The sequence below is a fragment of the Mytilus edulis genome, chromosome 12, assembly GCF_963676685.1.
Source record: "Mytilus edulis chromosome 12, xbMytEdul2.2, whole genome shotgun sequence".
NCBI lineage: Eukaryota > Metazoa > Mollusca > Bivalvia > Mytilida > Mytilidae > Mytilus > Mytilus edulis.
The window spans coordinates 25,506,207-25,562,543 of NC_092355.1; the positions used below are offsets into that span (position 1 = coordinate 25,506,207).

The 56,337-nt window shown below is 31.9% G+C and overlaps 1 protein-coding gene across 1 annotated transcript; it reads left to right on the forward strand.

Annotated features, from left to right (window-relative positions):
- Nucleotides 1-9,787: 9,787 nt before the first annotated feature.
- Nucleotides 9,788-52,680, forward strand: LOC139498115 (zinc metalloproteinase dpy-31-like). Its single transcript, XM_071286452.1, has 16 exons — nt 9,788-10,246; nt 32,915-33,022; nt 34,469-34,646; nt 36,281-36,422; nt 37,587-37,656; nt 38,298-38,501; nt 39,690-39,825; nt 40,368-40,502; nt 40,872-40,969; nt 43,082-43,233; nt 44,099-44,217; nt 45,720-45,879; nt 47,209-47,297; nt 48,285-48,492; nt 49,049-49,174; nt 50,978-52,680. The coding sequence occupies exons 1-16, from the start codon at nt 10,043-10,045 to the stop codon at nt 51,069-51,071; spliced, it is 2,223 nt and encodes a 740-aa protein (XP_071142553.1). The 5' UTR covers nt 9,788-10,042; the 3' UTR covers nt 51,072-52,680.
- Nucleotides 52,681-56,337: the final 3,657 nt, after the last annotated feature.

Sequence of the window (56,337 nt, forward strand, 5' to 3'; positions counted from 1 at the left end):
AATAACAATTTTAAAAAAGTATGTACAATTGAATTACCGCCCTTTGAATGCAACTACCACATCAAACTTTTACCAGGTAGACCTGTAAAAACAATATAAGAAATATTTATCATTATAATAACACCATCTTAGTAGCGTTAGGTAGTACATGTGATTTATACTCTAGGCAAAAACTTAAACTTGAAATAAATGTACCATGAAATTTCAATTCATTGAAATTTATATATTGAATATCGTTTACTCAACGTCCAGTGACAAATACTTTAGAAATATTCAGAACACGAACAAATTATTAATAATTTCGATAGATAGGCTCAGCAAATTGGGACGTCTGGTATGATGAACGGGGTATGAATTGTCACTGATGAATGGGTAGGTGCAGACGTTTTGCATAATTAATAGTCTCGATTATCCAGACGCTAAATATGCATATATTTTATGTAGATTTTGCAGTAAGAACGATAACTCAGGTGCAGTGAGACTACACAATTAATGGACATAGTCGAGAGCAAATCAGGATTAATATAAAATAACAAGTATAAAAGTAATCACAAAGACATTCATTAAAAAAAACTCTCCACTTGTATTTTTGTCCATCTGACGAGTTAAGCCTTTTTCAACTGATTTTTATAGTTCATTCTTATGCTGTACTGTTATACCACTGTCACAGGTTAGGGGGAGGGTTGGGATCCCGCTTATATGTTTAACCCCGCCACATTATTTATGTATGGGCCTGTCCCAAGTCAGGAGCCTGTAATTCAGTGGTTGTCCTTTGTTTTATGTGTTACATACATGTATTTGTTTTTCGTTCATTTTTTTACACAAATAAGGCCGTTAGTTTTCTCGTTTGAATTGTTTTACATTGTCTTATCGGGGCCTTTTATAGCTCACTATGCGGTATGGAGTTTGCTCATTGTTGAAGGCCGTACGTTGACCTATAGTTGTTAATGTCTGTGTCATTTTGGTCTTTTGTGGATAGTTGTCTCATTGGCAATCATACCACATCTTCTTTTTTTTTATATTTGAACAGTTGTCTCATTGACAATCATATCATATCTTATATTGTGAGCGTTAACTTTCCTATTGTTATACTTCCTTTCCTTGATGGTTATATTTCATGGCTTATTCTTATAGGATTTTAATTTCTCAATTGGCCGGATTTGAAGGTACTTCCATATGGATAAAATGATAAAATGAGATGTTGGGTATACGTTCGTGAGATAGCTTAAAAGACTTTGTAACAAATTGTACCGTTATCATACAGTTTTTTCCTCGACTGATTTTTATTGTATGTTACTAGAAGATGCCTGCGAAATCACGGTAAATTGAACAAGACTAGTGACTTGTTCAAACAAAGAGTTTTTAGATTTAGCGGGCAGTATAAGTCCCTATAAGCGTTTTAGAAACAGATCGATAATGGTCTCCGAATTGGGATATTTTCGCAAAAAATGGCATTTTCTGTGGAAAGAAGATTGTTAAATAAAGGAAGTACAAAACACTATATTTATCATCATATCATATATAATTCTGACTTTATATGCATATGGTTTCAGAGGAGTTGAAGCTTAATGAAATCGGTCTCTAGCTTTAGTAGCACTTATATAGGTATAATGGTGAATAATAGTTTTTATCATTACTTAGACTAAATAACATATGATTTTTACTGTATGATCATTCAAATTATTACATGGCATTTTTTTTATATCGCATGTATTATCAGCCCTAGGTTCAATATCAGTTCAAACAAAGTACTAAATTTGGGGTCCGACTTCCGTGAACTTTTCACTCTTTGAACTCTTATTTGGGAACCACGTAAAAGGATCAATATATGAATCTGTTATTTTTCTCCATTGTTGAAGCATATATGATAAAAAGATCATAACATGTCATTTTTCATATCGCGTGTATTATCAGCCCTCGGTCAATATCAGCCCAAGAGCCATGAAAAAATTCCACGTAATAATCTGATACTTGCATCCGTGTTATCAGGACCTCGATGGATCATTTTTTTTTTCATAACTGGCAAATACCAAAACTCCTTATTTCTTCTTATTTAATTTAGTAAACTGACGAAAATTAAAATGAAAGTGGAGAGGGAGAATTTCAAATTTAAAAATTGCTTAATCCCGACACATGCACTTCGACCCAACACAGAAACCACGTGTTTTACATTGTCATGTCGGGGCCTTTTATAGCTGACTATGCGGTATGTGCTTTGCTCACGATTGAAGGCCGTACGGTGACCTATAGTTGTTTATTTCTGTGTTATCTTGGTCTCTTGTGGATAGTTGTCTCATTGATAATCATACCACATCTTCTTTTTTTATAACTGAGATAAAAAAAAAAATACAACAGTCCAGCCTGTGCCATGTGCGTGTGTATGTTCAATTTCAAGAACCCTAACTAGAGTTTCACCTAAAAAGAAAATTCTAGATAATTAAATTTTACATTATTTGCAGATTGTTTGTACTCCCTGTTAAGTAAATCATAGTTTTGTTTTAAACACGTTTTACAATGTGCATACATGTAGATGCCTGCACTGTTGTCTTGCATTCTATACATTTCTTCCTCTGTCTTGCATTTTTTTAATTGATTGTTTATCTGAAAGTTTATTTATGCAATATTTATATAAGTTTTACATTAAGACGCAGTTCAACGATTTCTAAATGCATATCAAGCATCATAAAATTTGCCTAAAGGTTCTAAATAAAAAATATAACAAACAAAATATGTTGTTTTTATCACGTTTATTAACTTATGTAAACATTACATATAATGCTTCATATTTACCTACCACGGAGACCTATATGTCATATTCATATGCAAATAATCAGGTAAAAAAACAGTTTCTAAAGATTGCACAAATAATTTTAATAAAGTCCTGAGTTATACAGGTAAAATCCTTGTCTTAAGGGTGGCAATTGTGTTTCTTGTTTCCAGAGTAAGGTTTGCAGTAATTCAAGCTTTCAACTAGAATTCCAACAGTTTTTGAATACTGGAATTGGATTGTATTGTCTATACTTTCGTTACAACATATGGGATTGGACTTCTCGATTCTTAATTAACGGTGCATCATTTGAAATTCAATAAATCAGTAAACTTGAAATTCGAGGTTCATGATTAAGTATAAAAACAGTAGACCTGCAATGTCGAAGACATAACAGTTAGTGAATGGAACTTTGGACTGTTGGTCCGGGTAGTCGTCTTATGAAAATATAAGAACAGAAACGAAGATGGGGTTCAGGAAGAGTTAGAAGATGACCGAACGAGTCATCAACTGCCATTTGGGCTGAAGTTATAATATACTGAAATTTGTGCGTTTTAAATCATTTTCCTAATAGATATAAATAAATTAAGCCATATTTGAGTACCTTTTTTATTATCCAAAGGTATAAATAAATTAAGCCATATTTGAGTACCTTTTTTATTATTCAAAGGTATAATCCTTTGAAAATCAAAAGTTTATACTAAAACGTAATTGCTATGTTCGTCTTACATCTGTCATTTCGGGGCCTTTCATAATACATAGCTGACTATCCGGTATGGGCTTTGATCATTTTTGAAAGCCGTACGACGACCTGTAGTTATCTATTTCTGTGTAATTTTGTCTCTTGTGGAGAGTTGTCTCATTGGCAATTATACCGCATCTTCTTTTTAGCTCACCTGGCCAAAAGGCCAAGTGAGCTTTTCTCATCACTTGGCGTCCGGCGTCCGTCGTCGTCCGTCGTCGTCCTGCGTTAACTTTTACAAAAATCTTCTCCTCTGAAACTACTGGGCCAAATTTAACCAAACTTGGCCACAATCATCATTGGGGTATCTAGTTTAAAAAAATGTGTCCGGTGACCCGGCCAACAAACCAAGATGGCCGCCATGGCCGCCATGGCCGCCATGGCTAAAAATAGACTATAGGGGTAAAATGCAGTTTTTGGCTTATAACTCAAAAACCAAAGCATTTCGAGCAAATTTGACAGGAGTAATATTGTTCATCAGGTCAAGATCTATCTCCCCTGAAATTCTCAGATGAATCGGACATTTCGTTGTTGGGTTGCTGCCCCTGAAATGGTAATTTTAAGGAAATTTTGCTGTTTTTGGTTAATATCTTGAATATTATTATAGATAGAGATAAACTGTAAACAGCAATAATGTTCAGCAAAGTAAGATCTACAAATAAGTCAACATGACCAAAATGGTCAGTTGACCACTTTAGGAGTTATTGCCCTTTATAGTCAATTATTAACCATTTTTCGTAAATCTTAGTAATCTTTTAGAAAAATCTTCTCCTCTGAAATTACTGGGCCAAATTTAACCAAACCTAGCCATAATCATCATTGGGGTATCTAGTTAAAAAAAATATGTCCGGTACTTGGGCCAACAAACCAAGATGGCCGCCATGGCTAAAAATAGAACATGGGGGTAAAATGCAGTTTTTGGCTTATAACTCAAAAACCAAAGCATTAAGAGCAAATCTGACAGGAAGTAAAATTGTTGATCAGGTCACGATCTATCTGCCCTGGAATTTTCAGATGAATCGGATAATCGGTTGTTAGGTTGCTGCCCCTGAATTGGTAATTTTGAGGAAATTTTGCTGTATTTTTGTTATTATTTTGAATATTATAATAGATAGAGATAAACTGTAAACAGCAATAATGTACAGCAAAGTAAGAACTAAAAATTAGTCAGTATGACCAAAATAGTCAATTGACCCCCTAAGGAGTTATTGCCCTTTATAGTCAATTTTTAACAATTTTCTTAGAATTTGAAGATTTTCAATAACATTTTCCACAGAAAGTACTGTTATAGATAGAGATAGAAAAAAACATAAGGGTTATTCCTGATTAATTTTTTGAATTATTTTATAATTAAAGGCGTTACGAAACCTTTGGTGACCCCACAGTTTAAATGTCTATCGTAGGTACGTCGTGAACAGTGGTCGTTACAGACAAACGTTCATGTAAATTGTCCCAATCAAAGGATGAATTTAATGTGTCAATCAATGGCCACAGCCACACTGTTTTGAATTTCATTCTAATTGTAAGCAGCAAGAATGTTTAGTAAAGTAAGATCTACAAACACATCACCATCACCAAAACACAATTTTGTCTTGAATCCATCTGTGTCCATTGTTTAATATTCACATAGACCAAGGTGAGCGACACAGGCTCTTTAGAGCCTCTAGTTTATATAGATGATAAAGAAATCATTAACCTTTTTATTTTGAAATACGTTAGTTTTACCGATGTTTTTGCCAAAATTCTGACTTCAAGACGTTATTTATTTATAGTCATGACAAAGCAGTATAACGCAATCATCAATCAGGTGTCTCGGCCCAACATACCGTAAATGAAGCGTCTGGTATTAGTCAATAGTTGAGTATGAGAAATAAGTTCGAAGTACAACAATTACATAGAATGCTATTTCTAGAACTTATAAAACCATTTTTGTATTTTGCAAAATAATAACATTCCTGTTCAGTATGATCATCTTAACATACTGACAGATGACGTAGTAGTGAAGCCTACGCCACATCATTTTATTACGAGGTAAAAGCGGTGCTCCATAAGCAGGAGTCTAAAAAAGCAACGCTATCTTCCCACGGCTGACGTTTTTTATAATCAGATGTTGAAGGCGTTTGATTTATACCTGTTTTTTTACTATCTCGTAATGGTACCGAAGCAAATTAAGCTGCGTATAATTGAATATTCATTACTTTCATAACTACTTGTACTAATTTGCGACAAGACACTGACGAAGTCGCTGACTCAGACGCCATATTAAATCAATATTAATGTAGTAGAATAAGTGGCGAGTTTATCGCCGAAAATAAATAATTTATGTACCTTCTGTTTTAATTTATACTTTAGATGCTAATATTGGTTTTCAATTTGTTATTTCGTGTTTAAATGTATAAAAAAAACCCCAGACAATCCGAAGGAATAAATATGCAATTTGCATCAGTACATTTAGATATGAGTGTTATGTCATTGCATATTGTTTAACATCATTAGTCTTTACATGATAATATCATTCAATTTTGGTATAAATAATGATTAAGTACTTTTTTGCAAGCCTTTTCGTTTTCTATTCTAAATCTTAGTTCAAGAGTTGGAAACGAACTAATTGTAAAAGATCGTAAAATCAATTAAAAAAAAAACACATGCAAAGCTAGTTAAAAAAATATTGTAAAAATGTATATTCAATAAGCTGTATTGATTCTGAATAAAAGTATTATTGTAGTTTTCAACCGCTCTGTTTTAATACAAAAGAACCACACACACGATGTGTAAAACTGTTGTATGTTCACTTTAAAAAATACAAAATATTCAGCTATAAGCAGTACAAAATAACTGGTTTTGGAAGTTATGCTGCATTTGTTTGCACCTGTCCTAAGTCAGGAATATGATGGTCGTTTGTTGATGTAGTTCATAAGTTTTTTTTTATGTAGATCATACCTTTTGGTTTTCCCGTTTAAATTGTTTTACACATGTTATTTTTGGGACCCTTCATAGCTTCCTGTTCGATGTGAGCCAAGTGTTGAAGATCGTACTTAGACATATAATGGTTTACTTTTTCAAATTGTGACTTGAATGAGAGAGTTGTCTCATACCACATCTTCTTATATCTATGATATTCAAATACAAATTAATATCTATTAAACAAATTCTATTTTCGACATTTGTGCCATGCAAGCAGTTATAAGCACACACGCACAAGCATATTCAACAACCACAAACAAAGCAATATATTATCCTAAAAGTACGACAAAAGAAAAGATCATTGTTTTGAAAAAAGACCTTTACTTGAGAAACAAATATGTAACAAATAAACAAACGACAACCACTGAATTACAGGCCCCATACCTGGGACAAGCACATACTATAAGTGCCAGTGAGACATGTCTTCATGAAAGTCACAATGAATAAAAAGGGTTGTGCTTTAGATCCAAAAAAATGCAATAAATCTAACAGAAAGATCGAATGAAATCGAAGATACCTAGTATATATACGTGTAAAATCGAAGATACCTAGTATATATACGTGTAAAATCGAAGATACATTGTACCTAGTATATATACGTGTTTGCGGTCATCATGACAGATATATTGACTTATTCAATGTTTCTGTGTCTTTTTTAGATAGCGACATGTTTTCTCGGTGATATTTCTTAAGATGACAGAATAGTTGTCTGATCTAATTCATTATCGTTTACAAGGATTTATTAATAATGATAAATAATAAATCCTTGTATACGGAAATGGAATAAAAATATATTATAAATTCAGTACAATATTGACATCAAACGTTTATTGCATACATCACACATAAGAAGTCTTAAGCTAACCATGGTAATAAAAAAAATAAAACAAGAGTTTGTCCATAGTTCACGAATACATGTACATGAACCTCACTCGCACAATCGTTTTCTATGTCCAGTAAATTTTGTCCAATTTGTCATCAAAATTAGAAAGATCATATCATACGGTACATGTGTTCTAAGTGTCAAGTTGATTGGACTTCAACTTCATCAAAAACTACCTTGACCAAACTTTTAACCTGAAGCGGAACAGACGAACCGACGAACGAACGGACGCAGAGACTGAAAAAAATAATGTTCATAAATGGGACCGCATAACAATGTGATATGAACAAAAAAGGGATGAGACTGACTGCGTTCGAACGGTATGTATTTCTTCCGCGCATGCATTATTCGTTCGTAAGAATAGACAATACAGTAGTTGCTATATCGCTGTTAACGTCTAAGTCGTGTTGATATCTGTTTGAGAGTTGTCTTATTGGAAATCGTACCACATCTTCTAATGCTTATACATGTATCTAGACCAGAAACACGGAAAATGTGCTAATTAGGGCAAAAGCATAATATAATTGTAGTAAAAACTATTATTGCATAGCAATATAATATTTCCCACAGAAAGTTAGCGTGCAATCAATTCCAATATTGCACTAGTGCAATAAATCTTCAAAATTAATGACGACATAAACGACAAAATCTTAAACCAATTTTTACATTCAAATATTAAATAGCTATACAATAAAAGGGTTATTGCATGAATATTGGGGAATATTGAACCTCGTAGAACATATATTGCACTCGCAAGCTGGTGCAATATAAAATTCTACTCGGGGCATTATTCCCCAATATTCTTGCAATAACCCCATATTCTCGCATTTGTTTTGTTTACTACACACGCGTTCCTTAAAAAAATTATAAGATTTCGCCGCTAGTATCTTTAATAACTTTAAAGCAGGGGAAAATGGATGCTTTGTTTTCTGACTGGACTTGTCAATAGCGACGGTACATTCAGATTTAGACCGGGATACAAGGCTAAAAATATAAGTTTCCCTTAGAACTAAAACAGCTAAGAAGTATGTTTTGATATACATTTACAAAATTAAGATTATTAGTTCATTATGAACAATGCGTGGACACCTCTTTATAAATAGTTTACCCTGCCTTGTTTAAGAAATATGCTTTGGAATCTTTCAATAGATTACTAAATCTCGAATCTAAGTTGGACTATTACAAATTATTATATTCTAATATGTGTACGTTCATTTCAACTAATTTAATAGTTGCACACATCGAATTTTACCTGGATTGATTGCTGTTAACTTGTACCTTAAAATGCAAAACAGAGTACCAGTTATGAAGCGGCAAAGTTTAACGTTCAAAATACATATATTACTTGTAACCTAGGACTTTCAATTGCTTTAAGTTTTAACCTTATAAGAAAACTGATTGATAACCACTGTTATTACAAGTGACTAAGCAACTAATTTTCTCAGGTATAATAAAGTTGATATTTTAACTAAGAGAAAATGCTGTTTTTCCTGATCTCCCTATTTAGACAGGGCATCGGTTTACCACACAAGAACCAGTTAATACAACATAGTTTAGGAATCGGATACGGTTTATGAAAACTATCAATTATCCTTGAAAATAACATATAAACTTCGTTTCGACACAATGTGTCAATTTGATTTTAAAAATGTCAGAAAATGATGTAGTCGAATTTATCTTATACAAAGATTTTTCTGTTGTTTAAATTTATGTTAAATTAATGTTAATTTGCAGTGGGTGTGTATAACTTATCTTTAAATAACAACGTAAAAATTTTGTCTTTGATAATTGTCATTAATTAGTTTTCTCTTTCAAAGTTGACAAAAATATTTGTATCTCTATAACTTTAACGTAGGCAAATGTCCCACCTAAAACGATAGCAAAATGAATATGCTATTATGTGGTTTTCTTGTAACTTATGTCATTTTAATGTACATAAATAAATATAGAATAGTAATAACATAATGTGTCGTAAATTATCATTTCAAGATAAAAAAAAATAATACATAAATTAGTTACCATCTATGAGGTTTGTATGCCTCTTGTAGGCTGTTTAGGCCTCAAATAAAAGACGAAAATAAGTAACTCTCTGCACCATTCGCAAAAAATTCCCGCGAGGATAACTCAACCATAAAATTAAGAAACATTGTGACAATAAGTAATTAATAACTTCAATGCGTTAATTTTCTATCTTACAAGTATACGTAAGAAGAAAAGTTTCTTCAAGACTGTTAAGAAATGATAGTAAATCGAACACAAGACAAATACATTAATTTTCGGATTTCCGACATGTAAAACTTTCTTGCATAGAAAACTATCCAATCGGAACAGTGGATATAGCTATTGTTTTATGAAAACTATATTGTGGGAGTGGACAAATAACTAATTAATAACCAAATCAGGAGATGGAAAAATTGTTCCGTTAGCTTTGCAGGACGGACTTGTCATCCATTCGTGACCTCCATTGAAAAGGTGTTTCGACTTCCGAATGTTGACTCACAGTCTGTGACGGGCCGAAGGGTAACTTCTGTAGATATATAGATAAAATTCACTTGTTTTATTCCCCAAGCCTAAAACTGATCGAACTGATCTACTACTACATCTTACAACGTGTTTAAAACAACAGAATTTTTTTGTTTTAATATTTTATTGAATATAGTAATATACAACTTATATATATACAACAATGCTGAATTTCATACGAAACTTCTTGCTTAGGAATGGATTATTTTTATTTATTTCAACAATTAACTTTGTGTATCTTGCACCTATATATACATCTTATACAGCAATGAACAATTCTGATGGACAGACAAATTTAGTTTTGTCACGTGAAAACCATACGAACATTTCTACAATTCTGTATCCAAAGGATATCCATCTTTTAAAGGTAAGAACACCTCTTTTGTTGGTCCTTACGTGATAGTTAAAAAAAGTGCGCCTTCGTTGATGCTTACTTTTGATGATTTTTTTTTAAATTCTGAACATTTGCCAAAAGCATTGATGCATATGCAATTTGTATATTTTTTTTATTGAAATTATTAATGTGATAAATAATGATATGCAGTACTCATCATTTAACACATTAATTATTTCAATGAACAAAAATATATGTTTTATCAAATGGCATACTTGATGTATGTATTTTGAAAGTTAAGAGTTCAATGCAATGCTGTCATTTCCGTATAATTGATCAAATAACAGTTTGAATCAATAACTTAGTTATTATAGACAAATTACAAACTGTATGCATTCGGTTGTAATAAGGGAACGAGCAATGCGAAAACAGTACAAAGAACATGACTGGTTCAATTCAATTTGTATCTATTGCACGGGTACATTCTACCAATTGCTGAAGGTAAGAAGAAAATCAGATAACAAAATTATTTTAATGTGGAAAAAGAACACGAAAGAATTAACACACGAAAAAGTTTGTGCGTTCGTGTGAAGAGACATAAACAGAGAGAAAAAGAGAGCGAGCGAGAGGTGACAGAAAAACAATATACCGGGTAGATTAAACAAAATATTTAATGAATAATTCACGCATATACATTAATGGGAATTAAGAATGCATATTCCATTTGAAATAAAAAGAAGTAATATTAAATTTCATCGACTTTAGAAAAACAAAGGTTTTCCGTTTTATTGGTGCTACATCTATTTGGTATAAACATTATAACAAATAAGATCCAATGTTAAAAGATAGGCTAATGTCGAGGGGCCAAAAAAAAAAAGAGCCGGTTCTTTTGCATTTACCCTTTCTATACAAATAGCTTCTACTTAATGCAATTAATTTTCAAGTATATTCAGTTCTGTTTACAGGGCTGATATGTATAAAACTGCTTACATTAAGATATCCAATCATTATTCTATTTTATCGTAGGACATGTAGAAAGGGTCTTCCGTTCGGAACAAATCTGAACCTTCGTAGCTTTATGCATACATGTCCAGATCACTACGTGCAGTTCGTATTTTCAGGCACTTTTATCTTCAGATTAACCTATCCAAACGATTGTTCAAATGCCCGTTAGAGCGTTATTTTGCTTGGTATCTTCAGTAAATAAATTACAGAAAATAGTCTAAACTTTTCTTTGGAAGACATACATGTAACCAAATGTAAAATCTAGTTGTGAATATCTTTGATCAGTCAACAAGCTTTCAATTGCATTTTTAAATTCTATGTATTCAAGCGACAACATTACCATGATTGTGGAAAATATAAATCAAAAATAGAGAACGCAAGACCAACGCTTTTTATTTAAAACTATTTGTAACTAAACAATTCTGATATGATATTAACAGATATCTAAATTAAACCAAAATATAGTCTTTTCTAATGCTTGCATCTAAAATCCCTAGGCTTTTTTTAACAGATATCTAAATTAAACCAAAATATAGTCTTTTCTAATGCTTGCATCTAAAATTCTTTTTCTTTTTTTCTTAATCTGCAATTGAATGTTAATAAAATTGCATTGGTTTAATATTATTTTGCACATTCGAAATAGAAAATTCCATCTATGGTGTCATTATAACATTATGTAGAATTGTTTTGTTTTTCATCAAAATTTGTTTATACATTTATTTACATTTTTCTGTCAAGATATGGACACGCCAGCATTCAATGTGACCGAATATTGTGTTGGAATTTGTTTAATTTGCAGTAATGTAGTTAAACCAAATATACAAACAAAACTTGTACGAGTAATAATAACTATTGGAAAATATTTACACTTTTAACTAAAACAAAAGTTCTTTCTGAAATTCAACACTATTTGAAATCGATAATTGCTAAAATATAAGATTCGATTTAAAATACATGATAACCAAATTATAAAACTAAAGTTATGTCAAACTGAATTAAAACGGCAAACTGAACGTCTAAACAAAGCTCTTGCTAAAACTCAACATCATTTAGAGTTGTTTAATTTCAAAAATATAAGATTCGATTCAAAATGTACATGTATGATTACCCAAATATATGTAAAACTAAAATTACTGAAGGTAAAGGAGAACCGACACGACTCCATCTCGACACTTAATGAATAATTTTTGACGAACTTGATTTTGGACATATATTTGGTTGAAAATTACGTCGAACTGGTCATTTATTCGTGTAACCTTTAGTATGTCAAGATGCTAAATTTACACGTATGTTATCAACACATTTGATCACGTTATCAAAGCGCCATTAACTTTACAAGATTGACAATAAAGATAACTTCTGATAAATATCAGGGTTTACAATTTTTTTTTGTCATAGAAAAGTGTGATTGAGATTAAAAAGAAATAGAAAACCCAACATCATACTAAAATAAAAAACATCTACCTAAAATTTATTATTTTTAACTACACTGATTCATCTGAAAGTAAAGACAGTCTTGACACACTTAGTAAATAAATACACAGCAATAAATGAATATAAAAGAAATGCAAGCTGTTTGGGGAACGATATTTTCGCAGTTAATACAGCATTTGATTTTTGGGAATGTTTTTCTTTTTCTCTCCTTAATATACAGAAAAACATCAACTGGTAGATGACCACTTTCTTTGGTGGTGACGTAGGGATAGAGGTTAGTCTTAAGTCAAAATTAAAATAACTTTTAACACATCGGGCAATTGAAGAAAATGTACGATATAGTCGCATTGTAAGTTTCAACATTGCTAACGTAACAAATAACACTGTTTTGCATTTCTGCTGCCTAAGAATTTCCACCCCACCTAAAATCCAGTGAGATCTAGCCGAAAATATACGTCTTTTAATATTTAACTAATGTTTTAATTTGCCATATTATTATCATCTTTCTTCAGCTCTTGCAACAATTTTTTTGGTGATCTGTGGGTAGCCTGTTGCAAACCAAAATGTCTGGCCCTATCCAATATACCCTATGTTGCAGTGGCAGTCCAAATTTCCCGGAAAGCCTCTAATACAAGACCTATCCATTGTATCTAATGTCAATTTATTATCGTCCTAAACATGCATGAAATAATTGCAACTAGACTTTGAGCAACCAACAACCAATCAACCAACCTTTCTTCAGATACTATACAGTGAAAGCTGACTAAACCGAATCCTACATAAACAGAAAACCTGTCTAAACCAAACATGTTCTTAAGCACCGTCTTATCAAATTGCATACGTTCCGAACCTGATAAAACCGAACAAAATCTTAAGTCCTTAAGAAGTTCGGTTTAAACAGGTTTCACTGTATTATGAATTTCTGATATTTCCAAGCGTTTCTTGGATGGTTTAAAAATTTAGTGATCGAATCGTCCACGCAAAAGCGTTATATTAGAAATTTTTATTTTATAATGTGACGGTTATGGTTTTTAGATAACACACGTAGAATCTTTTGAACCGCAATTTATTCAACTTTTGAATTGACATTTTGATATTGAATATCTTGATTTATTGTTATTTTATGTTCACTTGTTTTGAACTTTTGTTAATTTGTTTCAATGTTATCAAAATATGCTTTTATACTTACGTTTTGATATATGGTTTCAAATTTAGATCAGTGCTTGAAAACTTCAAGTGAGTCCACATTCTGATTTCTGATCCTGGCGTTACATTGTATCCCTCTACAAACTCTTCGGTTGCCTGATTGATCGATATTTGCTAAACGTCCAGTGGAAAATATTTCATGCATATTTAGTTCGTATTTCTAGCTTCACGAGTAATTATATAACTAGAGCAACTGCAATTATAGGGTTTGTCCCCCATTAAAAGACGGGCTCATATTTTCTCTGTTAGTGTGTTCATACTTGCCGACTTACTTCTATGTAGTAAAATTGTGTTTTGGAGTTGTTTGGTTTCATTACCTAAACTAAAGTTTACGGGAAATAAATATAAAATTAACTTATGGCGCATTACATATATTATTATATATAATTATATATATCCTTTTACTTATCTTTAAAGGAAATACAAACACTAGTATATTTCAATTCACAAATTTGTTTAATGAATGGATTTTATTTTCATGACATAATGTACCATTACAATATTTTCATAAAGTTTATAAATAAAACAAAGTAAAAATAATTTAAAATTTCCCTTTTTATTATATATACAATACAAAACGTCAATGATAAGGAAGTACGTGAATGATTATGACGTCATCAGCCGGGATATTGAAATCCCGAAATATCTCGTTATAATCTGGACAAGTTGCATCTTTGCACTTAAGAAAAAAAAGTCCCTTACCATCAGGGAAGTTAATCTTTGACAAATAGGTGTACTTTTTAGTATAATTACAACCTTAGAACAATTGAAAATTATGTAAATGGTGTGTTCATGTTCCTTCAATAGGGAAGCAATTATTTAAATGTGCACTGTTATGAATCCAGTAAATACGTTGTATCATATATCTCAGCTGGTATGTTGTTATTTTTTTAATTCTAACTAATTGCACTATTGCCGAATGTTATTTTTTCATCGTCTTATGTTGTTCTTTCTTTAAACCATTCATTGTTTTGGTTTGATATTTATCGAGATTTTTTTAAAATTTCAAGTATTATTATATTGCACTTTTTGCCACATGTCATTTTTTCATCGTCTTATGTTTTCCTTTCTTTAAACCATTCATTGTTTTGGTTTGATATTTATCGAGATTTTTTTCAATTTAATGTACAAATATATTAACTAGTTGCACTAACGCTACATGTTAGTTTTTCTTCATCTTATTTTTTTTCCCTTAAAACCATTCATTGTTTGGGTTTTTGGTATTTATCGGCTTTGTATTAACATTTAATTTCATGTTCGTTTAATAAAAAAAGATGAATGTGGTTGGGTTTTTTTTTTTTGCAAGTAACCTACATGAATTTATTTTATCAAACAAAGCAAAAATATGTTTAGGCAGATTGTCAGGCTTGTCCATTTGGCTTTGTGAACCTTGGGATATATATTTGTTTTTAAATATATTTATTATTGGTGAGCTCGTGCTGGTAAACTCTTCTCTAGTGCGAGGAGAGGTTTGTTTGAATCCTGAAAGGCTTGCAAATTGCAAGTTCTGGTCGTGATATGTATGATATTTGCCATTGGACATTAAAGCCTTATTTAGTTTAATAGTCGGCTTTTCTCCTATTACTTGCACCTTTCCGAGTTAAGTTAAGTTTGTGTACACTTTGCTTTTATTTGCAGTCTCTCCTTTGTTTAGTATTGAGGTTGCATACAAGAAACCTTGCACTCATTGCGCAAACGCCGATGTTTATTGATTTACATTTGACCTATGTTTATTTTCGGTCCACCGTGTACTTTTTTACATAATACAATTTATCAACTTTTCTAATTTTACTTGTCCATTTCTGTCGTTCAGTTTGAGTACCCTTTGCTTAAAATGTGGTCTTTTTTTAGTAAAGCATGAGATTTCATACAAGAAACCTTGAACTGATTGCGCAAACGCCTTCGTGTATTACTTTACATTTGATGTATACAACAGCGTTTCCGCATTGATTTATTTTATTGTTTGACATTTATTATAATTATTAATTATTTCATAATTACACTAATTGTTTTAATTAACCTATCACTTAATTAATGACTTTTCCTTCTGTGTCAACTTCTTACTGACAAGACATCAGAGAATCACTAAACAACATCAAAGTCTATAGCCATTTTGTTTGATATTTTGACAGGAGTTGTAAATAAGCGTTGGCCATCTTGGAAAGACGGAAGTCAATTTAAATTATTTCCCTTTCATGCTAATTTATACAAGAGGAAAACAAACTTGTCCTTTTGTATCAGTTGCAAACAGATACAATTTCCAATAATCGACAGTATACAATACTATCATGAATAAAATATTACAGAAAATGATGTAACGGATATATTCATGTTCCACATTCAAATTGCATGGATTGATTGATACTACTATTTTTTTTATCTCCTTTCAAGTAAATTTTGACTTTAACAGTTCGATTTCTAAATTCTCGAATAGAGTAATTGATTGGTCGATCGATTGATTATATTGATTGATTGATTGATTGATTGATTGATAGGTTTTAACGTCACTGTCAGTTCAATAGGATGAAACGTGCATGGTGACCATTTGTTTTGTTATTTCTGGAGAAAACAGGAGAACCCAGAGCCTGGGAACCGCATCTACCATGCGAAGGGACCGACCGAGTGGGGTTCATACTCACATCTTAAGTGAACGGGCTATAACTAGATCATTGTATGAATATGTGCACGTACTAAAATTTAAAAGTACTTGAATGTTGTTTTTTTGGAACAATCATATTTTTATTAACGGATATCCAGGTGTTACTGACCGCTAGAATTACTAATTAGGCATCAATATTCGACAGGTGCATGCAGTTCTTTGATTTCAAAATGGTCACTTATGTTTTAACCCACATCAAACAAAATGCATAACTTTGTTTATTTTTTTTTGGCATAATGTACTTCCCAAGTTAAGAGATTATATGCATTTTTAACTATGATATAAAAATATAAGTAGCACTTTTAATACAATAATATTCGATCCCGACCACAACTGTCAAACTTACTGACAGTTTTGACAATACAATTCCTCATTTACTGCTGTACGAAAGACCTAATTTGCATAAATTTTATGAATGAAAAATACGCATTTGGTTTACATCTGTGGAAAGCCATGAGAAGGAAATCCTAACCTTATATTAATTAGATCAATCAATAAAATAATTAATGGACATTTATAGTACACGACGAACACGAGGTTCATTGGAATATAGCTTGGAATTATGAATATGTTTTTTATAGTTTCATGTATATATTTTTCTCGAACGTTTACATGATAATAGCCGGATGTGTTTAGTTGTTTACATCCGTGTCCTTGGGTCTGTTGTGGGGTTATATCATTGGTATTCTTACCACATTTTCATTGTTTATCGATATCTGTCTCATTTGTATTCTTACCTTTTTTCATTGTTTGTCGATAGTTGTCTAATTGGAAATCATACATGTACCACATCTTCTTTGTTTGTCAATTCTGTAGTTATCTCATTGGCATTCTTACCACATATTCATTATTTGTCGGTTGTTATCTCATTGGCATTCGTACCACATTTTCATTGTGTGTCGATAGTTCTGTTATTAGAAATCATACCAGATTGATTTTTTTTGATAGTTTTGTCAGTCTAAATCATACCACGTCTTCTTTGTTTGTGAATAGTTGTCTCATTGGCATTCTTACCATTTTGTCATTGTTTGTCGATAATTGTCTCATTGTAAATCATACCAGGTCGTCTTTGTTTGTGGATAGTTGTCTCATTGGTATTCTTATTTTTTTCACTGTTTGTCGATAGTTGTCTCATTTGAAATCATACAAAAGTACGGAGATTTTGTATGGTTGTCATTGAGACACCTAATTCTAAAGACCGAATGGCAGTGTACCTGTACAACCCATTGGTGTTGTTTCAATGCATTATCCCAAAATAATTTGTACAAAGCTATATCCAGGCGCGGATTCAGGGGATGGGTTGGGGGGTTCCTAACCCAAGAGGGTTCCAACTACATGTCCCATTCAAATGCATTGATCGTCCAAAAAAGGGGGTTCCAACCGGCCCCGGAACCCCCTTTTTTTGGACGATCAATGCATTTGAATGGGACATGTAGTTGGAACCCTCCTGGGTTAGGAACCCCCTTTTTAAAATGATTGGATCCGCCCCTGTATATCTCAGTCACTATGACCATGAAATAAAAGATTTACTTGAATAAACCAGGAAGCAGGTACAATCTAATGCTTAGCCAGGTACAAATATAAATATTCATATATGACAAAAAACAGTACATAATTTTGGGCGATTTACAAGAATAAATAAATATAATATTTTTCAATATTTTCCGTCTTTGAACAAATGAAGATTGATATCATTGGGTGGGCGGTGCATTCACTACAATTTGATATTCCTCTTACATTTACTTATTTGATTTCACAACCATGCTTATAAATCAATTTTGCAGGAACGTCTTTACATAATTTATGTCCCCCTAATTTGCTCCAGTTCTTTGTAGGGTTTATGTTGATACATGTTTAGTTTTCAGTTGTGTCTGCCTTTAAATCCGATGCATTTGTTTGCACCTAAGTTAGGAATCAGATGTTCGGTAGTTGTCGTTTGTTGATGTTGTTCATTTTTACATCTACTTATACTAATTGTGATTTTCCCCCTTAACTTTAGAATATGTATTGCAAAAAAGTATCTACTTTATTTCAGACTTATCTTGAAGGCTAGATCCGATTTGCTGATATCCCAGACTTGACATAAAAGTAATATTATCAATGGTATACATTTACCTCAGACATCAAGCCATCATCCGGATTCTAAGTTCTAAGTTGATGATGGTTTAGTGTAAACATGACCACTAAACAAGACCACAATGAAGTTGTATTATTTTTCATTCAGAACTATAAATACGTATGCAGTATACAAAACTGCGTCAATTAATACATGTAGCACATTTGAAGAGAAAAAAAGGATGTACAGTTTCTATCTATAAACGTATTACGAAAGCAACCATGTAAAAAAAAAACCAAACCAAACACGTCTGACATTTGTAAATAGCAGTTATATAAACCTTGATTAATTACAACTTATGTCGAAATCTATAAAAGGGAATTTTTAAAAAACCCTTAATATGTAGTATTCATTGTTGTTAAGTACAAGTGCGTTTCCTTTAAAGTACGTGACACCGACTTTTAGCAATCCGTGCACAAATTGGCAAACGTCATTCAATCGGCAGACTTCGGATCTTTTCGGCAAAGCTCGGAAAGAGTATACACCGGTATAACAGGTACATTTAGATAATATGATAATGCCCATGTATGCAATGAATTAATATCGACATCTTTAAGGGGGTTTCAAGATACATTACACTAAGCATCAACCCTTTTTATAAACACCAGTCTAAAGAAAGTACGAAGCTTTTCAACATTCAAAATAAAAAAAAATAAAAATGTTCGAAACTTGTCTTACGTCTTATGTGCCTTGGATAAGAAAAAGCATCTCTAATAAGGTTAATAATATACGAGCAATAAATTGTTATGACAGGAAAAAGATAGCAGCAATAAATTAGGTCATTTCTCGGTTTGACTACCTACGGTTCATATAATGTAGGGTTAACCTCTTTAATCAACAAAACAGATGCAGTTACTTTTTTTTATACAAGCACTAGTCTTGTTGACCTTTCTTTGCATTGACCATAATCAAGAACTCTTGCTTTATATACAATTAATAAAATTCATATTTTTGTATTTCAAAATTATGTTCAATGAATGCAAAAGTAATTGCTCGCGGTTTTCAATTGCAACGTTACATTGAAAAACGTTAGAAGAGAATAATGATTGATAACGGTTTGGTCAGATACTTTTTGGGAGAGCTCGTTAACTTTTTTTTTATGTACTCCAAGTTTTACCAACTTTTGAAGTCTTCTGTTTTACAATCAACGTTCAGTGATGCAATCATTGATTTACATAAGTAGTTCACCCCTACTGGCTGTTTTATAGTGTATTGATGCATTCCGAGTTCGCTCGATGAAGATATCTATGAGGCCCCTCATGGGGGGGGGGTCCTAGTAATCACATAATCACCATTTTTTTGCCAATATAATCACATAATCATTAAATATTTGCTTATCTTTAGTAATCAAATAATCATAAACTAAAAATACAGTCCTAGGTAATCAAATAATCATGAAATATTTGGCTTAATAATCAAATAATCATTAAAAAAACGGCCAAGTAATCACATAATCAAAAACCCCATGAGGGCCCTCATCTATCTAGGACTTTTGTTGATTTCCCTTGACCTGTCATGACCTACAAATGGTCTGTGACGTCAAGTCTTCTCAGCTTGTCTGCGTAGAAGTTTAGAAAGTAAATCGGCCCTTTTCACAAAAAAAATCTTAAGTGTGAAATTAATCTTACGATATTTAGTTGAATTGTTAAGGAATATAAGATTTTTTGTAAAAGGGCTACAGACTTGTCCCATTTTCATGCCACCTATTGAGATTTGTTTGACGGGGGTTTAATTTAAAGTTATTTGATATGAAATCAAAATTATGAAAACATAAAAATGGTTATGAGTATTTGTTTTTGTTAGAGACATTCGCACAATCATGTAAAAGTCTAACTCTTATATCTATGGACAGCAAATGTTAAACTGTATGGAAAATTCAATAACCATGTATTTTTCAAATTCAATATAGTTGACATGTATTTGTCGAAAAATTGACGGAGAAATTAACGGATAGCTTTACGGGGGAAATTCAATACATGTATATAGCCTAAGACAAGTCCAAAGGTTACATTCATTGAAGCTGCTTTAAAAATCCAGAGGAGTTATACAAATTAAAATCCAAAGGAGATATAAATTAAAACCAAGAAGAGCTACAAAAAATCTACAAGAGTTGTAAAGAGAAAGTGCAGAGGAGTTACAAAGAAAATCTACAGGAGTTACGAACTATAACACACAAGTTTAAAACGTGAGAAACGATCTTTTTCATAAAAAAACAACTACTCGACCTTTGATATAAATGTCAATAAGGCATTAATTATATAAATAACTAATCATTACATCACGAGCAAAGTGCTTTAGTAGGTTAAATGCATTGATTTATATTGTCAAACAACCATGTTTTTTTTTGCAATTTATAATTTTTTACGCAATAAAATATGTAAAGTTGTTATGTTTGGCACACATTCTTAATGATGTATTATATGGTTAATTTTAAATAGTTTTTTTTTCTTTATCTAGGGAGAAAGTGTTTTGATAGAATAAAATAAGGACATGCGATTCTGCCTTTGTAATTAAACTTACAAAATAATTAGGGAAATGAACATATTTTGACAGCTCCTTATGGTTTGACAACTAAACGTACAAAAAATCATGATTTTTTGTGCTAATGGTTAAACATTATTATATTATTATTCAAATTAATTGCATTAATTCTCCAGACACAAACTAAAGTAACGGCTTGCTCCTGAAGGAGGTACAATTATGAAAGCCATGATTAGGCTCCTTAAATCGCAGACAAACACAAATAAAAGTCTGAATGTATTTGGGAATATGTCAAAGAGACAACAACGTAATTTGGTCATAATTATGCTTACTCGTAGACGCCATCTTCGAAAAAAGAAAACGTCTCATGCAAACGTAAATTGATATTAATGTTCAATTAAAATGCACTCTTTCATTCATTTGTTCTTAAAACAATATGTGTGGTCTTATATTTTCCATTATAAATTAATGATATATCTACTTTTTCTTACTTTAGAAACATTTTTTCTTTTATATATGTAAACCACTCGTTAATTAAATTATGGTGTGTTTTACGACTTACTGTAATAGGAAACCTATATTCGGGACAACGAATGTCATTGATTCATAAGAAGAACAGATTTTGGTGTTTGTTCAATTTTTACATTAATTAAGCCGTTAGTTTTCTCGTTTGTATTGTTTTACATTGTCATTTCGGGGCCTTTTATAGCTGACTATGCAGGTTGTCTTTGCTCATTGTTGAAGGCCGTACGGTGACCTATTTTGGTCTCTTGTGGAGACTTGTCTCATTGGCAATCATACCACATCTTCTTTTTTTTTTATCTACGCATTTACCCTATTATTCATGGTACTGGTCAAGCCTCGATAGTTTATTTATATCAACTGTACAATCAAACTTGAAAAAAATGCATCTGCCAGCCTTGCATTTTAAAATAGCAATATACCAGTAATTTCGTGCGTCCGATTCGCACATCTAAATGTATCCTAATCAGCAACGCGTAAACACTAACATTTGAAAGATAAAGACGTGCAAGATCAAACACGTGAAAACTGATAGCTATCATGACACAAATAAAAATGAACAAAAATGTAAAAAGCAATATATATATCTATCTCTATGGATATACATTGACAGAAATACCATAACAAGCAGATAATAATAATAATAATAAATGCTCATACTTTGTGTAAATATATAGTGGTATATATGTTGCAGGTATTAACAACACAATAATTATGAAAAGTTATATATCAGTCTAACTATCCTTGACCTAATAGCGGTAATATCCGGAGTCCACAAGAAAAAACACGGTGATATCAATTTCCGGAGTAACAAAATTGATAATTACCAGTAGAAGTGTGTGACATTTTACAACACATATAAATGTAACATGTCAATCTGTCGTACGACTAACGAGGACATGATATATATGTAGACTAATTAAATCATAATATATTAGTAGTACTGAGACACTTTAAGAATGACATAGGTAAACTAAACAGGAAGAGCAAAAATATAGGGGATTTCATTTTAAACAGTCTGTAAATACAGCCACACAAGCAGAATTGTTACTTATATAGGTATATACATTTATGTATGACAGTCCAAAATGTTTCCTGTACTCTTTTAATGATATTGAAAAACATTGTCAGGGGCATATCCATGTATTTTCCAAAGGGGGTTCCCAATCCAAGATACAAAAAGGAAAAAAGGGGTGGGTGACATAGCATTGATCGTAAAAAAAAGAGGGGTTTCAACCCCCGGACTCCCCTCCCCTTTTGCATCCGCCGCTGATTATTGATCTTGAATTTTTTTTATAGGAACCAATAGGAGAGGTGGGTAGGAGGGGTCCTGATCCCGAAATCCTGTCTTAAAAACACGTAATCCCGAGGTCCTGAATTTTAAATTTAAATCCCCACATCCCGAAATTCGATAAAAGAATTCCCAGATCCCGAAAGGGTCAATCACGAATTCCCGAGCTTAAAAACACCCGATCCCGAAGTCCCGATAACGGTCCTATCCCCCTCATAGGATGAGCTACATGTATAATGTAGAAGACTTCAGTTTCAAATAATAAAATGTGATATCTCCCTCTTTCTCGATTATCGACCACACACATTTCACTCTAATTTGTCGGACGCTAGACGTCTTTCAAGGGGAGGGGTAATATATTATGCTATATTCTATATCTTGAAAAATGGCCGCCACGAAATATAAAAAAACGTGTTAAAAGTGTTAAAAACCAAACAATCAATCAATTGTATACATATTATTAATTCTGAACTTTTCAGCGTGAAACTTTGACTATATATTATAGTGATAAATTGAAATAAACACATATTAGGAGGGAAATGTTATTGCTTTTGACCAAATTGTCAATTCATATCAGGAGGAAAATGAATATCATTGCTTTTGATCAAATTGACAATTTTAGGAGGGGCGTAAAGGGGGAAGGTGTATCTGCACCGAAGAACGCGAAATAAAATTTCCATTTCACGATGAACGAACAATTAAAAATTTCTTGCACGTTGATCTTTTTACCAATTTCAATTTTACGGCTGCACGTGATATAAAAATGGCAAAACATGTTGCATGAAAATAACCCTTTACCACCCTCTTAACAAAAATAAAAAGCAAAGAAGATAGGCAATATAAATTAAGACATCAAAGTCAATCGATATAGACTTTAAAGACAGTCAAAACATGTATACATGTTTTTAAATATTGTCTTTATTGATGTTTACAATAAAATTAGACTGTTATCTTTACTCAAGGAATGCATGGCCAAAAGGTAGACGAAGGATAGACATAACTGGATTATACATGTATCAGCCAAGGCCGTGTTACATTATATATATTTAAAAAATTATTTTACAATAAATCACAGTATACTTGTACTAAATAACGTGAAGGTATAAAAACAAGATGTGGTATGATTGCCAATGAGACAACTATCCACAAAAGACCAAAATGAAAAAGACATTAACAACTATAGGTCACCGTACGGCCTTCAACAATTAACAAAGCCCATAACGCATAGTCAGCTGTAAAAGGCCCCGATAAGACAATGTAAAACAATTCAAACGAGAAAACTAACGGCCTTATGTAAAAAAAAATGAACGAAAAACAAATATGTAACACATAAACAAACGACAATCACTGAATTACAGGCTCCTGACTTGGGACAGGCACATACATAAATAATGTTGCAGGGTTAAACATGTTAGCGGGATCCCAACCCTCCCTCTAACCTGGGACAGTGGTATAATAGTATTTTGACTCAAAATCTTTAAATTGGTATCGCACATCAAATGTTTTCTAACTGGTTTATTCGGCAAAATGTGTTTTTACTTGGCATACCATCTATGTCGCAGAGGCATTTATTTGCCTGTTTTGGATGTATAAAAACTTGGACACGCCGTTTAAACTTAATTTATCGATTACGACTTTCACTTCGCAGCTTCTTATCTTTCCTTAGAGGAAAAACCCGATTGTTTAGTCCCATGGCCAATTTGTAACGCCAAAGTCACATTGTCAAGTTGTACTGAAGTGACATGGTCAAGTTGTACTGAAGACACATGGTCAAGTTGTACACTAATGTAACATGGTCAAGTTGTACTCAAGTCACATGGTCATGTCGTACTCAAGTTGTTCTTAAATCACATTGTCAAAATTCAATAAAACAACGATGTAAATTAAATGCAAATGTTTTCAATCTTTAATTGATATTTTGACAGACAAAATTTTGAAGAGGTTAAATCAGAATTAGCCTGAAAACGGAAAACAATAATCACGTGTTCAATGTTTAATTACCACACTTAATAATTTTATTTCTTTTTTAAATGTCAGTAGAACAATGATTGTATCTTGTATGTTTAAGATGGCAAATCTTTTACTATAATATGTTAAGATTCCGCATACATTATATTTTAATGAAGTAGATATCTTAAATAATATATTTTGAGAAATGAGAATATTAACCTAGTAACTTTGTGTTTCAATGCATGTACTTGAAAGGTTAATTGCGTTTGCACTGAAATAATGACTTTATATAATGTTGTATTTTTTTCTTCAATGATATTTCCTTTTTGGTTAATTTTATAATATTGCTGTCAATCATAAGAATTATTTGGTTTTTCCAGTGTTTATATTTACCTTTAGTTTTCAAAGTGCAAAAGAAAGTCTTATCATGGCAGCCATGAAAGAGGATCTGGTTGGGGGTCATTTATTTCTATTTGAGATCTTTAATGTTTTAAGTCATTTTTCTGTATTCTTTATATGTTTTGCCCACTATTCTCTATGTTCTGTACTTTAGCACCCTATTCTCTATGTTCTTTATTTTAGCACCCTATTCTCTATGTTCTGTACTTTAGCACCCTATTCTCTATGTTCTGTACTTTAGCACCCTATTCTCTATGTTCTGTACTTTAGCACCCTATTCTCTATGTTCTGTACTTTAGCACCCTATTCTCTATGTTCTGTACTTTAGCACACTATTCTCTATGTTCTGTACTTTAGCACACTATTCTCTATGTTCTTTATTTTAGCACCCTATTCTCTATGTTCTGTACTTTAGCACCCTATTCTCTAATATGTTCTTTATTTTAGCACCCTATTATTCTGTATTCGTTATTTTTGTACCCATTTTTCTCTATTCTTTATATGTTTGTCCTTTATTCTCCATTTGTGGCTTACTATTCTGCATTTCTTTATTTTTGTTAACCCTAATTTAATCTATTCTTCATATATTTTTGCCAATTATTCTGCACTTGTTGCCTATTATTCTTTTTTTTAAACTCAATTTTTCTCTTTTCTTTATATTAATTCTCCTTTATTCTGCAATGTTTACCTTTTTACCCTATTTTTCTATATTCTTTATAGGTTTTAAATAAAATTGAGAATGGAAAATTTGCCCATTTATCGGCTCTGTTTGTCTAATAATCTCTATTCGGTAAACCCCAACCAGAACCCCATAAAAAACGACTGTTATAAATAAAGAAGACGAATAAAAAAACAAATAAGATGTATGCTTTGCTTGCATACAACACGTGTTTTTGCTTTGACCTTCATCAGACACGTTCCAGACCAAAAGTAGGAAAAACCAAAGTTTTTGAACGTTTTTAGATCAAAATTTAAAGGGTACACAAGTAAAGTACATATAAATTTAACGTTCGTAGCGATTTTCTGAATTTAACCACTTGACAAGCTCATCAAACCATTTGAGGGCCAATGATGTCTAAATACCAGAATACACGTGGTCCCACATGATCAAAAGTGGCCCCAAAAAATATAGCAAAATAAATCCAGGGTCAAATCTGCCTATGATTTCGAAACTTTGTTTGTTGATGATTCTTAATTTATCAACAAGGAATTTACTCGGTATGATATCTTTATTGATTGTTATTTCCTGGGCGTCCAGTGGCGCATTCTGCAAGAAAATTCATGAAAAGAAATAATTTATAAAAATTCACCAAATAGTTACGTTTTGCATATTTACCATTGAAAGAACGAAATTTTTTAGGAAATAAAATTCTAAAATTATTAAAAAACATGTTGATATGAAGGACAATTTTTCACGCGATTTGATTATATGAACTTAAAGACTCATGTATGCCTGACTGATAAAAAGAAACTTGACCATATTTAGAATTTCAGATTTTCTATATTGAGAAACAATGTCTTCATTAGCTAATTTCCTGTTGATATTTGACCGACACCATTTCATATATATAACCAATTTGACACGATGATCAAAAGATGAAGTTTATGATTGATAAAATAAATTATACACCATATATGTATTTCATCCGAACCTCTGTATCATAATAAAATGACGTCACAATGAGTGTTCGTCATCATCTCTGCTATGTCTAACATGTATAGTGTAAAAGTCTTATTGATGTTGACCGTATTATACTATAAGAAGGAACAAAAAATATGATTAAAAAGACGTGTGTTGTATACACCAATGGAAGAGTAACATTAAAAAAGGCAATATCACAATAGTACACACTTTTATAAGTTTCTTTGTTCATTGTATTAAAAGTGCTTGCCCAATATAATTACATTTTTATGGGTTTTCCAATTGTAAAACACAATCCCACAAAATCAACAAAGGCATGTTAAATGAGATCCTTAAAATAGTTTGTTAAATACCGCGCGCATAAACCATTCAATTTACACCTTTGAATTATTCGAACTACTTTTGTAAACGCCTAGAGTCATTACAATGTTACTGCGATGTCCAGGTGACAAACCTGTTATCTCTGTTATAAGTGTAATGGAAAGAGATAGTATCAAGCAATTTGTATACTTAAGCCTAGGAATGTAAAGGAGTCTGGTCTTTTATAATTTTGTCCTGAACATGCATGACATATTTGCCACTGGACTTTATTAAAACATCAATCAATCAGTCATCCTTTTTCTTTTTTACCATTGGATATAAAAAAATAAGATGAGGTATGATTGCCAATGATACAACTCTCCACAAGAGACCAAAATGACACACAAATTAACAACTATAGGTCATCGTACGGCATTCAACAATGAGCAAAGCCCATACCGCATTTTGTTAAAGATGATTCTATAATAGTAAAGCATAATATAATTACCATTAATTGCTATGAATAAATGGAGATGTTCGACTGACCCATGAATGAGACTGTAACCCACTAAAACAACAATCTTGATGAAAAAGGTATATATAATATGGCCTTCAACAATGGATATAACACTTCATCGCGAGTTCAAAGCACTTTTATGGATTCTCTTTGATCTGGAATGCTCAAACTTATACATTTGAAAGCCAGTGATGCGTAAGTACGCTGCAACGTAGGAAGGCTCCGAGCTATATGATAAAAAAGGACACAAATAGACAAATATTGATACAAAAATGTATACAAAATACGGCTAAAACAAAAGTAAATTAAGATAAAGACTTCCTAGTGCGTCCGAATGCCTTATCTGCATGGAACGCTCAAACATACACATTTGAAAGCCAGGGATGCATAAGTACGCTGCAACGTAGGGATCTATATGACCAAAAAGGGACATAAATAGACAAATTAATTTACGGTTTAACTTTGAAAGGTGTCAATTATACATTGATAATTTAATTTTGGATGTAACGCGTCTTCTGATTGGGTGACGTTATTCTGTTATCAGCTACGCGCGTTATTCAGTGTGCACCAAATTTTTTATGTTATTTCTTCATAGACAAAAGAAATATTACAGTCATTCCTTAAATAATTTTGATAATAGAACCGATAACATCATGTTTTTATAATATGTTTCATTTTGAAGGATTATTTCGTAAATTTACACATCTGTTAAAAAGTAAGCCTGAAAACATGTACATCTACTGCTATAGTATAATTACGAAACAAGAATATTCGGAAAAAAAATCAATCAAAGTCTGCTGATATAAATATAGACATTTTACAAAATATTATGAAATATAAAATAATATGTCCTTTAAAGTATTGTAAATTTAACTTTGCTTCGGAGCTATTCTGGTTATGACTTGTTCAGAAGTGTCTAGTATTTAAACGAGCGTTTATATAAAAAGTTTTATATCAAAACTTCCAGGTTAAGGAAAACCATTTCTGCAGACAGGAAAATGGTGTGTTAATATTACATCATTTACATATGAGTACATGTATAATGTAGTATAATACTTTACATCAGTTTTGTTTTTTGGACATTGATCTTTGGATAACCAATTGACAAATTGTCCTTTCTGTCACGCCCCTAGTATTAATTAATAGTAAAAAATGCAAAGAACTACCATAAAGAACCATTCGAACTGAATTATTAGTATTTTCTAGTATTTTTTAATGATGGTTATATCTTTGCTGTCACAACAGTTGTTCTAACGCCTAACCATACGCCCAAATTAGTATGCAGAACCATTCGAACTATTTTCTAGTATTTCTTTTTGATGGTTTAATCTTTGCTGTCACAACAATTGTTCCAACGCCTCAGCATACGTCCAAATTAATATTTATTTTAAGGTCACTTGTTGGTTCCAGATATCCAGGCGATAAGAGGTCATACGCACTGACGACTTTTGTAAATTTGTACTGGCTGATTGGTTGTTTCTTACAAATATTTTGATGTTGTGCTGTTCAGTTTGGTCGAAAGGAATCATAAACATTGTTTGCTCACAAATAAATTAGAGATAATTTTCAATATTGCAATGAATGAAAAGTCAGTTACAAGGTCATTTTATGATAATAATCTTTATGGTCAATATAAACAAATTAAGACATGTTTGAGATTATAATGATCGTCATGACTTTGATTAATGTATCGTGTATTAGGCAAAGTCCAAATAGTTGAAAAATGACAGTTTCCAAATTAGTCGAAACAAGGTTTAGGTCTTTATTTGTTTCTTTATTTTTCTTTTTAGTGTTTTTATTAACATTTTCTTGAATTTTCCATGCAATTTCCTGCATTTGGTGCATTTAATTTCATTGTAAGAAAGGTAATTTTGTATATAATGGATGATTTAACATCTTTGTAATAAAAACGACTGATTATCATGAAATCACTTGTTTTAATGATTTATAAAAGATAAAGTGGTGTACCTTGAACTTCGTTTCCAAGAGTTTAAAAAAAAGATGTTGCCCTAAGCAGGTAAAATCAGGTCATTGGAATATTTATCTGTTGCAAACAGTTTTGTAAGTTTACGTGCACAATTGATTTATATCTAGATTTTTCCTTATTTTTTTACCATAATTTATGATGTATAAAAAATGAGAAGTTAATAAGGGCTTAATAGAATAAATAATTATAAGTGCCGCCCACTTTTTTGATTTTCGAACTCTTGTTTATGTTTTATAAAAGATAAAGTGGTTTACATTCATTTCCAAGAGTGAATAATGTTGCCTTAAGCATATAAAAATCAGGTCATTGGAATATTGGAAAGGCCTATTTAATAGTCTTATTTATCTATTGAGGGTGTGAGATCTTTAGATGACAAGATTTATAGATATTTGTGGTGTTAGATCTATTATCTGATCTGTCTTATTTGACACGTAGATAGAGTGGGGGAGTGCATAGATTTAGTGTATGTGATGACAGATTGGGAGGATTTATCATCTTAAAACAGAAGTTAAATGGGAGATTAATGAAAATATGACACTTTGATATTGATGTTCTTTTTATAAATGTTTCGCTCGAGAGAGTGATCGCGACTAGTATCATCATTTAACTAAATAGCGAAATACATGTAGGAAATGACAAGTGGTTCATTGCCATGATTTGGCTTTACTTGTTGTCCTTTTTAGGTAATAGTTCTTCATCTTTTTAATAAGCTTTGGATTTTCAAAAAGTTTGGTCTCGAGCACCACTGAAGAGACATAGACTATAGAAATGCGCATCTGATGCAAACAAATGAAACATGATAGTCCAATGACTGTTCCTTGACCTCAAATGTGTTCTTTTGTATTGAGCATGTCTTTGATTTGTATTCAATTGTTTCTTCAAACTGTCATGGTAGATAGATGTGGGAGTGCATAGATTTAGTGTATGTGATGACAGATTGGGAGGATTTATTATCTTAAAACAGAAGTTAAATGGGAGATTATTAAATGAAAATATGACATTTTGATATTGATGTTTTTTTTTTTATTTATAAATTTGTTAACAAATGTCGCGCGAGATAGTGATAGCGACTTATATCATCATTAGATAAAGGTAACCGTAGTATACCGCTGTTATAAGTCATCAATCGATGAAGAGAAAACAAATCCGGGTTACAAACTTAAACCACGGGAAACTCATCAACTATAAGAGGAACACAACGCAATAACAGAACGTTGAAGTGCAACAAACAACAAACCAAACAATATTAAACTTAATAGCGAAATACATGTAGGAATGAAAAGATTTTGCCTTTGTCCTAGTGTGTTGATATGTAAAAAGAAGTGTGGTATGATTGCCAATGAGACAACTCTCCACAAGAGACCAAAATGACACAGAAATTAACAACTATAGGTCATCGTATGGCCTTGTCTGTGATTTGTATTCAACTGTGTGTTTCTTCAAATTATGAATGGGAAGATTGTTATTCATATACATAAATTACATGTTCTCTATAGTGTTATTGATTTTTCATTACGACATATTTTCTCCATTTATTTTTTTTATCATTTATAGTTCAGAAATAATTGATGCAAGCTATACTGTATTGTAGTTTTAACATAGGTAGGCATTATATTCATGATTATATTTACCCCAGCGATAGTGAGGGCTAAAATAACACGAATATAGTGCCTACCCATGTTAAAACTGCAATAAAGTATAGCTTGCATCAATTATTTCGATTCTGATTAGGACAATTAAGGTTATTTCTATGTCCGATGTGTATAAGAGTAGGCCGTTTGAGTAGGCTCTTCCATGAACCTCCCTTTTATGTTTGTAAACAAGCCAACTACTGGCAATGTGATTTTTCAGAGGGAGGAGTTTGAACAGCCAACATGAACGGTTGTCGTATCTAGGTCAAATATGTCAATTTCGAATTGCAACACATGCCAGCCATAATAAATGAATTAGTAACAACATGTGCACCATTTAAACGTTTGGGTGTGTTTTAAGTTAATGAAATATATTAAATGCATTTCAATTTGATAAAATTCATTATTCTGCAGTAGTCAATATACGCATGCGCAAACAAATTGCATTGGATTTAGAGCATGGGTTTATTTACAAAGCGAAAAAAGCACGTCATATTAAAATATAAAGTGAAATCTCACAAATGCTGAACTCTGAGAAAACGGAAAGTCCCTAATCAAATGGCAAATTAAAACGATCAAACAAATCAAATGAATGAATAACAAATGTCATATCCTTGACTTGGTACGGGCATTTTCTTATGTAGAAAATGGTGGATTAGACCTGGTTTTATAGCTACATGTAGCTAAAATTCTCACTTGTATGACAGTCGCATCAATTTCCATTATATTGAGCACTATGCGTGAACAAAACAAACAGCCATTGGTTTTCCCGTTTGAATAGTACTTTTACACTAGTAATTTTGGGGCCCTTAATAACTTGTTGTTCGGTGTGAGCCAAGGCTCTGTGTTGAAGGCCGTACATTGACCTATAATGGTTTACTTTTATAAATTGTTATTTGGATGGAGAGTTGTCTCATTGGCACTTACACATCTTCCTATATCTATATAATAGGTAAAAATGTTAAAAATACAGCAGTCAACATTGTGTCACTAAAAAAAAACAAATATGTAACCCATAAGTACAAAATGGCAATAGACCAAGCATAATTATAAGCAAAAATTTAAGACAAGAATACACAAATTTACCATAGTACAGTATACTCTAACTCTTCCCTTGGATCAAAAGAAGGTGCTTTAAATAGATAAAACTGGAATTTATACCACTTTCATCTTTTCTTTAAATTTGTTGAATTATTGCAAAATGTACCATCTTTTTTGAGCATCTAAAATGCTTAAAAAATGACTTCAATCTTCAATTTTGACAGATTTTTTGCCATTTAATATTCTTAGTAAGTACGACATTTCAAACATAAACTGTTTCTGGTACATTTGTAATACACCTGTGACACGTCTTGTAATATTGTATCAAAATCGTCTTTTAAAGTAATGTTTTCTTATAATATATATTCGTCCTTTTTTCGTCGACCCTTTGAAGGAAAAAACATCCATTGGAAAGTCTTGAAATAGATTAAAATATAAAATATTTTTTTAATAATTAACTTTTGCATGTGACACTGTCTACATTAAACTAATGCCATTTTTTAAATATTTTTTATTATAGGTGTCGCCATTGAATATAACAGATGGACTAACAATACAAGAAAAAATAGTTGTAGTAAATTATTTATCTGCTATAGAGCAGAAAGAAGAGAAGGAGCATCATTTAATTGTAAGTATATGAAAAGTTAGAAAAAAGTAAAATCACAAAAACACTGTACTCCGAGTAAAATTCAAAACGGAAAGTCCCTAATCAAATGACAAAATAAAAAGACAAAACACATCAAACGAATGGACAACAACTGTCATATTCCTGACTTTGTACAGGCATTTTCAAATGTAGAAAATGGTGGATTGAACTTTGTTTTATAGCGCTAAACCTCTCCCTTGTACGACAGTCGCATCAAATTTAATAATATTGATAATGATGCATGAACAAAACAAACAGACATAACAGGTAAACATGTCAAAAATAAAAGGTTATCAGTCTAATTCGGTCTAATATAGTATATTGTTTCTTGTGCACTTGCAAAGTACCAAAAAGCAAAAATAAAACACCCCACAAAAAAAAAAAAAAAAAAAAAAAAAAAAAAAACAACAAAAAAACCCAGCAAAAACGATGACATCGATAATGTTGAAAAAGTTCTTCGTCTAATTTTAAAGTAAAATAGCAAAAATATCGAACTCTAAGGAAAATATAAAACGGAAAGTGCTTCACAAAAAATGGCTAAATCAAAAGCTCAAACACATCAAACGCATTGCAAACGACTTTCAGGATCCGTGGTACCGGCATTTTCTTCTTGTAGAAAATGGTGTGTTAAACCTGCTTTTCATAAGTTAACTTGAAAATTTGAATTGTAGCTAGATTTTTTTTATTGTTTATATGTGATGTACGAATTGAGAAGTTATTGAGGGTTTGAAAAGATAAATTATGATTGGGGACGCCCACTTCTTTTAATATTTGACTTCTCAAACAGTTTGGCTTGATATTGCACAATATATCAGTTAACCACATGCAAAACAAACCGCACATGGGGATCTTTATGACTGTGGTATGCTTTAATGATTTGCTCGTCATAACGATGTAGGATATAATTTTACGGGATGATTCTAATCTTTAATAAAAGCATGAGCGCTTTTGTGCGTAAAATGCAGAGGCAGGTAACTGGGAAAACAACAGAAGAAGCATTCTTTATCTCTATACCTAGGGCAATTTGTATCTTTATACAGAGGTTTTAAAAATGCATTATTGCATGCGTAATTAAGTATTTGTCAATACTTAAGAACCCGGAAATACAATATTTACACAACACAATAATAATTCTCTTTGAAGGTGATGCATCATATTTTGAAACCCACAACAAAGCATTTTTGTATACGCAACTCCTATTATTTTAGTAAATATTTGAATTACTAATTTGATTGATATAAACTGTAAAACAATTTCTAGGATCTTCCGTTTGACGTGCTCGCTTCTCCGGAAGTTATTCTATCCTTTCAATGTTTCCTTTATACATTTTATCTGGTGACGACAGGTCCCATGTTTGCCCTTTAGAATGTTGAATAAATATAAAAACATAAATATAAAAAAAATGTTACAACTTTATTCTTCTTTTAGACGAAATCCACAACAGATAATACAGTTCCATATGTTTTTGAAGAAGATATAATATTGACTCCAAAACAAGCTCAAATTATTTATGAAAGTAGAAATCCTCGACAAAAACGAAAGTTAAATACAGATTTACATCGACATTGGCAGCTACCGATACAGTATGCATTTGACGGATCTCACAGTAAGTAACAGCTAACAGTACAGTTTGTATTCATTTGGTAGCAAGAGTAACAACTAGCTGTACAGTAGGAATTCAATTGATATCAAGATTAACAGCTACCCGCATAGTATGAATTGAATTGAATTGAAGTTACAGCTAACTGTACAGTATGTATTCAATTGATATCAAAAGTAACAGCTAACTGTACAGTACGAATTCAATTGATATCAAAAGTAATAGCGAATAATACAGCGTGCATTCAATTGATATCAAAATTAACACCTTACTGTCAATATGCATTTAATTGATTTCACAAGTAACAGTAAGATATACAGCGTACATGTAATGGATCTCTTAGTAAATACACCCTATCTGTATACTAGAATGCATGTGATTTATTGTGATTTTAAACGTATACAGTATATGCAATTAAGGTGGTACCCAACACCTTGACTAAAATTTATTTGGCTCGTTTATTTTCATAAAATTTTGACAAAATATTTACTTTGACCCTTTAACAAAAATATAAAAATTTCAAAAAATTTCAAACCGTTTTATCAGAAAAATTACACTGGTTATATAGCAGTTTGACAAACAGTAATTTTGATCATTGAGAAGCTTAAAATTCCTTTTACAACACAACGTAATTAAAACGTTTAGCTGACTTTACAGAATTATCTCCCTGTAGTGTTAGGTACCACCTTAAAGGATGTCAAAATCAGAAAGTTTTCCTATGCACGTGCTATATTTCATTCATTCGGCAATCATCGGTAGAATCCGCTACTCTCCTTGTTAGGTGAGGGTACGGAATCGGACGAGTTGAGACGAATGATATTTCATTATACACTATACACACAATGAATTCCATTGTTAGACACTGTAACGTATACAGTATGTATATAAAAGATCTGATAGTAAAATTCACCTAGTAAATTTGTTTGTTTTGTTAACACATCGTTGTCAATATAATGGAATTTGATGCGACTGTCATACAAGTGAGAGATTTATCTAGCTTTAAAACCAGGTTCAATCCACCATTTTCTACATAAGAAAATACCTGTACCAAGTCAGGAATATGACAGTTGTTATCCATTCGTTTGATGTGTTTGAACTTTTGATTTTGACATTTGGTTGGGGACTTTCCTTTTTGAATTTTCCTTGGAGTTCAGTATTTTTATGATTTTACATTTTTCTAGTATGAAGCAGCAAACTGTTGCAAAATAAGTAACGTTACATTTAACTATACAATATACGCATTTAATGGATCTCAGTTAGTAACCGTCACCTTTACAAAAAAACGATGATTGATATCGTGATAATAACATGAACATTATAAAATTATAATATACATTCGATAGACCACATACTTAGTAATTCATTTTTCGTAACAAATTCGAAATGTACGTGTACCTCCAGCTGTGTTGCCAAGCTTTTTTTTTTATTTTACTTTGAAACTTCTAAAGTAGGCGTATGCTCCACATTGGTTTTATTCGTAAACGAGTTTGAAAAATTAAAAGAATATAGAACAGTCATGCTTTAAGCTAAGCAGTATATTTTTTTTAACTACCACACCTAAATTTTTTTTTCCTTTTTTTTTGCTCCAAAATTAATTTTATAAAACTATTTAATTTTTAAATTTTTTATTTTTATTTTAGATGAATCTGAAAAAAGTATTATAAGACGTGCTTTAAATTACTGGGAGAGTTATACCTGTATTACTTTCGAAGAAATAACATATAAAGACAACTCAAGTGTGAATGAAAACAAAGTTTACATTGTATTCACAAGCAACGAAGGGTGAGTATATTGATTTATGATAGACGTATGTATTTAAGCATTTTGGAAGAATCAATTAATACAAGAATTTTACCCATTTGATTTGTAAGCAAAAAATCCCCTCCCCCAAAACAAGAGCAAACAAAATTCGCTAAAAATCACTACATTTATATGACAATGAGTTTATTTTTCGTGCTCTTAGGCCTGGTTACTAATAAAGACCGTAAGTCTTTTTTTTTACCAAAAAAAACCCAAACTTAAAACAAATTGGCAATTAAGAGTTATTTCCCTTCTTTGAAACTAAAATCTCCTTTTATGCACCAAATGTCAATGAATACCACAAACATTCCAAAATCACTGAAGCATTAATGACTTCTATATTTCTCGTATTTGAGATGGATAGTTTTTTTGAAATATCATTGACCTATTAGTAAAATAACTACCTTTTATAATGATAAAAAAAATCAGGTGACGACGATGACGCTGAATGCGTCCTTTAAATCATTAGATATTATCAATGGTCTGCCATACGCGACATTCTTTGCAGGCTAGACAAATAAAAAACAAAAACAAAAACAAAACATATTAAAACGAAGCAAAATGTTGTTAACATACATGAAAGCGGTATAAAAATCCTGAAAGTAAATTTGTCGATTCATTTGCAATTAAATTCGACATTTGTCTCGTTGTGTCGAATATATAATTATAGACATTAAGCCTTTAGGTGTTGTCCAATATTGAGAGCATTTTTTGCACTGATTATTTATATTGTAAATATAACTTACTTGTGGTATATGTAGATATTTTAAACAGTTACAGTGTAACGTACCTGTTCGTTTTGCCTTTTTCATAGTTGTCATAAAAATATTGTTATATTTGTTAATTTTTTACCTTGAAAATAAGAGATATGATGTGCTAATTCATTACACTTAAAAAAAATATAGTCTGATATAGATTTAATTTATTTATTCTTTACTTTATTTAAACAAGTTTAATCTATTCTTTATTAGTTTTGCCCATTATTCTTATTTACATTCAAGTACCCCATTTTTCTCTATTATTTTTTATTTTTACCTTATTTTAATTCTATTATTTTACCATTTATTCGACAAGAAGCCCATTCACATCTAGTTTGTAAACACCATCCAAACCCTCATTAAAGTCCATTAAACTATACAATTTCAGTTGCTGGTCATTTGTTGGAAGAAGTACGTATCGAGAGCAAAAAGTTTCCATTTTTGAAGACTGTATATATGTAAGTGACATTTATACAAACGATAACAAAGAGATCAAATTATGTTATGAATTCTTGTGACATTATGAAACATCGAGAAATCGTTGCAATGTATATCCAAACACTAATTTCAATAAGGACACACATATGAACAGCGTCAGTAAATATAGACAATTTCTTCACCATATATAATATGACATAATGTAATTGTGCTGAAATCTGTGTTCCTAATATTTTATTTAGCCTATATAGACCGCAAAAGAAGCAAAAATGGTAGCTATTTGATATTTGTTTGGATGTTTAGGTGAGGAGGAGAATTTGTTGATGTGCTATGAATATGAACCACGTTAAAATTATACAGAATCATGATACAGATAATGTGCTATAATAGTTCTCTATGTAGCGGTACACACGATAATTCTTCTTTTGATTATTATTATTCTCAAATTTATCATCGGGATTAATTTAAAAACATCTGTTTGAGATAATTTTGGTAGCGGTTTTGTTTGACAAACATGAAATATAATTATTACAATACTTATAATCAGTGTTAGATATATAGATTAGACCGTTGGTGGAGAGTTGTCTTATTGGCACACGTACCACATCCTCATATATATATAATTAGACCTATGTCATATATTAACCGAAATATATTTTAGGAAGGCCATGTTCTTCACGAAATTGGTCACGTGATAGGGTTTTGGCATGAACATGCCCGACCTGACAGGGAAGAACATATACAGGTACAACAGAATGCCATCCAATATGGAAAACAATACAACTTTTTACACATCTCTTGGAAGGATCTAGACAACAAAGATATGCCTTATGATGTTGGATCTATAATGCATTATGGTTCGAGAGTAAGTTAAAACTACACGACATATACGCGTATTGTTATGCGTTTACTTTTCTACATTGGTTAGAGGTATAGGGGGAGGGTTCAGATCTCACAAACGTGTTTAACCCCGCTGCATTTTTGCGCCTGTCCCAAGTCAGGAGCCTCTGGCCTTTGTTAGTCTTGTATTATTTTAATTTTAGTTTCTTGTGTACAATTTGGAAATTAGTATGGCGTTCATTATCACTGGACTAGTATATATTTGTTTAGGGGCCAGCTGAAGGACGCCTCCGGGTGCGGGAATTTCTCGCTACATTGAAGACCTGTTGGTGACCCTCTGCTGTTGTTTTTTATTTGGTCGGTATGTTGTCTCTTTGACACATTCCCCATTTCCATTCTCAATTTTATATACAACAAATTGTTTTAGTTCATTAAAAATTTCACTAGTAAATAAGTTTTAGTCTTAAAATGGTCATGCTTTTGTCTATCTAAAAGTAATCTAGAAACTCTGATCCAATTAACAATATACAAGACGTTTTGGAAATTTATTTTTGCGATTTTGTTATTGTTGTAAATTCAGTACTGCAGTCAATTCTACAACGTCAAGCTTTTCAGACAATTTAAAATGTTAATGTTTTAAACATGTAAAAACGAGTATCTGAATGTTCGGAAGAAAAAAAATATTTGACTGCAAACACAGCAGTGGATAAGTCTGCAATACTGAAAATATGGGTTACTCATGTATCATTTACAGGGGAAGCTGACTCTGTAATGCACCCTGTCTCGCTTCTTTTGAGTTCATGCAATTTCTTAGTTTATATGTGTTGCATTGATTTGTCTATTTAATCAATTTATGACATTTAAGCATCGATGAACTACTGCCATCCTTAAACTATTGAACAGTCTTCAGATCTAAAAGACCGGTTCAGTTCAAAATTGGTTTTATATCTTAGGAATATATTGCATTAGATATATTTGGCAAAACTACTCGGAATTTTAGGTCCTCAAAGCTTTCCAACTTCGTAGTTTATTGGCCTTATTCTAACTTGTTTTGATTCGAGCGACACTGAAGTGACTTTTGTAGACAATATATGTATCTGGCGTATAAAATATTTATCCTGATATCTATGTTGAGTTTTTTTTTAAGTTCGGAAATTGCTATTATATAATTTATAATGTTTTAACTGTCTATAAACTCATGGTAACATTGTAGGCGTATGCTGTTGACAATCAAACTCCAGTCCCACCAACAATTATTACAAAAGATCCATTATTACAAAGAGCACTCGGACAGAGATTCCAACTTTCGTTTTACGACGTAAAGTTAGCAAATGCTGCCTACTGCGCGGGTAAGTAAAATCCCTAATCAAATGGCAAAATGAAAAGCTCAAACACATCAAACGGATGGATAACAACTGCCATATTCTGGTACAGGCATTCTCTTATGTAAAAAGTGGTTGATTTAACCTCGTTATAAAGCTAGCTAAACCTCTCACTTGTATGCCAATCGCATCAATTCCATTATGTTGACAACTATGTGTGTACAACAAAGACACAATAGGTAAAAATGTCACACATAGGGGACCAACGGCAACACGAACCCCACCAAAAACCTTCGGTGATTTCAGATAACACAATTATTGAAATAAATTGAATTTTCGAAAACAAAAATTGACAACTGACTTTAAAATGTACTTAATGAATACCCAAACCGTGTTATTTTAAATTCAGTCAATTGCGATATTAATTGACATGAAATGATTATGTAAAATATGGCTATCGTTTATCATTTATAACATAGGTTGATTGTTTTTCGATTTTTGTCTATGATGTTTGAATCGTGTTTTTGAGCTTATTATAAGATATTTATTCTTTTAATTCTGTTTTTCAGACAAATGTAACAATACCAAATTGGCACAACCATGTCAACATGATGGCTACCAAGATCCCAAGTTATGTTCTAGATGTCGCTGCACAGAAGGGCTGGGAGGAAATTACTGTGAAACAGCTGCGCCATCTGTAGGAGGTTAGTTTAATGCGTAGATTGAGAGAATGTATTAAAAATGTTTTTCCATTTGCTTCTAAGAGCATTTTTGCGTTTTTTGGTTCTGCATTACTCTCGTTTTTGTATCGACTCCTTCGTATTTCTCATTTCCTGTTTTCTTCCATGCTTTAATTCGCCGTTTCAGAATCTAATGCATCCTAGGTAATATTTTCAAAAGTGTACACCAAAACGTCCTGATTGGTTAAATTTGGAAATTTAACTAATGACGTGACGTTATTTTCATTTGGTCTATATGGTTCTAATATGCAAATAGATTCACGAATCATTGTCTGTAACCTGTAACTTCTATCAGTGCTTCTATACTTACTTGAGAAATTAATGTCATTTCAGATACGTGTGGTGGCGTTATAAATCTGACTGGTTCATCAGTACCAATTGGATATCCTACGTCCTATCGTTTCGGACAACAGTGTAACTGGTACATAAAGGTACGTCATCTCTTGGAATTCAATTTAGGGAAGCAATATATACACCTAACTGCGTTCAAACTTAGCGATAGGTCGTGCGACATAACCAATCAAACAAACTTTATTAGAATAACTCTTTATGTAACGATCGTTATTATTGGTCAATTAAAACCTTCGACCTCATACCTGCGAAATAGAACACAGTACTATAACGTTAAATGGCTTGATCAATAATCACGTAGCTGTTCAGTGTCGTTAAAAGCTTCCACCGTCGCATTCGCGTACATGATTTTGTTCTTGGTTATCCAATTACAATTCTAGCATGCAAAGTTCATTGGTGTTATAATTTTGTGCAATAGTAAAACTTTAAACTTTAAAATCTTAACAGTTTTCACATCCCTCTGGATTAAGGGACGCATCAAAAGTTCAATGTAGAATAAAAAAAACTTAATTGCAGCAATTTTTACCCCCAAACTATTTGATTTTTTTTATTCTACATTCATCTTTTGATGTCGTTCCTAAGGGAGCTACCATTTTATCTTGATTGAGGGGTGGGGGGGGGGGGGGCTTGGGTGAAGCATTTTGTCCTGCATTTTTTAATTGTAATTTCTGTCCCGTCTGTTTAAATTTCAGTCTATTCAGTCCTGCCTTTTTTATTAGTTTATCTTGATTTCTGTTTACATCTATTCCTTATTGTCATGTTCCCTATTCATATTATTCCGCAAGTTTTAGGTATTCGACATAGGATTTGTTATTTTTTTTCTGATTCAATCGTGCTATTCTAACTTAATTCAGAACATGTACCCAACCATGCTTAACAAAATTAAGATGGCAAACTATGGCAAAGTAGAAGGAACTGTTCTCCAGCGATATACTTCATGAATTTAGAATTAACTGTTTTGCTATTCTCGGTTGAAAAACAAAACGATTGTATATTGTAAATATTTGAATAGAAAAATAGAAAATAATCGGTTTTTAAAAGCGTGTTTATTCATTAAATGTAGTGATACAAAGGTGAGTTCCTTCTTTTACATGCGTTTAGTAATCTCTAATTTCTAAATCTTTCGTTTTATCATACATGTGATGATTTTGTATTTCATTTTAAATACGCATGCATACTACATTAATGTTATGCAAAGCTCTATTTGTTACTTTATGAAATTAAAAGATAAATGTTGTTTTGCATGTGTGGAACTAAAATCATCAATACATACTTGAGAGAAATGTCGTAGTTCATAAGACACAATATACATGTACTGTTTTCGATTTTAATATTGGATAAACGCTAAACTTGACTGCAGTTTAGTGAAGTCTTGATATTTTTTCTTAGTGTAAATTTGCATGGTTGTTCATTCATGACGTTAATCTTGTCGAAGCATGCGCTCTCGCTCCTTTTGAAATCTTGCAATTCCATCAGTTTCTGCTTTTAACTTTAGTTAGTTTCTTTCTGTTTTGTTCGTGGTATTTAAACATCGGTTTACTACTGTTGCCTTAATTTTGGAACAGACGATAAGGCTAAAAAGAGATCTATAAGGAATTTGATTTTGTTTTAGATATCTTGCATTGATTTAAAAAATATATATATACGTCAAAATCGTACGTAAAATAGTGAATTTAGGCTTGTTTGTCAGTTAAGTATTATATAATATCTTGTTTCTGTAAACGGTTTGGCTTTATGAGACATAATTTTCACTTACATTTCATGAACTTATGTCTTTTTTTTATATATCCTATATAACAATGAATGCTTCGTATCCGCTATGTTTGTCGCATATAAAAATCAATACCTGTTTCAATAAGCGATTTGTCTTTTTCAGTCATAATTTTCATATACATTTGATGAAATTGTGTCTTTTTTAACATATAAAGCAATGACTCCTTTGACACCACATTATCCATATAGGTGATTGATAAAGTTAAATATAACAAACTTTGTAAGACTGCAAATATTGTTTTAACCACAGATAGTAAAAATGATAATGAAGTGTTCGTTTGAAACATGTAGTTACTTCTAAATAAACTACTGGCTTTATATAAACTAGAAAAGCTTTGATTTGTATTTCCCATCCCCATTTAGATATACTAGACAAATACCAAATCAACAGTTATATGAATCAGCAATTTTCTTTTCAGGCACCTAAAAATTCCAGAGTATTTTTCACGATAACGCCTCCTCGTATAATGGAATATCCTCAGTGTGTGAGTGATACCAATAATAAGTATGTCGAATGTCTGAACTACCTGGAAGTTAGATATTCGCATAACATTGCTACAACAGGTGCACGGTAAGATATATATGTATATGATTTAGTGGATTATAATGATATATTATGTAAAATAACAAAAAAATCGAGCTCCAATCAAACGTCAAGACAGAAAGTCCCTTAACAAATAGCAAAATCAAAATCTCATACAAATCACACGAATGGAAACAACTGTCATATTCCTGATATGCAACAGGCTTTTCCTTATGTAATACAAGGTTTCATAGCTAGACACACCTCTCACGTGTATGCCATTATATTATATGTAATATAAATGTGTAAGCAAAGCAAACAGACATAACTGGTAAAAATGTCAGATTTGTCATATTATAAGAACCTTATTACATAAGTAACAATCGGTTTGTTTAAAAATAAACATGATACTGATAAAGAAAACTACACCAGTCAAAGGTACTGCTTAAGGGGGCTCTGTGGTCGAGTGGTCTAAGTTATTCATGTACTGTATTGATATCTTGTCAATATGACTGAGGATGTGAAATCCAACCCCGCATGTGATAGTGTGTTCGACCCCAATCTTAATTGACTTAGTTTTTATCGTGCCATGTTAATCAACAAGGTTATAAATGAATAAGATACTCAATTACAAAAATGTTTGCCTTAAAAAAGCAAAAAAGTAAAGAATCTTAGGGTTTGCATTGATTGTTGTTATGATTGCATTTCAATTGTCTTTTAAATATGTTTCTAAAAAAAAAATTGATAAATATTTACTGTCTTTTTTGTTCTCAAAAATACATAATAAAAACTTTATTTTCAAAGTAAACCTATCGTTATATCACAAATAACATACGAATAAGACAGATTTGTGGACATACATCTTTAGTTTGTACAGTTTCTTTTAATAGTAATTAATTAATTTCTATTTCAGAATTTGCTGTTCCTATTTAGAATCTACCAAACCTATTATTTCGGAAGGTAACGAGATGCTGGTGCTATTACGGGCAAATGCAGCAGGATCGTATGGATTCCAGGCTAAAATATGGGCAGGTATTGACATTTAGAAATATACTAACTTAAAGACTTTCCTAGGCATCGATTATCTCTGCCGTATTTGGCACAACCTTTTGGTATTTTGGGTCCTCAATGCTCTTCAAATCTATACTTGTTTGGCTTTCTAACATTTTTAATCTAAGCATCACTGATAAATCTTGTGTAGACGAAACGCACGTCTGGCGTATCAAATTATAAGCCTGGTACCTTTGATAAATAATTAGAACTGTTTAAAGCATTCAAATGACAAAAAAGGAAACATTTGCACTTTGAAATCACTTGTCTACCGTCTACATCCTCTTGAGAATCAGAGTTTTGATTTGTTTTCGTATAGTTGGGGTCTGTAAAAAGTAAAAACCCAACTCCGAGGTCAGTTTCAAAAAGGGAAAGTCCCTAATCAAATGACAAAATCAAAAGCTAAAACACGTCAAACAAATAAGCTCAAACACACAAACGAATGGACAACAACTCTCATATTCCTGACTTGGTACAAGCATTTTCTTAAGTAAAAAATGGTGGATTAAGATAGTTTTTGAGGCATGATATCGTACAGTGAGTTTTGAAATTTGATACACCTGATAAGAATCTATAAATGATAAAATTGGAAACAAAAATACAAAATAGTTGAACGTAACTTGAGAGTTGTCTCATTGGCAATCATACCACATCTTTTAATATATATTTATAAGCTAAAAGGAGTTCAGCCGAGGGTTACAAATGTACCACAGTCCATTTATGAACAAGATATTTTCATAATTCTTTAAGAATTCAAGGAATCTGCTTAAAATTGCATACGATTACAATGTTCAGGTAAATGATAAAATTCTATGAGACCTCGTGAATATGTATTGAGCTAAGTAAAAAACAGTTGCATAACAATTCCAATGAAAATGGTGTTAAAATTTGCAAACACATAAAATTGAGAATGGAAATGGGGAATGTGCCAAAGAGACAACAATCCGACCATAGAAAAAAACAACAGCAGAAGGTCACCAACAGGTCTTCAATGTAGCGAGAAATTCCCGCTCCCGGAGGCGTCCTTCAACTGGCCCCTAAACAAATATAAACTAGTTCAGTGATAATGAACGCCATACTAATTTCCAAATTGTACACAAGAAACTAAAATTAAAATAATACAAGACTAACGAAGGCCAGAGGCTCCTGATTTGGGACAAACGCAAAAATGCGGCGGGGTTAAACATGTTTGTGAGATCTCAACCCTCCCCCTATACATCTAGCCAATGTAGAGAAGTAAACGTCTCTTTAATCAATACAAAAAAGATACATGTAGTAAGTGTACATCAAATTTTCAAAAAATATTCGAGAAAATTCATCATCATACCAGCCTAATTATAAGTGAATAGATATAAGAAGATGTGGTATAAATACCAATAAGACAACTCTCTATCCAAGTCACAAGTTATAAATTTAAAGTAAATCATTAATGTAGGTCAAATTTCTTGAATGCTTATTATATAAATATAAACTGACCTTTTCAGAACCATGTGGAGGCTGTGTTACCGGAACAGAGTTAAGTCATCGGCCTTGTTCTAGGAATGTGCCATACGTCTGTGAACGTCAATGGAATTATACTGAATGGAATCCCTGTCCCAGTGGAAACTGGTGGTGGGCTGATAATAAAGACTGCAATAAGCTTGTGTAAGTTAAAAGTTACAAAAATTAATCTTATATTATATCGCACTATTGCATGATTTCTAAACACTTGTTATAATTTATCAACATATTTTAACGTAGTGAGACAAATAGTGTCATATGTAAAACCTGATCTATTGTCACTAGCGGAGCACATGAGATCACCTTTGTTTTTTTTGTTGGAGTTAGTATTGCTTTTATTTTAATTAATTAGTCGTGTATTAGGAAAACTTTTAAATATAAATAATAATATATATGGTATGAGTGCCTATGAGACAATTCTCAATCACCATGTATAAAACGATAACAATTATATGTCGAAGTACTGGCCTTCAACACAGAGCCTTGGTTCACACTAAAAAGGAAGCTATAAAAAGTAAAATCACAAAAATACTGAACTCCGAGGACAATTCAAGACGGAAAGTCCTTAATCAAATGGAAAAATCAAAAGCTCAAACACATCAAACGAATAGAATATAAAGTGCCTCTTAATTACTAGTGTTAAACAAGAAAACCAACGGTCTAATCTATATAAAAAAGAGAAACGACAAACACTTATAAGTTACACCAACAAACGACAACAACTGAACAACAGGCTCCGTAATGTATGATTAAAAGTGGTGCGAAAGATACCAGAGGACAGTCAAACTCATTAGTTTGAAAATAAACTGCCAACGACATGGCTAAATATGAAAAAGACAAACAGACAAATAATAGTAAACATGACACAACATCAAGAACTATAGGATTTGCAACAGGAACCCCACCAAAAACTGGGGGTTATCTCAAGTGCTCCGGACAAGAGAATAAACTGCTTCTCAGACCACCAAGAATGAAGACCTCCTTGCAAAAGAGGGGTGGATATACCAGAGCGATAGTCAAACTCATCGATCAAAAATAAACTTACAACGCCATGTCCAAAAATGAAAAACACCAATAGATGAATAATAGAACACGACATAGAAAACTATAGACTTAGCAACACGAACCCCAATAAAATAAAAACTTGGAATGAACTCAGGTGCTCCGAAAGGGCAATCAGATCCTGCCCCACATGTGGCACCCGTCGTATTGCTCATGTTAATACATAACCGGGAAATAGTCTAATTCGGTAGGTCACATTCATGAAAAGGGTAAGGGATTGTAGTCGTCTCGACGTAAGGAACATATTTGATATCATCTGTGGCACGGTTATTACATAACGGTTAAACAACTCGTGATGGTGTATTCAAATGCTTTATCACTTCTGGTTTCTTTAAGACTGCTGGCTTATTTAAGTACTATAATTTAAAAAATGTTTGAAGGAAGTTGAGTATAATTTTGTTTCTATTACAGGAATAAGACAGCTGTGAGGTCTGGAATTTGCCATAGATCTGAACTTTTCTGCTGTAATGGCTATCAATTAAATGGAACAGATTGCATCAGTAAGAATTCAATACATATAATATTAAGGAAGAGGTTTTGTATCATTCTTTAATTTCAACATAGCAATACTTTCAAGTGTCTTTTAAAACTTAGCTTATATTATATTTGCCGTATTTAGAAAATATCATTTATAAGACAATTGTTGGGTTTATATCAAATGAAAACGAAGGGCTATTACTTAGAAACACTATAAACCAACTAGGTTGCAATTTATTGACAAGTAAAAATAAATAGGCAAATATAAAATATTCTAGCAGAGACATATATAATACATTTATTGGTACTGCATGCCAGAGCCGGTCAGAACGAATATGCCAAACTTGGGTATGTTCATGTGAACATATTTAGATAAAGGCAACAGTAGTAAATCGTTGTTTAAAAGTCATAAATCGATTGAAAGAAAACTAATCCGGGTTACAAGCTAAAACTGGAGGAAAGACCTAAACTATAAGAGGAAACAACGGAACAACAGAAACACTGAAATACAAAAAACAAACAAACGCAAACATACATAATTACAGACTACTTGGTAACAACTGCCATATTCATAACTTGGTACTGGATAAGCAAAATTAAAACGCCTTCATCGTAAACTGTTTCTCTATTATATTGGATAGAGTATAGGGGGTTGTGATCTCACAAAACATGTTTAAGCGCGCCGCGTATTTGCACCTGTCCTTAATTAGGAGACTTTGGCCTTTGTTCGTCTTATATTATTTTTTAAATTTAAGTTTATTTCTATGTTTTGAAGTTTAGTATAACTAGATATAGGAAAATATGGTATGAGTGCCAATGAGACAACTCATTTTTCACTGAATTAGTACATATTTTATTAAGGGCCAGCTGCGGCCCACCGCCGGGTTCGGGATTTTCTCGCTATGTTGAAGACCCATTGGTGGGCTCCCATTGATTTTTGCTCTTTGGTCGGATTATTGTCCCTTTGACATTTTCCTCATTCTCACTTTTAAACACTTTTACTATTGTAGAATCATCGTCAGTAGCCAATATAAGTATAGTTATCCAGCCTGGTGCGTCATCAACAGAATATATAGTACCTACACACGATCCTTCTAAGAATAAAGAGAACGATCCATCATTAGGAAACTGGACCACGTGGTCAAATTGTTCGACTGCATGTGGTGGATGTGGAAATCAAACTCGTCAGCGGCTGTGCTACGATCCAATTTTATGCAGGTAAGCTGAATAAAAATGGCTGTAACGATGAATTGTACTGCGGGCTGATTTATTGTCTAATTACTTTTTAATGAACCAATAGATTTGTTTATTAGTTTATTATCTACTTTTGTTTTATGAAGTTTTTAAAAGGCTACTATATATTGTGATAAATAGAACAATTCCGAGTGTTCTACAGTTTGCTTCATTCACATATTTTATAAGTATCAATCTACTAGTCTCAATAAAGCTTAAACAACCAATGTGACTTATAATATTCAATTCTTCTTCAAATACCGTATAGATTTTACTTGAAAAATGTATACGAAATATTTTTGCGGATTAATATCTTTTATCAATACTTTTGCATGTACATTTTTAGATTGGCAAAATTTATTTTAGCGATTTCGTTCTATCCGCGAAAATAAGCGAAAATTTTCACTCCACGAAAATAAGCGAAAATGCCGCTTTACGATTATTTCTTATTAATTTGATCTCTTTTTTGACCTATAGGATTCGATTCAGCTTTAATTATCTTCTGTCACTTTTGTAACGATTATATATTTTAAAATTTCAGTGGAAAATCAATAGAAGTAGAAACGAGAAGCTGTAATAAAAATCCATGTACTCAAGTCAAGTTTGGAACTCGAACCATATCAAAAGTGGTTGTGTGTAATCCTATTACATTACAAAAATGTACAGTGTAAGTATATTAACCTGGCATTCCTTTCGAAAACTGTATAGTAGAAAAACAAAGGATATAGGGTATCCATCCATCAGACAAAAAGTAAAGGAACAGTGGTTTTATTGCTGTTATTCATCTCAAATTCACAGTGAGATCTTCAACACAGAGGAAAAAAAGACCTTTTACCTCATTCCAAGTTTAAGACAAAATATCTGTAATGGAAGACAAAGCTGTATAATCACTCTGCTTGCTATTTCATTGTGAAGTTTAACATTTTATTGGAATACCTATATTAACATTAGTGAAAGAAAAATAACTCTAAGTTGTATTTTAAAAACAACTGTCGTACACTATTGACTTTAATTCCCCATGCGTGTTCTTATTGTGTTTGGATTGTATCATTGATCACTGTATATCTTTTGTGTTTCGAGGTATGAGTGGAATGTTGGAAAATATTGTTTTCTAGTGATAAAATTTACGTTCTTTTCTTTACGTATACCGTACACTATAATTACGAAAACAAAAAATCAAATATGTTAAAAGTGAAAAACAAATAATGTCGATCTGTCTATCTAAATAACATACATGACATATATTAAGAAAAGTAAATCTCAAATTAAAATAACCAAATTATTTTCTAAGGATGTTTGATGCACTAAAATTAAAATATATAATCTTATTTGTTCTGTTTTGTGAAGTATATGATTTTAACTGTTCTGTTTGAAAAGAAAATAATTGATTGTTCGGAAGTATTTGAATATTTATGTGTAACTAAATCCACACCTAAATCCTATCAGATATGGAAGGTAACACCTTGCATTTTATTATCTTAAGCTTGTTATATTGGAAAATTGTGCAATTTATTCTCCATGTCAGCTAGAATTATTTATTTAATCTTCGACGTTAATGTCATAAGTGTTTTTCACTGCGATGATACTGTCAGCAATTCATACCATATCCGAGAGTCTGAATTGCATGTGTGTGTATGGGGAGGGAGGGTGTCATTTTATTCTGTATTCTTTACTTTTTATGCCTTCTTCTATAATTTGTATACAGTGCGCCCATTAATTTTTTTTTCTTGTTCTTTATAATTTTGTCTTTCATTATTCTCTATACTTTATTTTTTTTTTACATTTTTCTGTTATCTGTATATTTTTTTCGTATTATTCTCTATAAACCCCCATCCACCTTCCACCTTCATATCCGGCATTAAGTATCCTTTAAGCAAATCGAATAAACATAAATGTATATTTTATTATTGAGAAACGTCAAGTGTCAAAACGCATTACAGATGGCTCATAATTTGTTACCGCCAGATTCGTATTTCTTTTGACCGTAAATGTTGCGTCTTTTCTGTAAATTGGATAAGAAAAGGGCTCTATTTGTCCATTGTGCACTATGTCGGAAATAATTTTATATCCCATTTATGGGCATTATGTTTGCTGGTCTGTGCGTCCGTCCCTCCGTTCATCCGTTCGTCCGTCCGTCTGTCCAGCTTCAGGTTAAAGTTTTTGGTCGAGGTAGTTTTTTTATCAAGGTGAGGTCAAACCAACTTGAAACTTAGTAAACATGTTCCCTATGATATGATCCTTCTAATTTTGATGCCAAATTAGAGATTTTATCCCATTTTCACGGTCCACTGAACATTGAAATGATAGTGTGGATGGAGCATCCGTGTACATTCTAGTTTGTGTTTATATCTCGCTTATGTTTTGACAAGAATGTGGCTCTCGATTAACAACAGTTTGATGGTCTTATGTTCATATTATCATACAAAGTTGAACAGCATAACTTTATTTTGTATATTTTTGTCTATTGTAGATACGAGAAAGAAACATATCCATTCATATCGGAAACATGTTGTACGGGATATGCAAAGAATAGCAACGGCACATGTGCAAAAACTGGAACGTGAAAATCATTTTACGGAATGAAATAAAAGTGCTCCTTGTGATAAAAACATAACCAACACAATCCAATTTAAAACATGTTTTCATTCCGTATATTTATGTAGGTAAAGTAACATTGTGCAAGACAATCATTCATTTGTTATTATATGCATTATAACTATCATACATTACGCAGAAATTGGTGCTACATTATAAATTAAGTATGTGTTCTTTTAGTTATAGCAAACCATTTAAATAGGCTAGTTTACATTGCGATAAAACGTGACACGGTACTTGTCTATCCCAAATTCATGTATTTGGTTTTGATGTTATATTTGTTATTCTCGTGGGATTTTGTCTGATGCTTGGTCCGTTTCTGTGTGTGTTAGTTACATTGTAGTGTTGTGTCATTGTTCTCCTCTTATATTTATGCGTTGCCCTCAGTTTTAGTTTGTTACCCCGATTTTGTTTTTTGTCCATGGATTTATGAGTTTGAACAGCGGTATACTACTGTTGCCTTTATTTTTCAATGGTTCTAAAAACAGTTTAGAATATAAAATAGACAGTTTTAAAAACAATATTTAGCGAGTGTAAATTAAGGGATAACAGTATTGTAATTAGAAATTTGCATTCAGCAATCTAAGCTTAAATGGTTACAAGGTTAGTGAACAACAATATGGTTGTACATTAAGTTTATATATAAATGTAAGCATATCCAATTCTGTACAGTTGTCTCAAAAGGCATCTGGCAGAAAAACTCTTTCAAATTATTTTTTTTATTTGACGTCTGTGGTTCAGCGCGCAATTTAAAACGTCGATAATTTGAATTATGCCTAGATTTTGTGGCGTCAGAAACTTGAATTTAACGTTAAAGAATGCTGCATGTAAACGAAGCATACAACCATTCATAGTATTCATAGTTATTGACTCAACATGGCAATGAATATAAAAAAAACTGTCCTTTTTCGAATTATGATAATATGTGCATGTCAAAATATAGGAGAAACATCCAAAAGTGGAATGCATAGATCTAGTTAGAAATCCATTTTAGTTTGTGTTGATATTTATTGCCTTTAAATCAAGCCGTGTTTAGTTTGATTGGAGGAAATACATGTAAATTTCTCATTGAATATTCCAGAAATTATTTTTTTAAATATTACACATTCATGAGATAATTTCACTTATGTCATATTCGCTAAACAGAAATATGTCATACAATAGTCTCTCAGGAGCCTGTAAGTCAGTGGTTGTCGTTTGTTAATGTGTTACATATCTGTGTTTTGTTCATTTTTTGTACATAAATGAGGCCGTAAGTTTTCTCGTTTGAATTGTTTTACATTGTCATGTCGGGGCCTTTTATAGCTGACTATGCGGAATGGGCTTTGCTCATTGTTGAAGGCCGTACGGTGACATGTAGTTGTTAATTCCTGTGTCATTTTGGTCTCTTGTGGAGATTTGTCTCATTGGCAATCATACCACATCTTTTTATATCTAAACATAGAATATCGTATCTTACTTTCATAGTCTTTGAACATAAAATGTCGTATCTTACTTTCATAGTCTTTGAACATAGTATGCCGTATCTCACTTTCATAGTCTTCAAACATAGAATGCAGTATCTTACTTTCAAATAATAGTCTCGTGCCTCAATTAAAAAATCTCCACACAGAAGTATTCCAAAAATACAACTACCAGGTATTCCTAAATCGTCTATAAATAATTTAAATATATAATTTCGTTATTTCAACTATCGCCCATGTCGAATTTTATCCCAGTCTTTCCTCTATTATACATATATCCTGTAAAGCATTCAGTGAATCGGAACATAAAAAGAAGTCAACAACGGTTCGCTGAATGCTTCATAAAGAAGATAAATGAGCAGAACATGTGAAGTCTATTGATAGCCTTACATTATATTTTATTATTCATTTTCATCAAGTTGATTTTTTTAAATTAAGAAAATGAATTGTTGTCAATTAGGTTGTATTTTATCTTGCAATCGGTACAACTCGGAATCGACCGTAACTTCATTTTGAAGTACCGAGGTTAGCCGATTATTTTATTTTGTTGTTACTTTGTCTGTCTCGTTAAGTTAAAGAGAGTTAATTTATTGCATGAATGTGTATCTGTGACAATAATTTTATATTATGATATTGAAGTTTTTTGTAAATAAAGTTATATTTTCATAGATGATTTTTGTTTAAATTGATCCCTGTATTCAAGTGGCATATCTTTAACGCTATTAATGTGTTGCGTTAATGTGTAAATGAACACTAGTGCATAACCAGAATATTTGGTTGCTGTTTATGATTAATCATTGCCATCGCACATACTAGTAACACCAGTCATGGTACTCACTCGTTTTGCATACGAAATAAAGATTATTACCAATACTGTACAACAGACCAACAGCAAGAACATACAGGAGCCTGTAATTCAGTGGTTGTCGTTTGTATATGTGTTACATATTTGTTTTTCGTTCATTTTTTTTTACATAATTAAGGCCGTTAGTTTTCTCGTTTGAATTGTTTTACATTGTCTTATCGGGGCCTTTTATAGCTCACTATGCCGTATGGGCTTTGCTCATTGTTGAAGGCCGTACGGTGACCTATAGTTGTTAATGTCTGTGTCATTTTGGTCTTTTGTGGATAGTTGTCTCATTGGCAATCATACCACATCTTCTTTTTTATATATCCCAGAACAAATAGATGTGAATCCAGTTTCCTTTTTCGTGGTATACAAACCCTATAACGTTACGCACGCTGTTCCTACAACCCCTAGGATTTGTAACACAATCTTCGAAATTTCCTCCGCAAAACAAAAAAGAAATGTTAGCAAAAACGAACCACTATTAAAACAAATTCAATATATGTTTTAAATTATGTTTTTATAGCTCTTGATCATATACTAAGTAATATCTAGTATATTTGAGGATTAAAATAACAAAGCTATGTGAAAAAAACGGATGTCCAACGTTACATTTATGAAAAACTGTTTTGACTCTTATGTATAGTGATCATATTTCTTATTCTCTGATCTTTCGGAAACTTGGCAGGAACAACGGCATGTGTCGGTTCTTTGTGTTGTTAAAGCCGTTATTTTGCCAAATTTCATTTGACTCGGTGGCCGCATATTAAGCTGGAATAAGAAAAATGTCCAACGACGTTTTTCGGTAACTTAACGACTGAAAGTTAATTTTATAAGTAGATATAGCGGAAAACGAATAAAAAGAGTAAGACAATAATAACATTTACCAAAAGTACAAATATTTGCCTCATTGTTCGTGAGTTCAAATATGGCAGATTTTATAAAATCTTCTCTACACAGTCGTTTTTCAAGCGGTAGCCATTTTGTCCAAGTTGATATTTCATTTTTCAAAGCAGTTAACGCGTATTTTTTAACTGATATTTCAATAAGTTATTTATAATTGATCAAAACAAAAGTTAGATACAGGAAGAGTACAAAATGCCAAAATTCTTTTCTTATTTACTACATATTTAGGTCTTAAAGGAATAAATTTTTCAACACATTACAAAACGGTAGCCATTTTGTCCAAACGTCTAAAAACGTCGAAAAATCCGAAAAACGCTAATTTCCGACGTTACATGTCCTAAAGTTTCATTTAAATGTTTATGATAATTAAAACAAATCGTTTGGTGAAATTTGGAAAAAGATGTTGATGGCTGCCGAAAAAAATAAATAGTGCATGTTGCTACGCTCCGGCCGGGACATAGATTCGACACAGGTTTAATTTTGCAATTTTTATTGATCGTTTATAGCTTTTATCGATTTATTTAAAAGAATCGTGAAAAGGGAAATTAAATCTCATTACATGAACTTCGTTCAACTTTTGCAAAGACAAATTGGAAACACCAAGACAATCCTCTAAATGTAAAATGCGAATTTTAATTTATGTTGCGGAAGGACTACGAAATAGATCATTTAAAGTCGTCACTTCAGTAAGGTGCATTCACAACTTATATTAAAAGACTTAATACTAGTCCACAGAATGTTTTACTTCGCAATTTGTCCTACTATTCATGTTATAACTGAAAGTAATTCCTGTACTACATGTACTAGCGAAGCCGGAACTTTTCGTCAATATTAACTTGTGCATGAAATTGAGGTAATTAAAAGACAAATCCAAAACAGCGACGAAAACCGTTTCATTGAATTAATAAAACCCGAGATTATATTAGCCGTTTTTACGGACAATTCAGGAGTAGATTACTATATTTTAAAATGTATATCAGAAGTTAAACAATTTTATTTAAGCAAGCAACTTTAGAAGACTTGGAAAATAATTCTCAAGCCAAGATTCAAGAAATTGAAGGGGTGTATTTCGACAAATTATGTGCCAAGAAAAATACAATTCTATTCAAATTAATCAAGGTTAAAAAAAAGTTTCGATTTACTTGCAGAGTGTCAGATATATTTGTATTGGGGTTGAATTAAGATATAGAAATTTTACAATAACAGATGATATGCACCATGAAAGTTAAACATCCTATGATAAAAGTTTTGCACATTATTTATGGAAACCGTATACATGTACAGTACTTCCGTCCAATTTTTCCTATCTACATTACTTGCGACAGTAAGCACTGCATTTTAGGTGAAATAACTTAAAAGGTAAACATTATTAAATCGATTTCCACAACTTGAGGTAATTTATGATAAAATGATATCACAAAAAGAACAGAACCAGAAATCAACCAACAACATATAAAAAAAACCCGAATAAAACTTGCAAAAATTAATCAAAGTCAAATACCCTCTTTGACGCTGCATTTTTAGTGTAACGTCGTGTTGTAGGAACATCGTGCACAACGTCTTAGCATATCTAGACAATTTTTCGTATAAGTAAAACATACATAAATCAAAGACAATAACAATCAAATCCAAGGAGTAAACAAAGACTAACAAAACTAAATGACATTTACATCAACAGTTATAAATAATAAATAAGAAATAACACGAACTCAACTAAAATCTCCCCTAAAAACCACTCAAACTGCACATCAAAGAAACATGTAACTTCGAATTGTTTGGACGAGAACAGCCTTTCTATAAATAAGCAATTACATCAAATAATACAAACATAACCGACCATGCGAGACACAAATGGGTATTCAAGGTAAACAATCACTAGTAGTATTCAGACATAATTACTAACAATTGGAAAATACTTAAATATCAAGACCATATAAGCATACTTGCATGTAGTCATTTGAACTATAAATTTACCAATAGGACAGTTTCTCATAACTGTCACAATATTTGTGACCATAA

Coding starts and splice junctions, on each gene's coding strand:
- LOC139498115 (XM_071286452.1), top strand. CDS start 10,043: ATGCTGAATTTCATACGAAACTTCTTGCTTAGGAATGGATTATTTTTA. Junction 33,023..34,468: donor AGAAGGAGCATCATTTAATT/GTAAGTATATGA, acceptor TTCTTCTTTTAG/ACGAAATCCACAACAGATAA. Junction 38,502..39,689: donor TAATGCATTATGGTTCGAGA/GTAAGTTAAAAC, acceptor GTAACATTGTAG/GCGTATGCTGTTGACAATCA.